The sequence below is a fragment of the Diadema antillarum genome, unplaced genomic scaffold, assembly GCF_040938485.1.
Source record: "Diadema antillarum isolate AM-2024a unplaced genomic scaffold, OU_Dant_1.0 seq00001083_RagTag, whole genome shotgun sequence".
Classification (NCBI taxonomy): Eukaryota; Metazoa; Echinodermata; class Echinoidea; order Diadematoida; family Diadematidae; genus Diadema; species Diadema antillarum.
Window position 1 is genome coordinate 777136 of NW_027271903.1, and position 72089 is coordinate 849224.

General features: G+C 39.5%; 3 protein-coding genes across 3 annotated transcripts; 2 read left to right on the forward strand and 1 right to left on the reverse strand.

Annotated features, from left to right (window-relative positions):
- Window positions 1-1016: 1016 nt before the first annotated feature.
- Window positions 1017-25326, forward strand: LOC139743457 (alanine--tRNA ligase, cytoplasmic-like). The gene is made up of 21 exons (XM_071653938.1): window positions 1017-1063; window positions 2346-2528; window positions 2811-2999; window positions 4184-4329; window positions 6994-7185; window positions 8784-8928; window positions 10396-10541; window positions 11460-11568; window positions 12246-12399; window positions 13942-14066; window positions 14642-14786; window positions 15815-15984; window positions 16841-16969; window positions 18479-18616; window positions 19267-19407; window positions 20225-20337; window positions 21156-21264; window positions 21471-21593; window positions 23043-23162; window positions 23979-24179; window positions 25113-25326. The coding sequence occupies exons 2-21, from the start codon at window positions 2376-2378 to the stop codon at window positions 25287-25289; spliced, it is 2925 nt and encodes a 974-aa protein (XP_071510039.1). The 5' UTR covers window positions 1017-1063; window positions 2346-2375; the 3' UTR covers window positions 25290-25326.
- Window positions 25327-46827: 21501 nt separating this feature from the next.
- Window positions 46828-63587, forward strand: LOC139743458 (uncharacterized). Its single transcript, XM_071653939.1, has 17 exons — window positions 46828-47021; window positions 47495-47538; window positions 48016-48233; window positions 51070-51182; window positions 51833-51937; window positions 52587-52638; window positions 53620-53739; window positions 54604-54708; window positions 55658-55769; window positions 56591-56706; window positions 57001-57112; window positions 58192-58323; window positions 59322-59394; window positions 60139-60271; window positions 60600-60740; window positions 61804-61967; window positions 63029-63587. The coding sequence occupies exons 1-17, from the start codon at window positions 46828-46830 to the stop codon at window positions 63183-63185; spliced, it is 2091 nt and encodes a 696-aa protein (XP_071510040.1). The 3' UTR covers window positions 63186-63587.
- Window positions 63588-70305: 6718 nt separating this feature from the next.
- On the reverse strand, window positions 70306-70896 carry LOC139743459 (uncharacterized). The gene has a single exon (XM_071653940.1). The coding sequence runs from the start codon at window positions 70894-70896 to the stop codon at window positions 70306-70308; it is 591 nt and encodes a 196-aa protein (XP_071510041.1).
- Window positions 70897-72089: the final 1193 nt, after the last annotated feature.

Consider the following 72089-nt stretch of genomic DNA (forward strand, 5'->3'; position numbering starts at 1 on the left):
GCATACAAATCTTCACTATATATATTGCAATCGTAGAAGTTACATACCATAGAGAACGTATCCGTCTTAAAAAGCAGCCTATGTTTGTGAGTTTGTGAGTTGTTGCACAGAAATTATTGAGAAAGAAAAAATGAATGGGCCTACCAAACAGGAGTTGTAAGCAAGATTACATTTGTGTGCAGGCCTATACTTAGTAGGAGGGTGTGGTAATATGACATCAAATGTTGCATCATCTTTCCTTCTTTTTTTTTTGACAATTAAAGCATTTCTTCAAACGAACACACACAAAACTTTCTTGGGTTCAGTTAAAATTGTTGTGATGACAGCTTCTTAAATTTTTCATTGGAACATTCTGGCAAAGTCCACTTTGAGCTGTATTGTAGCATGTAATAACAGGAATACCACAGTGCTTTATCCATTAATTACTTTAATGAAATATACATTAATGCAGAAGTGGCCATAATTTTTTTTTTTTTTAATTTCATGTGCTCCTTAACATACTTCATGTTCCAGCACATAATACACCCGTGATGATTGACGCAGCTTGTGATTCTTCAAGGCCCCGCTTCAAGGTAGAAATTAAAACGTTTTAATAATGGTCTGACAGGCTGCATGTCTAACACATCCTGATTAGTCGTCAAATGATCAATGTCATGATAAAAATCTGCAGGCCAAATTAATCTCTTTGTTTTCTTGTGGGTGTGTGGAATATGAGGCAAAAGGGAAAATCTGTCGGATAAGCCCCAAGTTTATCCGAAGTCCTTGGTGGGTACCCATTCGCTTCTCTCCCGGGCCTCCGGGTCGCCTCGCTCGAAAGGATGGAGAATGCAGACGAGGAACACTCGACACGTGGTGGGCTGCTGTGTTGATCTAATGGTATACAGCCCAAGAGGTGAGGACGAGGACGCGTAGCTCCATAGGATTTTTGTACGGTCCGCATCGCATCGCACGCCTATTAGTATATGAGTACTTTCAAGTATACTGTGTACGTGTACGTGTAAGTGCGTTTAGTGCGTATTGTGAGAGTGGACGACATTGACTGGGTGTGATTGTTGCTCGTGCGGTAAGTGTTTTCATTCTTTTACCGTTTATTGATAAATAGATATTGTCTGGAGCATACCTTGGAAAGCTTTATCTACGGAATTTCGAGAGGTTTGATTGCATATGCCTCACAATTTGCTTAGTATTCGTTAGCTGACGTAATACATCGCTGTCACATGTCTACAGACCACAGCTGTCTGTGGCACTCAGCTTGCCCGCCCTTGATCAGTTGACCCGCGGCCCGGCGCTCGTCCGCTGCAACTACGGCCAGTACGGGTACTCACTGGTTAGCATTACCATTCTCACATTCGGTGTTTTTAGTACGCTGCATTCATGCAGTTAGTTTACGGAGTGTTGCATCAGCCGCCTATTCGCATACAGATGTATTTAAAGTAGGGCCCAGATTGGAGTATAACTATTAGTATAAGGGTCTTATCATGTTTCACATTTTGGTCGTCCGCATCAGCAATTCAGCTAGCTAGCTAGCAACTGTGTATGGCTAGTCTAGATCTAGACAAATAGACTAAACTGCCTACTGTAAGTTCTGCTAGTGAAATATAGAATCTGTCATAATAAAATACAACCCAGCAGTACGCGTACACGAGTGTTGTCTGTTGATTGTTCCTTTGCTTTGGCTTTGACATAGGACACGCTGTATGAGTGTATCTTATATATAATCTAAGTTGATTTCTTCTATCTGCATTCACTTTGTTTGGTTTCGAAGCAAGTATATGTTAATGAAGCTTGGTGTATTTCGATTGGTGATTTTCTTTAATTTCAAATCATTATTTCTGGTTCTGTTCTGCTTCAGGGTCTGTTGAATAGTGCACAAACATGCCTCCTGCCAGTGCTGGGTGTTGTTTATAATTACCACACATTTGGCAAATAAAATTGTGTCTGTCATATATTTTCCTCATCTAACCTAGGTCTGGAGAACCAGTGGCAGTGGCATGCAGGAATAATAAAACAATACTATACTCGAACATAATTCCACTCCAAACACTGCATTTAAAAGTGACTCATAACCAGAATGTACAAACTGCTGTGCACAGAACCAAAGAAAGTTATTTGTTCCGGAGCTGGTTGATCGATGTAACTACTCTGTTGGAGGGTGGAAGTTGTAGTCAGTGTGCAAACCTGCCAACAAGCAGATCTACTGTAATCTGTATGTGATGTCATTGTCTAAATTTGAATACTGAATTACCTCTATTTTTAAAATTACAAGTACAGAGCACTCCTGAGCAATGAGAACAATCATGAGGTTTCGAGGAGAGTACAATGTTTCATTTTTGTCTATGCTACAGGATTAATTGTTGACGTCATTTCCATCAACCATGGATGCCAGTCTCACCTCGAAAGATGTGCGTCAGATGTTCATTGATTACCATGTCGAGATAGAGGACCTTCCACATACTTTCTGGAGGTCATCGTCTGTAATTCCGCTGGATGATCCAACCCTCCTCTTTGCCAATGCTGGCATGAACCAGGTAATGATACAATCAAAGTAAGGTACCGGTAACCTTTTAATTTGCACAAACTTGCTGTCAGTTCAGCGTAGTTGCCATCATGTGAAAGAGATAGCCTCAGCATGATACCTCCCAAATCTTCTGTACAAGAACTGAGCCCAACTGTCATTTATGTTCTCAATGACATTTTCCATTCTTCTCTCCTGAAAACGAGCATATGTAATTGAGGTAAAATAACGATCAAATGACGAATCTGGTGCAGTGATTTCAGTTATAACATTGATTTGTGTTATACATTTGCAGTACAAGCCCATTTTCCAGGGCACCGTTGACCCAAACAGCGACATGGGCAAGCTGTCACGTGCTGTCAACAGCCAGAAGTGCATCCGAGCAGGCGGCAAGCACAACGACCTGGATGACGTGGGCAAGGATACCTACCACCACACCTTCTTTGAGATGCTTGGGAGCTGGTCCTTTGGGGACTACTTCAAGGTTAGCCAGAACTCGTCTCGTCTGTGTCAAACAAGGATCGCCACATTTAATGCAAATTAAAATGAGATAGAAAGCTCCAATATTCATGTGCTCCATGAATACGCTTGCATGCCGTTTTCAAGTACCGGTAACTGGGATGCCAAGAAACTAATCATTTGGCGATTGTGGAAATCATTTTGAACAGGTTAGATACTTCAGGATTATATCAAGTTTAGGAGAAAAATTGAATGGCTCAACAGTGTAAGTTTTAAATGAGTTGATGCTGTAAAGGGACACATCACAAATGTTTCAAATTGACCGCAGAGTGATGCATTATTGTCTCTCTCTCTCTCTACACATACCATACTAGAATAGAAAGCTTCTCACCAAGAGGTGCAGTGAAGATAGGATAATAGTAAATTTGAAAAACATAGAAGACTAGAACAAATCAATAAATTCTGTCCATACTTCATGACCTATGCTATGTCACTCACTGCATGCCTGATTTACAGTGAAGGTCATTTGCTTTTTAGAATCACCATGGAATGCAATCATGCACAAACTCCCAACTCTTTCGTATTGTCGTATTGACACAGAATAAGTTGTGCATAATACACAAAGACAGCAAAATTGGAAGGGGATGTAAGTACATTGAACGACAATATGACATCTGGGTGCACTAGCTTGCTGTTTAGTGTAGTACTAGTGGGGAAAATGATAACATTGCTCATGATTTTGACACAAAGAAATTGATCCATTCAGGATTCTTCCAATACACAATTGAACTTTCATACAGTAATTGCACCTTCAATAATTTCTCATTCTAAGAAAACAATATTCCCAGGAATGTTCAAGCAGTGTATTGTGTTTTTTTTTTTCAATTATGACTACATGTTCTGATGAGAATAGGGATAATCCTAGTTTGTTTACTCATTTGTTATCATATCCCACCGGAGAAGAGGGCTGCACAGCTCATGTATAGCTGCCTTTCATTTGAGTAAGATTATCCAAGTCACAGCTTATTGTCTGAGTGGTGTAAACTGTAGATAGCAATGCTGTCATCCATAGTGAAATGAATTGATATCCCTTTGGTATTATAGAAAGAGTCCTGTTACCATTCGTGAAAACTTCTGACTGAGGTCTACAAGTTACCCAAGGACCGGCTCTTGAAATGAATTGTTGATATCCCTTTGATATTTTAATAGAAAGAGTCCTGTTACCATTCCTGGAGACTTCTGACGGAGGTCTACAAGTTACCCAAGGACCGGCTCTATGTGACCTACTTTGGAGGTGATGAAGCCGCTGGACTTGAGCCAGACAATGAGTGCAGACAAGTCTGGCTTGATTTAGGGTAAGACTTGAGAGTTTTAAATTATTTGTCTGTTTGTGAGGTAGGCTTAGCATGTCCGAGAAAACTGACTACAAACTGTTAAACACTATATTTTCGCGGCATGAAATTTTCATGAATTGGAGCCGACAGCCTTTTTCGCAGCATGAAATTTTTACGAGTTGCCTCTAACATCCAATGCGTATAGTGTAGACAAGAACTTTCACATGCATTTTAATTTTGCGAGTCTTGACTCTCGCGAAATTTGTGAAATTAAAATGCATGCTAACATTCCTTGTTTTACAGTATACAGGTCAATAACACACACACCTGTCCTAGTAAATGTATGTCTATAGCCTTCACTGGGTTTTTGTGGCAACTAAACACTCAGGCACATACTACTGGCTCTATGTGGTGTCATATCTGCCAATGTACACAAATAGTATTCTTTCAAATTGAATCTCTTCGGAAATCTGTATTAGCATCATTTTATCTGTTTTGTTTACGTGGTTTATATTATTCACAGGTTTGTTCTCTAGTTTGAAAACTTCAGCTTATCTAGTAATGTATCTTGCACAATTTTTGTGTGATCCTCTTTACAGATTTTAGTAGAACATTTGGCAGAAATCCTAGTGCATATCCATCCTTAATCGTGTTACATCAGTTATAATGCCTCAATTAATCAGTGCAAAGCAGCTGAAGGTCCGCTCTGTTTGTACATAATTTGAGCATGTTGCTTCTATCACTTGCAGTTACCATGACAATGTATGATTCAAGTGCTTCTACCCAAGTGGTTAACACCATTCCATCTAGAGATTATCAAATTTGTCATTTCAAGTTCAGTGTTGGTGTTAGTGTTGCTCTATTTGTAAGACCCGCATTTACATCCATGGATGCATATTATCCCCACTCATGTCATGTACATGCAGAGTCTATGCTGATGCAATATTCACCAGTGGAAAGTATGGTACACAGACATGCTAGACATGGCCACATAAAGCTATGGCTGGAAGCATTTTTTTTTAAATCGTAATATTTGGTGATGTTATGAAATTTGTGCCATTTCTTTCTTTTTTTTTCACATAACTTGTCTTGAGAATACAAAGCAATCAGTGTCGTATCTTTTCCTATTTGACTTGAATCAAACACAAAATATTTTGTTGTTGTTGTTGTGCGATAACTATGCGACTTAGCTAATTATGATCAGTAAGTGCTTCTCTTTGTATGATCATAGAGAACTCCGGTTGAGCTTGAAATCGTGAAATCACCCAGTCTGATAGATGCAGACTTTCAAAAGGGTTCCTACTGCAACAGAGTACTTCATGAATAAGAGAAAGAGATTGACTTGAGAGCACATTATGAATTTTTGTGTGTGTGTGTGTGAAATTATTATCTCCATGGTCAAAGTGAACTGTGCTTTATTTTTCATTGCCATCATTTTATATCAACGTCTTCTGTCAAACTGCCAACCTTGTCAAAATGTTTATGAAGATATTTGCTCAATATTTGACTTTACTAAATTAGAAAGAGAACTTGTTATTGTATATCTCTAAAACAAAAATTGTAGTTATTATTGGAATGGAGCAACAGACTTAGATGAATGATATTAAAATCAGTTACCAGCCATGGTGAAGAAACTTATCTGTTGTAGGTACAGTAGATGATATCAACTCATCAACTTGTTGTGCAATACCGAGCGAGGAGTGTTTGTCATCCCATAACAAAACAACACTTGGAGGTCAAAGTTGAGGACACAATGCATCTCAGTGAGATAATTTTGTTTGTCAAACAGAAGAGTACCAAAGATATTACTTTTTGTTTGTTTGTTTGTTTCTTTTAATTTGTTTCAAGCATGAAATGATTGAAATCTTCCAATATGTGAGGATTGGCTGTACATATTCTTTCTTTTTTTCTCTCTACCAGGAGGAAATAGTTGAGGTTTCATCACATGCTTCACACTGTTGCTATCAGGTTGCATCATATTTTCCCCTCCTTTTTTTCACTTTAAGGCATGAATGCTGTAGTCAAGTCTGTTGCATTGTGTGTCGTCATCAGATGATGACATGTCACCCAATTTTGTTTCTCAGCACTTTCTCGTACAAATTCATATGAACTGTCATGCTTTTATACTTAAAATGTATGTGTGTGCATATGTGTGTATTACATGTGGGTAATGTATGCCTTCATTTATGTACACATATGTGTGTGTATGTATACTGTATATGCCAAATATTGTGTATTTTCGCGAATTTCGGGAGTCAGGTGCTGCGCACAAAATTAAAGACAAATAAAATAATGACTCTGATCCAGATATGAATGTGATGCACATGTATACATTTCTCCCTTCAATGTGGTATTCCATGATCGCGAATTTAACCACTTGCGAAATTGTTGATAAGTCCCGATTCACGAAAATTTAAACTCGCTAAATATATGGCATATACAGTATTGTAATTGTTTACTAAGGATTGGCTTATCAGTCTAATCAGTGATCAATGCTGGACTATTACCCTTACTGATATTTTGTCACAGCATTTAATTTCCCAGCGTAAACAGCAAAGTCGAACTTCACCAATGAAATGTACTGTATTTGATATTTTTCATGTCTCTCGTTGGAGACCAACTAATTGAATTCTCTCAAACATATGTTTGGAGATAACATGACATCATTCTCCATTTTACCCATAGCGTCCCTGAGGAGCGTGTTCAACCCTTTGACATGAAAGACAACTTCTGGGAGATGGGAGACGTGGGGCCCTGTGGTCCCTGCTCCGAGATCCACTTTGACCGCATTGGTGGCCGAGATGCCCGCCATCTCGTCAACATGGATGACCCAGATGTCCTGGAGATCTGGAATCTTGTGTTCATGCAGTTCAACAGGTAGAAACTTTGGAGTGTATTAGGATGAGACAGAGAAACCAAAGGCTTTCTGTCTCATTAAAGGGATGGCGTAGTTTTGGTTGAGATAGGGTTTCAGGTTTCCGACTTTTTTGGTAAGATAATGAGAAACCTCTTCTGAAATGTGGAAGAGGATGTAATTCTGAGAGGAATTCAAAGTTTATTTGATGAAAATTAGTTTTCAAATTGCTGAGACATCCAAAACAGAGCAATCCTAATAAAAGATGGAACCCACCCTTAATTAGGATCACTTTGTTTTACTTTGTTTTTGGATATCTCAGCCCTTTCCAAATCGATTTTCATCAAATAAACTTTGAATTCCTTTTAGAATTGTATGCTCTTTGACATTTCATATAGTGGTTTCTATGTATTTTCCGAAAAGTTAAAGGCAGAATCCTCACCTCAACTAATACTGTGTCATCCCTTTAAAGACTGATATCATGGGGATTCACGGTGGCAGATTCATTTGCTGCCCACCGAGGTACATTCCATAACCACGAATAGCAAAGGTCAGCAAATATGTGCATCAAAGCGTACCGTTATTGGTTACAGTCTACTCTTGTCAAGATTCTTTGGCTGTATGTTTTCTTACACAGAGATAAGTAATAAAGCTGTATGCAATAAAATAAAGTGATTCTCAATATATCCAACCCAGGCCAGCTTTCCCACTCAGTGGTATTCCCATACTACTGAGAACTTTCTATTATTTTGTGCCAATTCCATAAAAAGCTTGAGGAAAGAAGGCATGTTAGGTTAAAATCACAGTATAATTCTGACTTTCTCGCCAAGTTATAATCCTGTAGAAATATTGAAATACAGTTGGCTTGTGTCCTAATACCAACTTAAGTCTATTTTAGGGGTTTGAGAGGTTGTTGGTACATTTTATCTGTACAACATCAACTGAGTCAAACTTGGAACAAGTCCAACGCACCTCTAGAATTTATTGTTGTAAATCCCAAGTGTAGATTAGCTTCCAAAGATATGTTCACAAATTCACTTCGTAAAAGTTGATTGTGCCTTTGATGCAAAGTCCCATATAGTATGTGGGAAGTGGACAACTAGCCATAAGTAAGTTAAACTACAGGATCTTGTGCAATACTATGAACCTAAAAGCTCCTGACTCAGTTAACAAGAAATAAAGCAGATTTAGTGAGATTGCTACTCAAAACAACTTATTTGTCACTTTAATGGTAGTTAGAACATCTGCTTAAAAGGAAGTTTCTGAAAGCCTCACCTGTACATATATATATGCAATGATGCCTTTGCCAAAACATTGAAGTATAGTGAAGCTTTTTCAGAATTTTTGCAGCTGTTTTTCAAAGCCATATTTGGACTCAGAGTGACATTTCTCATCTCTTTGTGGGATTGAAATGAAATGAAATGAAATGAAATGAAATGAAATGAAATGAAATTGGAAATGAAATGGATTATTTCTATCTCTTTGTGGGAAATGAAATGAAATGGAATGGAATGGAATGGAATGGAATGGAATGGAATGGAATGGAATGGAATGGAATGGAATGAAATGAAATGAAATGAAATTGGAAATGAAATGGATTATTTCTGTTTTTCTGTGATAGGGAGAATGATGGTACCCTGAAGCCGCTGCCCAAGCCGTGTGTCGATACTGGCATGGGTCTTGAGAGAATCACGTCAGTCATCCAGGGAAAGAGCTCAAACTATGACACTGATCTCTTCATGCCCATCTTCCAGGCCATTCGTGAAGTATGTGTGTGACCAGAAAAGACTCTTCTACAGAAAACACACAGACATACAAATAGATTAACAAGCAAACAAAACAAAACAAAACAAAAACAAGACTAAACTAAACAAGAACAAAATATAAAACACTAAAGCACTGAAACACATTAATTATGCGAGTACCATCTAAAATTTCAGAGCATCCTTAAAAACTTATCTACTATAAAAGTGGTTTCTTTCGCGGTGGTTTTATTTTCGCGCTTTGAGGTTGAACCGCGAATTTAACATCACGCGAAAATGTTTTAAAAAGCCCCGCAAAATTAAACACGCAAGGAAATGTTTTGAACTCGCCGCTTGTTACAACGCTGTTGCGCACATGCACACACGAAGATTCCGCGCATTGAGTGTATTGATGGTCAACACACACACAGCGATACCGCGCGATGTAGGTACAAGCATGTTATAAAGTACTCAAGAGACTTCAGGTAAGCCTGCATTTAATATTAATTTCTATTTAATAAATTTAATTTAATAAATAAATAAATAAAAGAACAATTGGATTATAGTTTGGGTTTTCATGTGCAAAATAAAACAGTTTTTGCCGACTGTGAATTCACAGATTTTGCCGACCGCGAATTTAAACACACGCGAAAAAGTCGGCACCGATGGAAACCGCGAAAGTATCTGTACGCGAAAGAAACCACTTGTACAGTATTTAAAAAGTAACTGATTGTTAGACAATGACCTATGCAGCACTTTATTGTTTCTGTAATTATGTTTTCCTGTTTTTCTTTTTTCCTCTAAAGTGCATGAAGACTTTGCCATCAGTAATACTTCAAACTTATTCGCACCTGACTTTTGACTCATGCAACATGGTTCTTCCTTGAAATATATTCTGATGCAGATTGTTGTTTACTATAATTAGCTGTGGCAGAGAAGTATGTGAAAATCTTTGCCGCATGTGCATGAAAAGAGTCTTGAAACCTCAGCTAATACATATAGAGGAACACACAGTGAAATTTCTGTGATTGCAAATGTACATTGTATTTCACTATTTAGCACTGAAAACATACTGTATTTTAAAACACTCATATCATTGTGCACCCAAACAACATCATGTAAAAGATACGATGCCTCACTGTTATGATTAGCTTTACGAATTGCTCTTCACAGATCTTCAGTCAGTCCCCTTTCCTGTTGAATGAAAGAATAAATCTGTAAAAGGTAACAATATGTAAGATTTTGTATGTATTTATTTCAAATTATTTGTCCTGTATCAAAATGTTTAAATGAAGATGATGACATTGATAAAAGTGTCAAGGACAATGAGTTCATTCAGTATTGCTCGCTGAATTTTATTCTAATGTATTACAATAAACAAGTGAAATCTTGGTGCATTTGCTGTCAAATAAAAGATTTTTATTAAAAGCAGCTCGTAGTGACATTTTGACATTTCATGAAAAATATCATGTTTTTGGACATTTTTCTTAGGCTACTGGAGTTCGGCCGTACACTGGTCACATCGGTGATGAGGATGTGGATGGAGTTGACATGGCATACAGAGTTGTGGCTGACCACATTCGCACATTGACCATCGCTCTGTCTGATGGAGGGAGGCCAGATAACGTCGGCAGAGGGTAAACACCTTACTTAGACACTAACATTTATGTAGTGTCTGCTAGCCTTTACTTAATTGTGCTGTATTTTGCCTGAACCAGGGCTTGCCTTTGCGTCAGCCATACTTTTTGATTACTCCTATGAAACATAGGCGGGTGAATATGGAAACTATTCATACCAGAGTATTTCATTGGAAGTCATAAAAAAGAAAGAACTTGGTTACATGCACCAATTCTGGCCTGTTTCTTGGTTAACTAACTGCCATGTGGGAACCACAAGATATAGCATGTGCCAAAGTCAATTCTGTAATTAGTTACAATGTGAAAGAACATCAAAGTTGAATACCCTAAGATGTCACAGAGTCAAAAAGCCTTGCATTTGCTTTTGCTGGATGGCTGGAAGTGGTCTTTGCTACATCGTCTAGGAATAAGTAGTAATAGGGCACAATTTTATAAAGCCTTCAGATGAAGCCGCATCATCAGTTACTAATTTATGTAAGTAAAACGAGATTGCAAATGTCTGTCATTTTTCCTAATTGTGTGCAGCACCGTTAATCACCTCAAACCTCATGGGTGAAATTGGTAAATATCTTTATACTGGAGTACAGCACTTCAAGGTGGCATAGAATATTTTGTATGTAAGGATTATAGAAAGGCTGTTAGAGTTATGTCCCATGAAGGTAAATCATTATGCATTGTATATTAGAACTCATAATTCTACAGGTCATCTGAATAAGCCTTGATGAAAAGAGGGTAGTCTTTTGAGTAAAGATGTTGGAAGTTTCTTTTTAGAAAATATTAATTCTATGTGAGGGGTTTTTAAGAAAAAAAAAAGGAAAGAATGATAATAGTGATGATGATGACAACAATGAGAATGATGAAGAGGCTCCTCACAAAGATAAACGTTAAAATCTGGATTGTTCTTTTTTCATACTGTAGGTATGTCCTGAGGAGAATCTTGCGCCGCGCTGTGAGGTTTTCCACCGAGAAGCTGAATGCCAAGCAAGGCATGTTTGCCTCGCTGGTCAGCGTTGTCCAAGATGTTTTGGTGAGCTCCTAGTGCCAGTCTCCCTTCATTTTATACCAGAGTGATTTGCCTGATGTTACTCCAGCACTGCACCAAGGATACAATCACTGTGTAGAGTTTGTAGTTAGAATGGAATGTTCAACCAGCAGTGTTGGCTTTGACTTGTCATGCTGCTTTGCACTCTGTAGCAATAGACCTCTCAGTGAGTTTATGAGTCTATGAACTTGATAAGTAGTAGCACATTGAGGTGTTTTGTTAATCCTGCCTAGCTGGGTCTATGAGCAGGTTAGAGAACTACCAAAAAAAAAAAAAATTAATTCATGATTGCTAATATATCTCTGCGGAACTGATTCCTTAAATATTCATAGAATTGCTTTGCTGCCAATCTCTCAGTAAAAGTGTAGATAGTCTAGAGTATGGGTATTTATTCGCTGTAACATTTGTGCTGCCTGCACAGTACTTTTCACTTACTTGTATAGTGTCAGTGAGCTCAAATTTTGCAAAATTAGCGAGAGTATCAGATTTGAGAGGAGAAAATTCTACTGTATTAATAGTAACTTTTAATTTACACCCTCCTCATTCAAAAGGAGTACCCCATTAACTGGTACCCTATTATGCAGAGACGACTCTGTTGTTCTTGCCTGTTGTCAATGTTGTCTGTACCTTGCAAGTCAAACTTGTGTCCCTGTTATTTTCAGGGTGAGGCATTCCCAGAAATCAACAAGGACCCACAGATGGTGATGGACGTGATCAACGAGGAGGAGGCGCAGTTCCTGAAAACACTCAACAGAGGGCGCCGTGTGCTGGAAAAGACCATCAACAAACTTGGACCCGACAGCAAAGTGCTTCCTGGTGAGTGTGACACCATAAGCAGTGTTCAGTACGATTGAGTCATTGTGTGTCTGTGTTTCTTCATTTATTTGTGATTTTGTTGGGTTTTTTTTTTTGTCAATCAATCGTCTTTCCTGTTATGTAATTGTGATATATTTCATGTGACCAAGTGAACCTACATATATATGAATATATGAAGAGTTTAATTGCAAAACCAGTTAAGCCCATTCTTATTAAGTTGAAATATTTGCAATTAAAACTGCTAAAAACAAAGAAATTAGTAAGAAAATATGGGCCATTTTTCATCATATCTTCAAGAATATTTCTTTTCATGTTACAAGTGAGGTGCAACTGGAAAGATTCATTATTGCTCTATCTGATGATAAACTTACTGAAACAATTTTGAAATTGGTGCTTAGCCCATTTTGTGCCCAAACTCTTCATATGTAATTATAAGTCACTGTCAAAATCTGTCCACTCAAGAATGAGTTTGATATTAAAAGTGTAATCCATCCTGAGTTATTTCCCTGACCTCAAATATCTTCCCCTTCCCCACCCCAAACAAAGGGAAAGAAAAGAAGGACATCAATCTCTGATCATGAATTTAATTCAACGTATGCACCACCGGGCATGTCTGCTAAGTAATCTGTGTGATGCATCTACTGGTATTCTAACTTAGACTGACTTACCCCAAAGTGAAATGACAACTTCATGATGATAGTTGGATGAGGAAGGGTGTTCGAATGAAGTCCCAATAGGCCTTCTCCATCTGCATGATTTTGTAATGATCCCCTGGATGATATTTCCATATCGTTGTGACACACACTATCCATAGTTCAGTCTTCCATAATCTCTGCCATCATCTCTCTAACTGTCCCTTGCTGATGTTTGTTTGTTTGTGTTTGTTTGTTTGCTTGTTTTTGTTTTTGTTTTTGTTTTTGTTTTTGTTTTGTTTTTTTTTGGGGGGGTGGGTGGGTAAGGGGGAGCTTGTTTTTTGCTGTTTTGTTCTGTCTACTTCTTTGATTCCGCAGTCATTGTATGCATGTGTGGCTTTGCTTGTGTGTACTCCCATTATTATACCTTTTTTGTTTCATACTTCCAATTTACTGCATCTCTACACGTTGTCCTTTGCTTGAGCCTCTCTTTTCCAATAACACAATGGTTTTGTTCGAACAGTTTGATGTATGTTTGAATATGCTCTTGCTCATGTTTTCTTTTCCACTTTGAAATGTATGTTCTTATGTTATGTATTACATTGATTCCTTGTAATTGTTGTGTGTGAAAGAATGTATGTGATGTTGGAAATAAGTCCTGAATTGAATTGAATTGAATTGAATTGAATTGAATTGAATTGAATTGAATGAAATTGAACTGAATTGATTTGAATTGAACTGAATTGAATTGAATTGAGTTGAATTGAATTGAGTTGAATTGAGTTGAGTTGAGTTGAGTTGAATTGAATTGAGTTGAATTGAATTGAATTGAATTGAGTTGAATTGAATTGAATTGAATTGAATTGAATTGAATTGAACTCAACTGAATTGAATCCTGTTTGTCCAACAGGCCAGGCTGCCTGGCTCTTGTACGACACCTACGGCTTTCCGGTGGATCTCACCTCACTCATGGTGGAGGAGAAAAAGATGAGCATCGACCTGGAAGGCTACGAGGAGTCCAAGAAGAAGGCACAGGTGGGTAACTTGTCTCTCTTGAAAGAAGGTGATGGATGGAGTGCTCCCAGCTGTCACACCAATGCAGCTTTATTTTCACATTAAAAAATTACAGAGTTTGAAAATGTTAAATGCATTTCACTTCATATACCTGTCAGACTTCTGTTTTCATCAACAAGGGTGATCTAATGCTATATACTAGGGTTTGTTAGGGGAAATTCTTTCACTTTGCGCTGGTTGGTTGCGAATCTACTGTGGTTTTATGACAAACATTTACATGGAGGAATATTTTTGAGTGCCTCAAATACTGCCCAGCCTGTCTGGGAATTAGGTGGAGATTTCTACTCAAGTATTGCCCAGCCTGTCAGGGTCTTGAGCAGGATGTAGCCAGATAGTGTAACATCCTAAAAAGGCAACTTAATGAAGTCCCAGCCATCCCTTGGTACCCAGGGGTTGGGACTAATATTGACAAATGCGTTACTCTTCTCAACAGATGCTGTTACTGATATGTTAACCAGTATGGTAAGTCCGAAAGATGTGGAAAGTTATCACTGTAAGTTTTGCTTTACATTTATTAATTTCTTCTTTGTGTGTAGCTCCTGTCACAAGGCAAAGGCTCTGGAGTAGACGACACCATTGGACTTGATGTCCATTCCATCAATGAGCTTCAGGAGAAGAGGAAGGTACCTCCAACAAACGACTCCTTCAAGTATAAGTATTCAAGTCAAGATGGATCGTATAGTGAGTCTACTCTGTCATACACATTGTTTTGAATGAATGAATGAATGAATGAATTGCTTTATTGTCCATAAAGGAAATTCTCTTTTCACTGGTTTTTTGACATGTAGTCCACATAGTGAACAAGACAACAAATTACAATTACATATTACAAATTGACAAATTCATCGTAGTTCAAAGGTACATATTGCATAACATATAATTCTGCTTGCCCAATGTATACGTAAGGATAGCATATGAAATAAACCAAGTATGGATAATATACAACTGTCTTGTAAATCAATTTTGGCCAAAAAGTTCTGTATCATATAAGTCATAGAAAAACAACTTTGTAAAGCAGGGAGACAATATGTTGTTTGAAGTGCATTTATACTTGGGGACTTGTGATCAACAATACACTCTACTGAATGCTTTGTTATTCTTCATGACTTTAAAACAGATGGTAGAGAGAGTAAGCTCTGTAACTGCATAGAGAAGTGTTGAAACTCTTGGTATATGGTATATTATGGGATTTTTAGTGTGTGAAATAGGTAACTGCAAGTTCCAATGATTTACTCCAAAAGTGGATATTTCATGGTTAGGAATTTTTTGCACATTACATGGGAGCAGAAACTAGGGAAAAGATAAAAGTGCACCAATATGTTTGTTGTTGAATGTTTTATTTAAAACAATTTAATGTTTTGATTTTGTGGAATTAAAAACATGCAAAATTCATCTTACCTAGCCAAGCGTGAAAACGTGCCTTGTGCAAAGAATTTCCCATTAACAGTATGTAAAGGTGGAAATGAGTGGTTCTGATCACATTCTGCGTATTTGCCAAGTTAGGAACTTCAAGGTAACTTCAGTCATAGAGATTCATGATATACCTACAAGTGTAGATTCTGCTTCCTGAATCAAATTATGATGTTTTCAGTGATCATTCCCAAATTCCAGCTGCTCATAAATCACACCATTATGTTTAGAACATTGGTTCATCGCATTGAGTATATACCAAGATGAAAGGAATGTGCTCCATCTCCCTTGTCTTGCAGCATTTGAGTCGACAGTAGGGACCGTCATAGCGCTGAGGAAGAACAAGGAGTTTGTGGAGGAGGTTGATAATGGTGATGAGTGTGGAGTGCTCCTCGACCAGACCTGTTTCTATGCCGAGTCGGGAGGACAGATCTACGACGAGGGATTCATGGAGAAGGAGGGCGATGCTGTGAGTTTGGCAGCTGAAAATAGGAAAGAATATTGTCACATGTGAAAGGCTGTATATCCCTTTTGCAAATGCCACGAAAATCTTACAATAATACACCTCAGAGTTTGATTTTTGTGGTTTTTTTCCACTGAAAAAAAAAAAAAAACTAACCCCACATCAATTGAGAGTATTCGTGGAGTATGGCACATTGCATTCATGTCGGGATCATGACTGTCTTTTTGCTTCTCGTGTGAATAGTACATGTACCCAACACACAAAATTCATAAAAATAAACCTTCATGAAATAAGATATATGGGTATATGATACTCAGTTACATGTAGATAGTACTCAGTCACCCGAAGAAGGTACACTTTGTACTTAGCCGCTTTTACGAAGTATTTGGGAACTCTTTTACATTAAACAGTTACTATCGTGAGGTACGTAGTCTTTTTTTTGTAAGTATTCACTCATACCTGAAAAATACTCTGTGACATTTGTAAAGTACTTGAAAGCTCTGTGAATATCGCAATAATTCTCAGGAGGAATTGCATTCATTTGATGATATGCATGTCCATCAGAGTACATGGTTTCCATGTGAGGTGGTAGGCCATTCTCAGGGGCAGTTCTGGGAATTCTGTAAAGGAGGGGGGTTGCAAGCAATATTTCTGGTGCTATTTCCAGGGCCCATCTCATTTTTGTATCTTTTTATTTCTACTGTTTTGACAACAAATAAAGAGGGGGCGTGATGCATGATGCTCCCCCTCCCCCCTGGATCCACCACTGATTCTTCTGATTCGATAAACTAGCTTAAGAAATACTCACTGGTCTTTTTCGCAATTTCTTACCCCCCTCCCCATCCCCCAACCCCTTGGACAGGATGTGGAATTCAGAGTGACCAATGTCCAAGTGAAGGGTGGCTACTGTCTTCACATCGGCAAGCTGTCTGCAGTGGGAGATATCACAAAGCTCCGTGTCGGTGACAGGTTAAAGCTCTCCATTGATGAGGTAAATCAAATCACTCTATTGCCATGGAAACCTTGAATGCTAAAACTTTTGTACCAGAATCTCCAAGAAGATTGTTATATTTGATTAAAAGTATATAGACCATCATTTACATCTGAAAATATTCTGAGGTTGAATTTTTTTTTTTTGTCAACCTCAATGAAGATGGAAAAAACTAGTAATGCATTACTTCGCCAATAAAGAATGAGTTTATTGTATTCAAATTTTCGATGACCTCCACCTTCCTCAGGAGTCTCGACGGGGAAACAATACATGAATTCGCAACATGTTTTGATCAATGAAGATGAAGTATACAAGTTATCTTAACAGATATGATAAACATGATTACAGAATATGAAGCATTTAGATGAGAAAAGTTTTACTTACTTCTATATTAACAAATATCTATTGATACAGTGCACTCCCTTTATAACGAAATGCTCGGGACCGGCAGTTTTCTTTCGTTATAACGAAATTTCGTTATAACCGAACAAATACAATATATAACGAAAACAAGGAAGCCACGCATATATGATATTCTATTTGTTGAATACTCGTCATACACTGGAAAGCTATGTGAACAATAAAACAAATAGTTAATCAATTTCAGATTATTGTATTACAATAACGCAAGTTCCCCTCAGAAACTGTGCGTGACACACCAAGCGAACACACAGTGATGTGACGCGTTCGCCCATGCAGAGACGCTGTAAATGCCTTGTTCCGCTACGTATTTCCGAAAGCGATCCGCATTTCGTTATAACGGAGCACATTTCTTTTGTTTTTCTTTGTCAGTGGTGCTCGGAAAAGACTTCGTTATAACGAAAATTTCGCTATAACCGTGTTCGTTATAAGCGAATTTTGTACCATAGACTTTAATAATGTTAGGACCAGAAGTTTTACTTCATTATAACGAAATTTCGTTATAACCGTGTTCGTTGTGACGGGAGTGCACTGTATAACATCACCCACTAAGAATTAGAACAGTCATCATATGAATTCTTTACAGATTCTAGTATCTGTTTGCATATTTACTAGAAATGTGTTAGTGATGGTGCATAGTGAAAGTGAATTAAACAGTTTGTTGTTTTCCTTCACATAGATGTTTGTCATACTTTCATGGTTTCTGTGTGTCAAATGGCATATAACTACTGTAAAAGTGGAAATTTACGTTGGGGAAAATTTCGCGTATTTCGCGCAACCAGAAGCTAGTGCCAAAATAAAAACACGCAAATATTTTTGCATATCATGATATAACATATTATGTTCCAGTAATAGTTAATTTCGTAATTCCACAGAATTAAAAACAAGCAAAATTCATCTTATCCGGCCAAGCGTGAGAAATTACTCACTCGAAATTATCCACTTTTACAGTACAAGTAAGTCTGCCACAGTAACCGTGCATGTCTAACTTGTGATTTTTTGTAAACAATATGTATTAGTCACAATTTATAAAGATTATAAGATAAGTCAAATGTTGCCAAAATGCATATTTTACTCAATCTCGACCAGGTGAGGAGAAGACCTGTGATGAGCAACCACACCGGGACACACGTCTTGAACTTTGCCCTCCGAAAGGTTCTCGGAGAGGCTGACCAGCGGGGCTCGTTGGTGGCACCAGACAGACTGCGGTTTGACTTCAGTGCCAAGGTAATTTATGGTTCCACTTTGTGGTAGAAGTGCACTAGAAGTTGTTCATGATTATAGTTTTTTGAAGAGTTTAGTGTAATGGTAATGGCTATTAGTGATACTATTGTAGTTATTGTTGTTGTTATTATTATGTACTCATCCCTTCCTATGTAGGAGTGGTATGACCATACGGTATACACATTAGTTTTAAGGTGAGTTCGGTCAACTTGCATATTAGCATATGGTTGATTGCAACAAATACTAATTAAAAAACAGAAGTCTCGCGTGCTCATCATCACGTACAGTGTAGTGTAAAGCAAGATATTTTCGCGTCATGAAATTTTTGCGAATAAGAGCTAATGGCCTTTTTCGCAGCGTGAAAATTTCATGAATTGCCACGAGCATTCAATGCATACAGAGTAGACAAGAACTTTCGCGTGCATTTAATTTCACGAATTTCGGCTCCCGCCAAATTCGTGAAATTAAAATGCATACGAACATTCCTGGTTTTACAGTAGTTGAGTTGTGCTTAAAGTCTCAACTTCCTGTTACTTTCAGGTTTCAGTGTGACATCATACAGACTTTAGTCGCATTCACAATCATATAATGTTTTGTAAGTGTTCTGTAATGAGATATTTGACAAACTTTCTCACGTATGCATCGTTTCCCAGGGTGCCATGACAACAGAGCAGATCAAGCAGGCTGAGAAGATTGCCAACGAGGTCATCTCCAAGAAAGAGACAGTGTACGATAAGCAGACACCACTTGCCATGGCCAAAGCCATCCAGGGTCTACGTGCCATATTTGATGAGGTATGGATGTAATAACTAACTATCCACTTGATTGATTGCTTGTTGGCCAGTCTTAAAAGACAAGTTCACTTTTAATTTTATACACATGTGGATTAAGTGAATGGCAATGCAATACTGTAAAAGTGGATATTTTTGCGCGACTAACTTTTCACGCTTGGCGGGCTGAGAAGACTTTGGCGTGCTTTTAATTCCGCATAATCAGGACATCAACTACTGGAACATATGGCAAACAAAAATATTTGCGTGCTTTTATTTATGCGCTAGTTTCGGGTTGCGCAAAATGCACGAAAATTTCAACACTGCGAAAATTTCCACTTTTACAGTAGTGAATGGTACAAAAAAAAAGCAGGATGTAAAACTTCCTTGCAACAACAATGAAGGGATTATCAGAGTAAGTTGAAATTGAGCCCTCTCTCTCTACTAGCACATTCTATTCATGACTAACACCAACTTTCAAAGCAGTAGCATCATCCTGTCAAAAGTTATTAGAGTTGAAAGTGAAGAATGTGCGAAGGGTTTTTAAGAAATGAAAACTGGCCTCTAAGCCATACCTAATCACACTATTCTACAAAAAAGTGTTCTAGAAAAACTGTTCAAAGCACAATTTGCTGTTTGTTTTATGATCCCAAGTTTTAGAATAACGTAGAAGGAAGAATTGCTCTTTCAGAAAATATGAAAAACTCAAGATTGACTAGGTTGACCCAATGCAACTACTATGAGTCCTCGCGTAAAATCAGGATGGGTGAATTTTTGCTGGTTTTGTGATGCATGGTCACATATTTGTATTAATGATAATGAATACTCTCTTTTCTCCAAGACCTACCCAGACCCAGTAAGGGTTCTGTCAATCGGCATTCCAGTCGAAGAGTTGACCTCCGATCCTACCGGTCCAGGCGGTACCATCACTTCCGTCGAGTTCTGCGGAGGAACGTGAGTCTCATACTTACATTTCCAGTCTTCTTTCCCACAGCTGTCATAATTCCTGCATGATTCAGGTTGCTAACAACTGAGGGTAATGTCAGAACGGAGCTTCAGTGGGGCACATAATGGATTTGTGTGCTAGAAAATCTACATTTCATGTCTCAGTTTTTAGAGCATTAGATCTCGGAATAGTACATCTCAAAAGGGTTTGAGTTGTAAGTTTAAGAAAAATGTGTGACTCTACCTTGAGAGCTTTGAAGAATCCAGTATTTGTGGAATGCTGAATACCAGAATTTCCGTGTTTTCTTTCACATCATCAACCCCACCCCCTACACACACAACATTTCTCTGAGCTAATCACCAGATTACACACAAAGTTTTGCATATGTGGGACTACATTCCAAAGGATTGTCTTCTTTGCATCCTCTTGTGACAATGAAGCACTACAGTCTGCCATCTTTCTTCAGTCCACAGTAATACTGAACAGTTATGTTTCTCTAAATACACAGACATACGGAAAGTCTCAATTCTGTTCAAGCAGTGGACTATTTGGGAAGCAGATTAAATGTAAAGATCGTTCGTCCATGCCAAGTGCCACTGACTAAAAGAGCTGTGATGCTATCAACAGTCTTAATACTCAAGAAATTCAACAAGCGTTAGTTGACTCTACACAGTGTGTATGCAGAGAATATTATCCACAGTTATTTGCTCAACCGCTGCAGTTGCAGCCAGCAAATCACACGTAAGCTGCTTGCAAAATTTTTTTGTCGCTCCCCTGTTCAGCAGTTTCCGTCAAACTTTGCTTCCCCCCCCCCCCCCTCCTCCAGGCATGTCAGAAATGCTGGTGACATTGGCAAGTTTGTGATCACGACGGAAGAAGCGATTGCCAAGGGGATCCGTAGGATTGTGGCAATCACCGGTGTGGATGCTGAGAAGGTGAGCCAAACTTACATACTGTAAAAGTGGACATTTTTGGCAGTGTTGAATTTTTTTTTTTTTTTTGTGCATTTTGTGCAACCAGAAACAATCAATTCAGTGCTTATTTACGTCAATGTAGGGCAATTTGTCAATCAGTTGCATTAAAACCTCTCGACGGTAGAATTTCATGAATTTGAAAATTGTTGTGTTTTGTGTTTTTTCAGGCAGTGACCCGTGCAGAAGGTCTAGAGAGACAGGTGGAAGACCTGGCAACCAAGGTCAAGGGAGCTGGAGACTCCACCGTGACTCAAAAGCAACTAGCGAAGGCCATTTATGAACTTGGAAATGTAAGGCACATTGGCCCATGAATGTCATCATGATCTCTTTCTCCTCCTTGCCTTCCTTTGACTCCCCAGACTCCTCTGACTACTCTGACTCCTTCGACTTCTCTGACTTTTCTGACTCCTTTGACTTCTTTGACTCCTCATAATTTTTGAGAATTTCTTCTGTATGACCAATATAATAATATGTCTTTGGTAGACATTCTGAGTGTTTTAGATTTTAGAAAATAGCATTCGACACAGACATACTAAAGCTTTTCGACATGCACTCATCAGAGTAAAATCGCATGAATGAACAGAAAGCCAGAAACGAGACAATATACAATATATACAACCCAACGGTTAGCAGATCGCATGAACCAACATGTGCCCGCCTCAATCCGGAATAGCATAACTAACGTGCGTTCCCTACCTTCGCGCGCATGTAGACAGCCTAGTGTGCGTACTGCGGTGGACGGTGGCAATTCGGCCGTTGCTCACCACTTGATGAACAACCAAGAGTGCGCGGAACAATACTGTTCATCTTGGTTTAAGATTCTCAGCTGAGCGAGAAGTTTCACGCATCTGCGCATGCTCGAAGCAGTATACATTCAGCTCACGGACCCCATTCTGTGCCGTCAGAAAGAGTTCGTAAGAACGCTCGCATTATTTTAGCATTAATCAACTAAACAGCTGGCAGCAAGGCTAATTTTGTTTACCTTGACAGCCAATCACAGCTCGCCATTTCGCCCTTATGGTTCTCGTTTCCTTTACAGTGTTTCGTTTCTGGCTTTCTGTTCATTCATGCGATTTTACTCTGATGAGTGCATGTCGAAAAGCTTTAGTATGTCTGTGTTGAATGCTATTTTCCGATGTTTTAAATTTCCTCAGATATCCATATACAATCAAACCTGCCTTAGTGACTTCCATTTTTAAGCAGCCACCTGTTATTTGCGGCCATTTAGATATCCTCTTGAGAATTGAGCCATGTTACAAAGCAGGCACCATCTAGTGTGTTTTCACAATAATTAGTGTGTTATCACAATGATTAGTGTGTTTTCTTTCATCAAGAGAACAAAGAAATATTTTCTAATTGCAATATGTGTGCTTTATCCATGAAGCTTGATGTACTGATTGCCTACTCACTATGTGCAGCTTTCCCATTTTAAACGAAAAAATAATGTTTGACTGTACTTTCTATGTTTGCTGATGTGTATCTGTTTAGATCTGAATATGATGTGCTATCGTAAACCTGCTACTTGTGTATCTTTATGTGATATACACAAAAGTATGACCATCATTCCTGAATATGTATCCATTACAAATACCCATGAATCTTCAATCTGCCAACATATTGATAACAGGGTGTCAATTGGCATGTATGTAGCTATTTAAGTCATTGAGGACAGTTGTCTTTGTATTGACAGCAAAATCACATTTTACTAACTAGGGAATTTGTTTTGCTGCTGTTTCCAGGATTTGAACGTTGCCCTAGTACCCCAGTGGAGAAAAGACACCATGAGAAACCGATTAAAGGAGCTGAAGAAGAGTCTAGACGACATGGACCGTGCAAGGAAAGCAGAGGTCATCCAAACTGTGAGTGACATCACCCAACATCTGATTAGTCTTTCTCCAGAGGATTTGTTGGATTTTTTTCTGAACATTTCACAAATGCAAACTTGGGGAAACCCATCGTGTATTTTTCACTGTCGTGTCAAACCTAATGTTGCAAATTCCGTCACATTCATAGGATGTTACATGTACATTGAAAAAGGATGCATGATATGAGTTTTAAGATTAATGAGAGAGTATGTTACTTAAAGAGGAAATTCACGAGAAAGCAAAAAGCAAAATGTGACGATTCTATGGTGGCTCATACTTCTGTTGAATGATTGTCAACCTGGAAGAATGAGCAGCTTGCTTGTCTCCTGGAGACATGATACACAGTCATCACAGATAATCGTGTCCAAAGTGGCGTGCCGTAAGGGTTCTTGCAAAACAAAAACAAAAAAGAGAAAGACAGAAAAGAAGACAGTTGTCTGAGACATGATATGATAATTGAGCAAATCACGGGGTTAGAAAAATCGTGTTGAAGTTTGTGATAATGCAATGACGTTTGGGGTGAAAAACTGCAAAATGAAATTCATTGCTTAGAAAATTTATTTTTACTAATTTGTGCATAATAAGATATTAGTATTTATCAGGGCTCCTTGTGTGCAACCCTGAGTGATGCAAGATAGTTTGATTCAATAAAATGGAAGACTAAATACTTGAAGAAAATCAAGATAATGAATTCATTTAGTTTCAGGTGTTTGTTTCCTAATAGGGATAAGATTTTATTTCCATTGTGTTCAGCTCACTATTTTTAGGTGACTGATATTTACACTTCTCTTGATCTGCTGCCCTCTACAGGCCAAGGAGAAAGCAAAGCAGCTGATTGCTGCCAGTCCTAACACCCCTCTAGTGGTAGCAAGGTTTGAGGCTGGCTCCAGCTCCAAGGCCCTGGATGCTGCCCTCAAAGAGTTCAAGAGCCAGTCTCCCAAGACCGCCGCCATGCTCTTCAGCGTCGACGAGGAGGCCAAGAAGATTCTCTGTCTGGCTCAAGTACCAAAGGTAGGGTGTGGTCAGAATGTGGTGGTAGCATGGGTGTGGTGATGGAGCTGATGTGGTGGTGGAATAGATGTAGTGATGGAGCTGGTGTGGTGGTGGGGCACCTGTGGTGGTGGGATAGGTGTTGTGGTGGGGTGGGTGTGATGGCGTGGAGGGTGGGGCAGGTGTGGTGGTGGAGCGGCTGTGATGGTGGGGAGGGTGTGATGTGGAGCAGGTGTGGTGGTGGAGCGGTTGTGGTGGGGAGGATGTGTTGTTGGGGTAGGTGTGGTGGTGGAGAGGGTGTGATGTGGGGCGGGTGTGTGAGTGTTGCAGTGGATGTGGTGGTGGGGTGGGTGTGGTGGATGGGAGGGTATGATGGTGGGGAGGGTGTTAGTGTAGAGTTAATGTGGTGATGCGGAGGGTGTGGTGGTGTCAAGAATGGTCTGTGTAGATCTTATGCTCGCATAGTTATGAGACATTGAGAGATGGTAGTATTTCTGGTGCCTGATATCGAGAGTCCATATATACATTAAACTACATTGATGATAATGCTGACCACAGTGATGATGAAGATGATATTGATAATTTTGTTGATCATGAAAATGATTGTGATAAAATGAGAAGGAGGATTTGATTATAATGACGAAAGTTGATGGTGCATGTAATAGTGATGTGATACTACCATATACTAAAAATGTTAATACAGTTTTCTCTTGTCACACTTTTGTGTCTAGAAGAATTGAATGTGTATGACATAATTGATGAGAATATTAGAAATAAAATTTTAACTTATGCTAATGGTATGATGGACACAAGACAATTCTTTATTCATCAGTATGAATATAATTCATTATCAATGGCGCATTGATATTCATTGGACACATCCCTTGTTGTTACATATTTCATTTTGTTCTAATTTTGCTGACTTTTCTTGTGTTTGTCTGCCATCTTCTTCAGGATGCTGTCAGTAAAGGTCTGAAAGCTAACGAGTGGGTGAAAGAAGTCTCTGGCCTCATGGGGGGAAAAGGAGGCGGTCGTGATGTCTCTGCCCAGGCCACCGGTGACAACATTGCATCTGTGGACCAGGCCCTGAAGCTAGCCGAAGAATTTGGCAAGCTCAAGCTAGGCAGTTAGGGTTCCCGGAAACTTTCCAAGTGTGCATGATGATAGAATGCTAACAATTATCAGTCTATTAAGCTATCTTTCCATCTGATGGGTGTATACAGAGGAAATGGACTTTTAACAACAAGCCTGTAGTGAATTTGTTTCATTGTCGATTTTGTCATTACTTAAAGTCAAACTTTTGTGAAGATTTTGCTTTAACATTGCCTTATTCATGACGGGAAGACTCAAAGAGTCTAGGCGCGTGTAGTCAAGGGACTTATGCTCCGACAGAATGTGCAATTTTCTGTAGCAGGGCCCCCTCCTACAACTTCTTGTGTTTCACTGGCGCAAAGATGTATTTCTGTAATAGATGCAGCATTTTAGTTTGGGCCACCATCTCTGCTTTTACCAGGTATATATATTTTAATTCTAGGTGGTACTTTCACCCTACCTGCAAATTTTCCTTTTTATGCATATTTTCCATGGTTATTTTGGGCCACCAGTAGGCAACCTATACTGCATGTTCAATGTGTAAGAATATAATTTTGTTCTTGCTGCATCAGTATACTGAATCAGAGACACAGGAGTAAAGGGTGTGTTTGTCAGTCTGCTGTTCAGTATTGAGTTTGTGCTGTTTCTTCCACTATATTTGTGTCTTATTTAATTCCTGGTTAAGAGCAAAAATGTAGGGTAGAAAAATTTTTATTCTTTGTACAAGGGGACTTTCCTTTTGGATTATGGACCATCTGCATTTCCTTGAAGGGAAAAAATGAATATATGCAAGAATTACGACAACATGGCATTGTAAATTCTCAGTATGTATCAAGTCATTTTGATATACAAGTAGGCAACACTTTGTCTCTTGGTGGTAGGTTCCATCAACACAAACACACACAGATAAGCATAGATGGGACTACAGCCAGTTGGAGCACTGAATGGCACCATTTCCAACTCTTGTTCTAGTTGTAATCAAGCATCCAGCCATGATACTGAGCACAAATTTCTGAATATGACAAAGACTGACAGCTGAGATGTTTTTGTCCTGCATACTGCTGACTATAAGCAGGGCAGTTGTGAAGCTGTGTTGACCTAGGGCAGCCAAATTTGCTCCTTGGCTTGCCATGTGTGTGTGTGTGCAACAGAACGTGCATCCACCAGACTCCCATGCAATGTCATTGGCAGTTTGCTTAAAAGTATAATGGGTCCAATTTTACATCGAACAGTTTCCTGCTTTGAAAAAGAATTTATGTAATCATCATGTGCGTGTCCTCCGTGTTAATTTCTATTTTTGTGGTCTATCATTAGTAATGTATAGCATTAGAGGGGTGGTACAGTTTTGGTTGGGATAGGGTTTGAGGTTTCCAACATTTTATCATGATAATTTTTTGAGATAATGACAAACCTCTTATGAAATATGAAAGACCATATAATTCTAAGAGGAATTCAAAGTTTAGTTGATGAAATTGATTTTGAAATGGCTGAGATCTGAAACGAAAGCAATCTTAACTCTTTATGTGCCATGGTGGAGACCCCTTGTGTGCCACGTTATTCTGAGACAGGAAGGTAGTCATTCTTTGAGAAAGAATTCTGTTTTTCCAATTTGTATAACTTCTACAAATTTCTGTTAAGATGGGCATAATAGCAGGCAAAGTTAAAGAGGAACGCCAAGCTTTGTTTCGATATAAATTGTATGAGGAATCTATTTTCAATTTTTCTTTTGAATGACCAGTTGCTACATTACTGAAAAGGTATGACTTTTGCACATAAAACCGTGACAGAAACTTAGAATGTACGAGCAAATCTAGTTGGGAACACCGCTTGATAGTCAATCACCACATAGAATGCAAGCCGTATATGAGAGGAACAAATGCACGAGAAACGCTTTCATTGTGCTGCGGGATTAGCAGTGATAAGCGATTTATCAATCGGTTTTGGCGGCTTTGTTTGTTGAGCAGAATATGCGAAGTTGGCACGCCGTCGACTGAGTCGGACGTGCGAACTTGGCACATAAAGAGTTAATAAAAGGTGAGACCCACTTTTATTAGGATCGCTTTATTTTTCTCTGTTTTGAATTCCTCTTAGAATTTTATGCTTTTTAACATTTCATTAAGTGGTTTTTAAGTATCTCGCAAAAAGTTAAAAGCTGAATTTAAATTCAACCAATACTATACCATCCCTTTAATGTTCTAATTTGTGATTCATCGTGTCTATTCCTTGTATATTGATAATCGTAATAAAGCTTACTGGAGGACTTACTGTTCAGATGCAATTAAATTGCTTCTGAGCTAGATATCAGATTTCCTACACTGCTTTGCAATTAGGCTACTTTCTGTTTTCTATCAGTGAAGTACAAGAATATGACAGTCTACAAAGTTGATTCCATTTATGCAGCACACAATGTATATTATGAAGTATGTCATGGCTTAATCAGCTGGTTTCATTTGTAGTGTGTCTAGTTTCATTTCTCTCGTATGAAATTCAGACAAATCAGGATAGTCTGCTCAGGTAGTATATAAAATCATGGAAAAGTAATTTTGGAATGAAAATGTTACGCCTATTGACTTAGATTATGATACAAATGTTTGCATGTGGCAGCATTTTGAGTTTATGGCTGCCCCAACATAAAACATTCATGTTGGTGTTGGTGAGGGAAAATTTGTCCCAAGTGAATATAGTTTGATGTAACCTCTGCGATATTGTTACAGTCTGACCTCGATTATCCGGCCATCTCTTATCCAGACTTCTCCATCATCAGGATGCCACCAAGCAGTGAAGACAAAGATGATAAGTGATTTCAAATACCATTAGAACTCGTACAAAACTCACACAATTTACCTACAATCTTCCCTACAGAAACATGTTATCAATTCTACCGTAAGTGTTTCAACTTCACGACTCTTATTTCAAGTAGGCTAGCATAAACTAGATTACTCACATAGCTACCACTGGGTCGGCAGCCTACACTTGTACTGGCATACGTATGCAAAACAATGTTTCTCCCATATCCAGCCAAATTGCTTATCTGGACGGGCGCCATTCGAACATGACTGGATAACAGAGGTCAGACCATGATTAGTGTGTTAATATCAAAATATCAAATTTGCTTGTATACCTTTATGTACTGCTCCAAACTCGTCTTGAACAAATCTCGGCACCATGTGACTACAGTGTTATATTCTTGGTGCATTAGTTGGGTGATTGATTAAAGCCTATGTAATAAAAAGATGCTCCATTCCGAAACCTATTTTAAAGATCATAATGTTCTTGAGGATGAAATTGAGCATGAGAACACACATGATTGTGGAGGCTAGTTAATTCTGAAAGTCTTGAATGATATTTCTCTTCATGAATTTGCAGTAAGTGTTCAAAAGTTAAAGCCGTCTTTCACAGACAGGCCTATTTCCAGAGAAGAACCGTAATTGTAAAGCCACCATTGCTAGTGTATATGGCTAGATGGCTTTTGCAGTTATGGGGTCAGTGTTTGTGGCCTTTCTGAGTGGAAAGCTCACCTATGCAGGGGGTGCAAAAATGTTCAAATTCAGTGTGTGGTGTGTATGTGTGTTTGTGTGCGTGCATGCTCGCGCGTGTGTGTGTGCACCCGCGCACGTACGTATGTGTGTGTGTTCTGTTCAATGCTCAAAACATGCAACCATTTTCTTTCCATACGGGTCATCCTGTTAATCCCATGACTACACATTTAACGTGATTTGTCCCCCAGATAAATGGAGTATGCATGTATTTCATTTCTTTTTTGCTATTTTCACCTCTTCTTGTCAAAGACCTGTGACAATGTTCTGCACACGAGGCCTGATGATGCTACAAGCGCAATTCTTAGAATAAGACAAGAAATTGTAATGACCATCCATTCTGGGAATGATTCAAATAGGGAGAAAATGGATACTGCGTACAAAGAAGCAGGTGCAGTGGACAATGTATGCCAAGTGAAATATTGTAAATGGTCTGATGTTGCATTGTGATGGTATGCATTCAAACCAGCACATGTGTGTTGAGATTTTTTGTGACTCACCTTCTTCAAGATTTGTATTCCTTTCATGAATTGTGGTACATTTCTGCATTTAGCAAATGTTAAGTCATAATATGTGGATATTAAAAAGTAACAATAACCTGACAGCTTTGGTCCATATGACTGTTCATTACATTGTGTTCATGTTTTGTTTGTAATCACAAAAGCGTATACAGTGGTACTTCATTAATGAATCCACCCAGGCACAACAGGAATTTTTTGTGTCTGTCCAGCAAAGTTTGCGATTCCAATATTATGTGGTAGCCCATGTGATAGCGAATACAAGGAAATCCATTGTAAGGATCCGATTGCCGCAACCACCAATTTTACCTTGTTAATTTTACCCTGTAAGTGTACTGAAAAAAGAGAAAACAGCTAAATAAAGTAGAATGTAACTGTAAAGTAGGGACTGCCGAGTTCACCTCATTTTTAAAGGACAAGTTCACCTTCATAAACATAAGGATTGAGAAAATGCAACAATATTAGTAGAACACATCAGTGAAAGTTTGAGGAAAATTGGACAATCGATGCAAAAGTTATGAATTTTTAAAATTTTTGTGTTGGAACCGCTGGATGAGGAGACTACTACAGCTTGTGAGTCATATGCGTACAACAGTATAAAGGAAATATAAAAGAAAATTCAACATATTTTCACTTTTTTCGCATAATAAAAGAGCAATTGACTTGCCTCTTTCTAAAGGCAGGGGGAATAATATTACCCATAACATTTATCGGTAACGAGTCAGGGGAATGTGTACTTTTTTCAAAAGATGGAATTTTGTGAAATTCTCTTTATATTTTCCTTATATTGTTGTACGCATGTGACATCTAAGTTATTCATACACTGCAGTAGTCTTCTCATCCAGCGGGTACTGCAAAAAAACTTCAAAAATTCATAACTTTTGAACGGATTGTCTGATTTTCCTCAAACTTTCAATGATGTGTTCTACTAATATTGCTACATTCTCTCAATCCTTATGTTTATGAAGGTGAACTTAACCTTTAAGTGGTACAGCGTTGTAAGCGAGCATTATACATGTAACAGGTGTTCCTGTACATGTATATGGTAGTACAGTTGATTGCATTGATTGTGGTCATAACAGATGACACCATAATTCAAAATGTAAACATTGAATAGAACATACATGGTAAGGCACCAACGAATTTTTAAAATAAACTGAAATAAATACAATGTGATGCTGAAAAGAAAATATTGATCCTTAACATGATCTGCAAAGAATGCAGAAACCCAAAATGTTCAACTTTGCAGTTCTCATGACTGTTATGTGTTTTTCATTCTTCAACCTTTCTTTCTTCCCTATCGCCTGCTCCTCATTCTTTTCCTTTTCTTCTTCTTTGCGTCTTTTTTCCATCTTCTTCTGCTTCCTTTAAAGGTGAATGTAACCTGCTTTCTTTGCCCTCTCTAATTTTCTCTTTTTAGTTCAATATGTTTCATCAACTTGTCAAGTACCGGTACATTGAATTTGAAGCGATACACAAAGCTGCCAACTAGTACTGATTTTCAGTTTATTCTGCTGAAATTGGAGAAGAATACTGAAAGTTACAGACAAATTACTGATTTTAGAAATCAGTGTCTGTAACTAAGTATATTCAATTATACTGTTAAGGATTACTGATTTTCACTCAAAAAAAGGTGAAGATTACTGATTTTCAGCCATAGGCTTTTACAAAAGTTGGCAACTCTGGATATATCACAACTACTACAAACTATTGAGTGTTTCATGTTTGCAATTAACTTCATAGGAGATTAATTGACACCTAGCCATCCAAAAACAGAAGAAAGCCTTTAAAATATCTTCCCATCTGTCATCATTGCATTCTATAGAGTGTTCTTTGATATTATCAAGTCGCGACTGTTAAAGATAGGGTTATCACGCATGGCACAATGTAGCAAACAAACATCACGAAGTGAGGAAGCGTGCATACATGACAAACACAGTAGAAGGATCCAGTGTACGTTTTCACGCTGTGAAAACGGCTGTCTGAAATACAGACCCCCCCCCCCCCCATATCGCATTTACGATCTTGGTATGTGGTTGATAACAGTTGTGGGGGGGGGGGGGGGTTCTCATCCAGTCAACATGTAGGTCCATGGTGAACCAAAACACTATGCCCCGATTTTTCCCCCGCTTAACTGCTCCATTTTCAGAAAGGGGTGTATTTTATCATGGCTGTGGAGGGTACTGATAAATAGAATCAATTTCCTGTCGTATACTCAGCGATTAATGATACGACATTGGAACACTATTTTTATGCCAACTTTTCTGTACTTTTATGACCTCGAAAGGTGCTATACGTGGATAACAGACAAATCACTGGCCTTGATAATGCAGTTGTTTACATCCCCGTTGCGTCGGACTGCCCTACACAGAAAATAGACTAATCTATATTGAGTGACACCTGTGAGATTACTGTCTACGTTGAAAGGTTCTTTTCTCAAAGGATGTGTGTAGTCACGTGACATATCCATTCATAAAATAAAGTCTCGCTCTACTAGACAACACAAGTTCCCTGTATCCATATGCCATCGAGTCTGTTACACATTCTGTAAAGTGTGTATGACGACTTTTGATGTCATTTCAGTGAGGCTATTCATCCATAAGGCCCTACAGGCCGGCACTACAGTATATTTGTTTATGTCATAGTATCATATCATAAAGTAGCGTTTCAACGGACCTATGGTGAAGGACTTACTTACTATATTCCCGCGAAAGTATATTATATTACAGTCATGATGATAGTCTGTAATGGGTCCAGGAAATTAATTATGCCTGGATTCTAGGTTTCAGTGTCTGTGTATGGATAATCAATGTTCTTTTCTTAAAGCTGCGTATTATATGCGTTTATGAACAATCATATGGAAGATAAGATAAAGAGAATGACATAGAGAAATGCCGAGCGGGATATTCAAGGCAATTTACTGACGGGATGAATATGAAAAAAGCCTAATTAGAGAGAAAATAAAAAGTGTTATATGAGAGAACAAATAACGTCCTTCTATTGCTGATATTGAACTATCTCCCTCACGAGTGCGTATCTCCACACAACTTGTGTCCATCTTACCTCCCGCATTTTCGATATTACGTGACACCGTTATACTTCAAAGTAATCATCGCACGAAACACATTTGTCAAGAAACAAACCTTGTATGCGCTCACACTACATAGTGTCGAGACTAATTTGACTATAGCTTCCGTTTATTCTTTTAAAGTGTCGTCATACCTAGGCTACGTCATGCTCAACAGTTTTGTGGTATACACGTTTTAAATACTGAGTGTATAGATAGTGTTTCCAATTTACGTAGTGGTCAAAATCTTTGATGTCATTGTTAGTACGTGACTATGCCTCTGGAAGAGTGTCCTATTTAAAACTGCTAATCGTCCGTAACATTTCCCATTCAGCGCGACTTATATTTTCGGGTTCACAAACTTCACAGTACATAATAGTACATCAAACTCTGGGCGACTGAGTGATTGTACTTTTCCCGTCTGATTGTTTTATAGGCGCGTGGTGACAATGATTAAAAATCACCCCTTTCAACGTATGAATTGTTCCAGTTCACCGTCGCGTAACTGTGCCCGAAAAAGACTTCAAGAAACTGGCCTGAACCACTTCAGAGAAGAGGTAAAATAAACACAGTAGTGAGCATGGTCATGTAATATATAAATGGGAGGGAACAGGTGTTGTTACCTCCGAGGGAATAGTTGCATCTGCGGTTCTTTCATTCAACAAAGGCAATTCCACTTAAACGCGGGGAGGGTGAAATGACTGGCACTATCAAGTCGCAAAAGTGCAGCAGCCCACGCTTAGCCAGGAGCATTTGTTGTGGCTGTCACGCTGTGTGCATTTCATATCTTTCATTCAGACCAAGACAGACAAACGCATGATAGGTTAAGCGTAAAGATTAGACTCTTTCTTCTTTCCTTGCACCCACGATTGAGAGGGAGAAGACAGCGTAGATGACTGTCCACATAACTCGTGTGCAGTCATCGAGTCAGAAATCGGTTTCTTTTGAAGTGGCCTTACACTAGTGCGTGAATAGTCTGCTTGGCACGCAGAAACAAGCGACTCCAAAATGTTTAAATCGATCGCTGCGATCGAAATCGTGGAATCCCCGCTCTCTGTCCAGATCCTCAGATTATCAATGCCGATCACTGCGAGGACAAATCAATTCCCGACCCACGCAGGAATCTATGAGCGTTATTCCGCCTGGAAAAACCAACACAATTTGAGGCTTTATCGCCTCCCGTAACCGTGATAAAGGTCAAATGCATCCTGATGGGTCTGTATGATGGGTTACATTTCTTTTCCGTAACGCGTATAGATAGATAGGTTACTGCTTGCTTCTTCGGATGTTACAGAGATAATATAGTTTTGGCTCAGATGGGATTTTAGATTGTAACTTTTTGTGAGATAATTAGAAACTCCCTATAGTATAAGGTAATAAAATAACATACAATTCTACGAAGAATTCAAAGTTTTTAGATGAAAATCTGTTTTTAAATGGCCGAGATATCCAAAAAGCAAAGTATAACAAAGTGGTCCTAATAAAAGGTGCATGGACCTACCTTTTATTAGAACTACTTTGTGTTGCTTTGTAAGACCTGAGCCATCAGCCCTCTCATACAATGATAGCGTAAGTGGCGTACGTATCAATGTTCCATGATATAAGTTTAATATCATACAGTACAACATTTTGCAACTCTGTCAGATACCGAGATGATGATATGAGTCGTAATTCTTCTGAAATATACTGTAAGCTTTGCACTAATCAATGTAATATACTTCGAACACGGAAACATTAGATAACGTTAGTATTATACAGATATTTTGTGATCATACAAAGATAAATTCATATTCCTGTATACACTATAATACAGTGAGCATACTTTATAATAACATTACACGTAAAATAGAATTACAATAGATGATTATGTTGCAGATGTGATGCTATACCGGCCAACATAGAGGTCCTATTTGAATGCTGTCAAAGGAAACAGAAACTTGGAACATACTATAAACTTCTGAAATATGTATACAGTCAAACCTGTCTCCAGCGGCCACCCCAAAGGTAGACGGTGGTCGCTCTAGACAGGTTTGACAGTATGCTATTTCGTATGATATTATAGTAATAAGTCGTTTCACTCATTAATTATGTGTGGGCTCTTTTCACTTTTTTTTTTAAATTCAAAAGGAGTATAGCCATCGTATCCAAAAACTTTCAGGCCTATAATACGCCTGGAAAACTCCCTCGTAAAACATATTTTACGAGGGAGTGAACTTTTTAGCTCCGTCAAGCATCTGCAAGCACAGAAGAGAATGTATGATAGCCAAACATGTATGACTGAGGGGATAATGGTATGTTCTATGCTGGCAATGACTGTGGTGTTCCAGGGTCATCTTCTGAACTTCAGATGAAGGTTACGGCCGAAATGCAATGCAGGGACTGCATTTTTTATTTTTTTAATTGGCAGGTACTATTATACATAATAAAAAGGCATATTCAAACAACGGCAAAGAGCGCACGACGTACCCACTAAATCTGTTATATGAAATAATGGATGTTGAGAAAATTGCGCAATAAACCGTCATTAGGACCTATATCGCCATCATCGCCGACGTCATCATTAATGCTATCATTTTCATTGTCATAAGAATGCAATCATTGTCACTCTATAATTTATTATACTAGCAGTCGGGCTAACAGAGGTAGAAATAACAACACTGTTTGACAAGTCCACACTACACTGAACTGATTTTATCAGAGGTGCTTCTTTTTTTTTTTGAGTGGGGGTGGGGTTTATACGTTCAGGTCTGGATATTACATTTTTATGATTTCGTGGAAGATGTAAAACTCCCAAATATTACCAGCACCGTCTACTTCATAACCCTTTCTCCATCTTCTTTCTTTTTATAATTTCTTCTTTTCTATTCATTTTTGTTCTTTCTGTAATTTCATCTTCTACTCCTGCACGCCCCTTCTCATTCCTCTTGTTTTTTCCTTTCGTTCTTATATTTCTTCTCTTTCTCTTCTTCCTTCTTCTTTCCATTTATCCATCATCCAATCACATTTCCTCTAGTCTGGCGATTCACCCCAACGTGTTACAATATTTGAATTCCAAGGGGAAAAAAAGGATTTCGAACCTCAACCCACATTCATCGCGGTTTCAGCGGTCTGTGTTCCCCTGCTAATCACGTTCACCGTTTGGTTGTCATTCATGTTACTCGTGAGCAAGACCAGAATTCGACCTTAGGATAAAGATTACCGTCGATTGAGTTCACTGCCCTTTTATTATTCTTTTTCATTGCTCTTTCGCTCTTTGGCCTTATTCTACATGACGACACGGTAGACAGGATGTAAGCAACTAACATGATATTAGTATATGACTATTTATAACGGACTATTCCAATGTGTGGTGCGTATTATAGGAAACACCCTTCCTATCACAGAAAGAAACATATTGCATTATTGATATATTTTGAACATCTGCATTCCAAAGCTATGCCGTGTATACATAGTCCGAAAGCTGCGTTCCCATCTTACCTTGAACCTTATTCCGATGAGCCTATATGAGGGCATGGAGTCAACATTTGAGAAGGGGACACATTATCGATATGCCCCTTTTCTTTTCTTCATAACCCTCAGGAAAAAATGGAGGAACCCACGACAGGCATCGTTAGCTTGTTAGTCAGGTCGCTTAATCCGCTCGAATAGGATGTCATTCATGACCACACGCCCATGGATGGAGCAAGTGAGGCATGTCATACCCACCTTCCTGGAAAATAATGGTACAGTCCCCGCTCAATCATTTTGATATAGGGGTGTAAAACTATTTTGTCCACAAGAGTTACGAGTACAATGCGTCACATGGAGTTATACTATGTAAAACGATATCGATATTTTGGTTAAAGATTTATTAGTACACAATCTACATGCTTCTGAATTTTATCTTTACAATATTATACCGTCATTCATCTTGAAATATTGGTGTAAGAACTTTTATGTACCCCATTCTAGAGTCACAATTGACGAGCCATGTGTACACATCCATATTTGGTTGCCACCTCGCTAACAATGGCGCGTGACCCGCGGTTCATCGGAGCCGTAAATTGCGTCAAAAGGAACCTTGTTGGCAAATCACTTAGTATGCGGTGAGGACCCCACGCATTTATGGGCAAAAGCAAAGGAGGACATAAGCGAATCCGACGAGTCAAAGTACACAGAAAGGTTGATTTCTGGTCATAACCTCCACAGAAGTGCAGACGAACGCATTTGACCTTACAAAGTGGCAGTTTAATCAAGGGTCTCCAAGGATTGCATGTATCAAAACTATGTTGTCGCTCTTTGTGTGTGACTTATCAGTTGAGGAGGAACGTCGCAGAGGGGATAGTGTAGGCACATGCTCGGATTAAGCCGGTCCTGGGAGCGGAAACTCGACAGATCAGAATAAATCAGGTGTATAGTTAAATCATGGAGCTCCATGGTTAAATCTTCGCTACACAGAGAGAAACGACCACCCCCACCCCCCACCCCCACACACACACACTAAATACCATGTTCAGGTATATTGAAACATAATTGTGAATAGGCGTTTTGTTGTTAGGGTGTTAGTCATTTTACATTTTTGAGCGCTTAAATTTTGTGCTATTTTATATTCATTCATTTCAAAGACTATTTTGAAGTGTCTGGATTCCATCCGATAAACTGTAACTCCCCGAATATTTTGATTGAGAAGTAATGTATTTGTCCTTGTATGTTGTCGCAGTCGCAAGCTTGTAAAGCATCATAAAAAATTATCTATCATGTCATTCATAAGTGAATCGTTATCACTGAGTGTGACAAGAAACAAAAAAAAAACGGATAAATTTTCATTCTGTCTCCTTCTCTCCTCTCCCCCCCCCCCCCACTCTCTCTCTTTCTCCCTCTCTCTCCCCGTCTCTCTCTCTCTCTCTCTCCGTTTCTCTTACTGATTGGGTAGAATGACATTTACATGGCAAAATATCCTGGATCAGAACAATTATAAATATGCAAAACTATTACTTTAAAAACTTATACTTTTGTTTCTTTATGCATTTACCTACTTTCGTGTAGAGAGATTTAAGAGACGTATAAGGTCTGATAATTTAGATAAACATTTCATTTCAATTCAATTTGCATTTATTCCATTTTCCGAAATGAATTGAATTGAACCAAATTTAGGGCAAACAGCAAACTCTCATAACATACTGTGTTGTGTTTTCAATTATATACTTCTTTAAACCTTTCATTTATTTGAGCTTAATAATACATCCATAATGATAAATTGTATTTCATTTATTGGCTTATTGAGTTTAGATGTATAAATATGTATCGACTGACATAAATATGAATACATTCGGGTGTTTTGTTTTGTTTTGTTTTTACTTTCTCTACTAGTATTTATGAATTACAAGCAGCACTTTGCGAAGATACAGCGGTGAACTCAGAAAACGTGCACCAGACAATTATTGTTGTCATAAATCCGTTCTTGAAATATGAAACTACTTCCCCTCTGTCGATGCACGTACTATGTCAATTATCACCCCAGACTCATGAACCATGACAGAAAGATATAGGTCCCCTTAGTACTCCCTCACCCCCCTCTGCTGCGAGCAAGAAAATTACAAAGAGATCGAGTTCAAGTTCACATAGAAGGGCGAACTTTTGATAGCATTAGTTGGCTCACTAGAGTCCCAGGTCAATGCACTATTGTCCGCCGGATCAAACGGTTTGTGGTTAATTGAACTTTTTGGCATAGGTTAATAGCCGTCTGTGACATTGAGTGCGCAAAATTTGTTGTTTTATTAGAAGTTGCAAATACTGCGAGCTATAGGGGGGGGGGGAGGGGTGAGGAGAGTAGAAAGGTATATATTAGAGGGAGGGGGTGTGAGAGGCCGAAGAGATGTTACCATGGTAACGTTTGTACATTGAATCAGCGTCTCGTGGTTTCCTAGTGAACTTTTCACCCGGAGATGATGCGATCTACTCGCAGAGGGTACCTGTACTTTTCTTCCTCACTCTCTGCTAAACGGGTTGTAGGTCCTATAAAAGATATTCTGTGCCTCCACCGAAAAGACCGTGGCACGATGTTTTTTTCTTACGGAAACTTCTAATGAATAGTCATTAAAAAGAGGAGTACAGAATACTTTCAATCCATCAAAATGGTTCGCTTTCTGCCCTAGTTTCAATCGCACATTATTGAGGAAAGAAAGCTATAATGCTACCTTCATGCAAAATCATCGTTACTGCAGACACATACATGCACAAAGGAGTAATATTTGGGATTCCATGTTTTATGCCAGTTACACTTCACAACAATGAAAATGCCCGCTTTATGATCTAATCCTGTACTATACTAATAGTAATAATAATAACAACAACGTAATAATGATAATAAAAATATAATCTAGATTACTATACAAGAAGAGGACAAGGAAGAAAAGAAGAAAGAAGATGGAGAAGAAGAAAAGAAAAAGTGTGTTTGTGAGGAAATGTATCCATGTCTGTGTCTTTCTGTATTTGACTTTATGAATTTACTGTGTGTGATTTTTACAGTTAAAAGTGAACAGATTTCCTTTTTTAATGATTATGTTCAACAATGAAAGTATAGTTCCAGCAACTATATAAATAAAAATACAACGGATGGATACTTCATCTTCTCTTCTTCCTCATTTTATATATTTTTTCTTCTATTTTTCTTGCTTGATTTCAATAGCTATTTTCATTATGTTGTCGTTCTCATTGATATTAGGGAGCTTTAAATATTTGCGACGCGAACATTGAGACGACCGTTGCGTTGACCGTTCTCTCCTCTGTACGTCGTGTTGTAAAGTAGCTTTGACTAAGTAGCCTATAAAAAAGTAAAATAGCGCCCCATTATGACATTCGTCATTATGTTATCAAGTACATGTAGCTCTCTGCATCGTGAATTTGAGCGGACGCTATGAATTGACCCAGAACTGTCGTGAGATCGATTTTGAAAAGCGGTCCTGCGCGTAGTAGATCTAAAACTCCCTATATTGTTGTTTTCAACAATAGAAAGTATTTGACTGCAAGCAGGCATGCTCTCAACGCACCTTTTCGGCAAAACGGGGGGGGGGGGGGGATTTGGACGAATATCAAGTTTCAGTCATTAAGGCCACGACGCGACGCTGCCTATGTCATTTTGGTACAAGCCAGTTTGAGAATGGTTGAACTTTGTCTCTATTAATTTTTACTCAATTTCAAGCTCACGCTGAAAACAAGCGCAGAATAAGACTTATAAAAAAAACCAAAAGTAAAGTGTGAAAAGCGTTAGACCAAGCTGACTATTAAAAAAATAAAAAAGTTATGGACGTGTAGAGCCCCAGAAATGATGCATCATTCGAATATTTTTTGAAATGCTGTTTATTTTCCCTCTTCCCGTATTCTTTTTTAAATTATAAAAGATACAGATAGAAGTTTGTTTTTCAACAATCGCTTATTATTCTAATTTCAACCGTTTGAAAAGAAGGGGTGATTGTTTGTCGTATTCTTTGCCTGCCGTCGATAGATGGCGCGATTCCAAATTCTAGTATCTGCTGGCCAGAAAAATAATGATAATTTTAATAATCTTAACAAGAAATGCGTAGAAAGAGAAGTCGGCAAACTTCTGCCTTAAATCTGACATTTTTATTAGCAGGACGCCAATGTCAATCAAAATTGAATCATTGTATTAAGGAATAGTAATTTCTGTCATCCGTAAATCTCAAATCTTTATTAGCAGGACGCCAATGTCAATCAAAATTGAATTATTGTATCAAGTAATAGTAACTTCTGCCATATTTTATGTTTAAACGTAATATTAAACGATTTTAAAACACGTAGGCCTATATATTACATACTTACGTATTACATACTTACATACGTATTATAGATTACTTAAGGGTTGTCACGCTTTCAAGATCTGCTTTTTGTGTCAACCATGGACACCCCATCAAACATAAGAAAATTATCAGGAATACAATAGAAACTGCTCATTGATTTCGAGAAGTCTGCGTTACGTTACATCAAAATAATAATTTGTACCCACATGCTTTATATCTTGAATATAATAATATTCATGTAAATGTATCGACACTTCGTTAAAATTTGTTACGCTGCTTTGAAAATAGAATTAATGAAATAAAAATGAACTGAACGTAAACACACTTCGCCGAAACTTGAAAAATTCTATAGTCTATATCCCTAGCCCCAACATAGAATTTCTTTTTATGAAAGCTGAATTTACCTTTTTTTCGCATTATCAAAGTGTGTGTGTGTGTGTGTGTGTGTGTGTGTGTGTGTGTGTGTGTGTGTGTGTTTATCTCGATATAGGGCCTACAATTTAGTTTACTTAGTATTTCGTCCTCAACTTGAATCATGAAACAGGAAGTCAAGGAAATAATAATTATAAAGTCAGGTCGGTTGATACTTTCAGATTAAATCCATAGTTTTGTAATCAATTGTAACTACTCTTTTAACTACTATTTTACATAATAATTTATAATAAGGGTGCACATCAAAATGTCGTCATTGTGACAGGTCTGTAGACCGCCTGAAGATGGGGAAGGGGATCCCTTTTCACGATGGGGGGGGGGGGGGGGGGATTTGGATTGGAAAATCTGTGCGAGGGAGCGGAGCGACAGAGTCGATGCCGGTAGTGGGAAGGGGTGTAAGCGGTATCCCCCTCGCGAAGAGGGAGATTTTGTATCTTTAGACCTGAACTTCAGCAATCTGGTGCACAGTTTGGGTGAAATTTTTGGATTTTGTTCCTTTTAAAAAAGTAAATGTAGGCTATATCATAATAGAAATGTGAATGACGTGTGCGTCACTGGCGCTGCGTAATAAGTGTATGAATTTTTTCGGATGGGGTGGGGTGGGGTGCCCTCCCTATCCCCCTCCCACGTGGGGGAGATTTTGCATTTTTCAGAATTGAAATTCAACGATCTGGTGTACACTATGGGTGAAATATTTGGACAGTTTTCAAAAAGAAAAATAACAAGAAACTTTTCCGCATCCCGGAAATTATTTGGGGGCAAAAGATATTGCTGGCCCCACCTATTTTAATATCTTCGGGGGGGGGGGGGAACTACCCCACTTGTCCTCTTGACTGGACCCCCCCCCCCCCTTGCAGGTGAGGGAGCTTTTGCATTTTTAGAATTCAAATTAATTGAGTCTCGTAAACACATTTCCGATGGAATTTGGAATATTGTCAATCCCCACCACTAAATCTATGGAGGGGAACCAAGCAGGAAAAAGGTCCATCACTGCTGCCATTACTGTGTAAAAGGTGAATTGAAGTTGATTGGGGGGGGGGGGGGGGGTATCAGAAGGGGTATCCCCCTCCCATCGTTATAGGGCTGTTTTGCACTTTCAGAATTGAAATTTAGCAATCTGGTACACACTGGCATAAAGTTCGGATAGTTTTCTATTAGAAAAGCAAGGATTAAATTTTCCCAACTGATAGTTGGTAATAATTAACGGGGGGGGGGGGGTGCAAAATGATATGTTTGCTTTCCTCCCCAATACAAAACGTACTAGTATTTTCATGGGGGGGGGGGGGGGATCGATGCCCCGGACCGGTCATAAGGTAAGGTATAAATCGTATTTGGATGCAGAAATCATTGGAAATGGAGGGGCGGTCCAGCAGGCACATTCTGTTCCGTTCGACGAACCCTTGGCGAATTCAAGAGGTGGAACAGCAACTAGCAAGTGGCCACGAAATGGACTAGAATCTCATCATCCTCTTTAGGGAGTACCCGGAATCCACTCCTCCAGTCTTGATTTTTTGGAGTCATCCATGTCTGAAGCAGGTGTGTGGATGTCAGGATCTGGGCTTTTGCTGTCAAGGCCTGACGAATGATATGGGAGAGTGGGTTCAATGGGTAAAGTCGTTTCGGGTTTCACTTGAGTCATGTTCGAATGGTGCCCGACAGTGAGGATTGAATGTATTTTGCACATAGTGATCGTAACCAAAGAGCGTACGCTCTTTGATCGTGACCAAAGAGGTTCTAGGACCTATATATAGAACCTCTTTGATCGTGACAGATCATGGGAGATACCACGCACGCCATCTCCTCCTACCAGCAATGCGATAGCGAGCGTAAACGCAAGCGCGGGCGCGTGGTGTAAAAATCTCATACATAACAGTCAACAGTTTCTGCGCCACAGCCAGCCAGACAAGCTGAGTAAATTTACCGACGCTAGGCTGGATGTACTTGATTCCAGGCAAATACCTGGGTATGTAGACTCTCATGTGTTAGTCAATTGTACTGTTTGTTTCTTTGAATGAATACTCTGCCTCTCCTTTTTTGACATATAGACCCCTAATCGATGGCATACCAAGAGGACAGCCCCTGCCCTACCCTAGTCCCATTCGTTGTTTAAATTGTTGTGTCAAGGCGCCTCGTCACTGGCGTCAGCATTTCACCAACCAAACCCGACTCGTTGTCAGGGGTGTATCCAGGATTTTTTCGGGGGGGGGGGGGGGGGGTCGTAACCAAAATTTTTGGACCTTTACCTTTGCGAGGGAGCGGAGCGACCGAGCGGGGGGAGGGTGTGGGAGGGGGGGTGTCCCCCCTTCCACGGTAGGGAGTTTTTGAATTCTATATCTTAAAATGGGGCAATTTGGTGCATACAAAAGTGACTTTTTCGGCATGGCAGTGCAGCTTAGAAATAAGGTAAATTATGGCATACTAAAACTAAGTTACGAAATTTACGAGGTTTTTGACAATTTGCTGGAACACCACCTGGTCACTTTTTTTTTCCTGTTGTAGGCCTATATCATTCTGTACAGTCCGGGAAACCCGCTCATGAGGACCGCCCCCGCGTACGAGGATGGTCCCTCCTCGTGAGGACCTCCCCCCTCCTCATGAGGCCCCCCGGGGAACGCCTCATGAGGCCCCCCCTTCACTTCTTATTCATCTCACATCTGACGTATAAATTATCGCAACTTTGCACGGTGATTTTTTGTTACACACACATGTCCACTATCCATGATGAAAAGAAGAAAAAATCCTGTCTGTTTTTTTTTTTTTAAATCGAGTTTTAATCACCCGATGCAGAGCGCCCATCAAAACACGGGGGCGCCAACGCGTTCGCACAATGCAAGACTGCCGCACCTAGCGGCCTGATCCGACTAAATATTTTCGATGCTTTTTTCTGCGGCTCTCACCTCTCCGCGCACGAATCAGCCTCGTGAAGCTGAAGTCTGACATCTTTTTACACAAATTCGTAACGAGAAAAATTAAATCAGTACTAACCTGATCTTGTCCATATATTCCAAATTACTATTCCACACTGATAGAGTAGGTGGGTAGATGACATACTCCAGTTTGTTAGCAAAAATATCACTTTGTAGGTATGACGAGTTCACTTTCTTCGTCAATTCCGCCCACGATTCCGCCGTTTGGGCGCTTTTTCTGGAATCATCCCGCGACGCGACGTACGTCGCATACATCACGCATCCAGCACATACTAAGTACCAGACTGGTATGTGCTGGATGCGTGATGTGATGCGACGTACGTCGCGTCGCGGGATGATTCCAGAGAAAGCGCCCAAACGGTAAGCGGGCGGCGGAATCGTGGGCGGAATTGACGAAGAAAGTGAACTCGTCATACCTACAAAGTGATTATTTTGCTAACAAACTGGAGTATGTCATCTACCCACCTACTCTATCAGTGTGGAATAGTAATTTGGAATATATGGACAAGATCAGGTTAGTACTGATTTAATTTTTCTCGTTACGAATTTGTGTAAAAAGATGTCAGACTTCAGCTTCACGAGGCTAATTCGTGCGCGGAGAGGTGAGAGCCGCAGAAAAAAGCATCGAAAATATTTAGTCGGATCAGGCCGCTAGGTGCGGCAGTCTTGCATTGTGCGAACGCGCTGGCGCCCGTGTTTTGATGGGCGCTCTGCATCGGGTGATTAAAACTCGATTTAAAAAAAAAAAAACAGACAGGATTTTTTCTTCTTTTCATCATGGATAGTGGACATGTGTGTGTAACAAAAAATCACCGTGCAAAGTTGCGACAATTTATACGTCAGATGTGAGATGCATAAGAAGTGAAGGGGGGGCCTCATGAGGCGTTCCCCGGGGGGCCTCATGAGGAGGGGGGAGGTCCTCATGAGGAGGGACCATCCTCGTACGCGGGGGCGGTCCTCATGAGCGGGTTTCCCGGACTGATATAGAGTAAAAAGCCCTAAAAAAAAAATGTCTTTTACAAAAAGTGGACCTCTTGAAAATTTGGGGGGGTCGTACGACCCTCCCGACCCCCCCTTGCATACACCCATGGTTGTCTCCAATCTCCATTCTAACGTTGTTTGTTTCCACCACCAAGGGAGGAGGCTAGGTTATGTTTTCATTGGCGTTGGTTTATTTGTTTGTTTGTCTTTGTGCAAAATAACTCAAAATTGTAAACGGATTTGTTTGGATGAAACTTGATTCACAATTAACAGTTAACATTAGGTATAAGTAATATAACAGGAAAGGTTGAGAATGACACAACGAAAACAAGGAAGAGATGATTAAATTTAAATTTTCATATTTTGGTAGTAATCCGGGATTTTATGGATTTTATGAAGGATTTTCGATATTTTAGCAGGTAGGGTCAATGAGCTTGGGACGGAAGTTCATCAAGCTGTGCATTTTTTTGAGGTTTGCATGATACACGCACTGAAATGCTTGCTCTAGCCTCTATCTGGATTTTGCTAGGGTGACCGGCAAGGTGCACCACGCGGCTGGAAGTTGATGACGAAAGAAAATAGTCATCACTATCAGTGCTTGGTGAAGCTTGACGGTGGTCGGTAAAGAATCGGCACCAAAGGTCAACTTCCTGTGACAAAATTTGACCACGCGCAAAAGTCTAGGTTTCTACATATACCGATGGTTGAATTTTGGACAGCGTTATGGTCAAATTATGGGTGGCTTGCTTTACCAGTATTTGGGAATGGGTCCCCCATCCCTTCTTCACTTCTACACACTCTGCCAGTTAAAAATGTGACTGGCAATGTTCGACTACTTGGGCGGTGAGTTGGCTCAGTCGGTAGCGCGTCTGCCTCACGATCCTAAAAAGGCCCGGGTTCGAACCCGAGTCTGGACTGAGCAATGTTGTGTGTAATCATACCGTCCCCTCTGGCAAGAAGTGAGACACTCTGTCCATCGGATAGAACATAAAATGGAGGTCCCGTGTATGAGAGAGTAACAACTCATGCACGTAAAAGATCCCGCTTCATTCATTCATCGCAAAGAGCAGGGTGTTTAAAGGACAAGTTCACCTTCATAAACATAAGGATTGAGAGAATGTAGCAATATTAGTACAACACATCATTGAAAGTTTGAGGAAAATTGGACAATCCGTTCAAAAGTTATGAATTTTTGAAGTTTTTGTGCAGTAACCGCTGGATGAGAAGACTACTGCAGTGTGTGAATAACTTAGATGTCACATGCGTACAACAATATAAGGAAAATATAAAGAGAATTTCACAAAATTTCATCTTTTGCAAAAAGTACACATTCCCCCGACTCGTTACCGACAAATGTTATGGGTAATATTATTCCCCCTGCCTTTAGAAAGAGTCAAGTCAAGTGCTCTTTTATTATGCGAAAAAAGAGAAAATATGTTGAATTTTCTTTACATTTTCTTTATACTATTGTATGCATATGACTCACAAGCTGTAGTAGTCTCCTCATCCAGCGGTTCCAACACAAAAATTTTAAAAATTCATAACTTTTGCATCGATTGTCCAATTTACCTCAAACTTTCACTGATGTGTTCTACTAATATTGTTGCATTCTCTCAATCCTTATGTTTATGAAGGTGAACTTGTCCTTTAACCCGGTGAAGTGGTCCCACCTCACATCCAACTGGACCCCGTGGAAGACCAGCTTAGCATAGCTGAATATGGGCTATCCAGCCATCTTCTCGGATGGAAATGAACAAACAAACAAACAAACAATACTTGTTAGTATCCTTTTTGCGTGTGGTAGAATTGTGGTACAGGAACAGATACTATTGTGAATGTTCTTATCATTCTTCATAAATGTTTTGTATAGGCTCCTGCACAACACCAATGCTGGACAGTGCGCAAAATCTCATAGGTTTCTACATGTAGCAGGCGGTCAAATTTTGGACGACATTGTGGTTGAATCATGGGCGGATTGTGTTACTCTGCATTTACAGGCTCTTCTTGAATAAAGACTGAGGCCACTGTCATTTCATACAACGTACATGGTAGTACCTAGTACGCTGAACCATTGTGTTCATTACACCTCCTGAAGGGGGGGGGGGGGGGGGGCAGGATAGTATGTAATGTATGAAAGCTGATTTCACTGCTACTTGCAAAGTGAACCAAAATGAACCTGTTTTTTCTTTCTCCTTGCCAGTGGCCAATGTTGTATTTGCAATGCCTTAAACCACCCAAACAAGCAAGAAGATTTATAAGCGAATTTAACAACTTACATTTAAAAGTCTCTTGCATTTTCAGGATAACACTTTAAGGCAAAATGGAGGAGACTTCTACCGGAGGTCCCTTGAAGATGTTTTCTCTTCGCGATGGAGTCATACTGGTGGGTCTGTCTGTAGTTGCGACATTTCTTCTCCGAGTACAGCAGAGTTTCAGCCTGGTCCCCTCATGGCGCTATGAAGTCACAACAGGGTTCAGTGAGGAGAGCTCCAATATGAAGACCTTGAAGAAACTGTAGGTGCATATTTTTGTTTTGTTTTTTTACTTGTTCTCATAGCCTTTCAGAAGCAGAAACTGTCCTGAGCAAATAACAGTTTAAAACTTAAGATGCTCATCCATGTTATTCTAAAATTAGATCTATCATAGGTCCCCTTACATGTATTTGATGTGTAACAGAATTGGTGAAGAGTACAAGCTGTTTGTTTCCTGTCTGGCTGCAATTGTATCTAAGACATGTAGAAACAGATACGAGCAAACAAAGTACACTTCTGGTGTGTAAGATTCCTTTAAAGAGTACAGATTGTATGGAAAAACTTACACATGTAAACAATGCACATCATTATTTTGATAGCCCCTTTCAGCATAATTTGGTGAGATGATATCTGATTCCCAGAGATAGTCTGAGAAGACATTTTCTAGCTTGCAATGAATAGAGACATTCATTTTTACATGTTGTTATAAGTAACCTTTCATCATTTTCTCAACAGGCCAGTTCCATTGGTGGCTGACATTGAAAGCGATGGTCAGAATGGTAAGTTTCAGTTTGTAATAGAAAGTATTTTGAAGCTATGTGGATTTTGGATCTGAAGAAAAAGGCACTCATGATGCAAGCTTTTTGATGAGCTTTTCTTATTTTCAGTGACATTTCTTTACAATATGATGAACGTCGGCTTGTGACCAATTTCTTCTTTTCATTTAGGAAAGGATTTGACCACTCCCACTCAAAGAGAAAGATATTTTGTACCAAATTGCTTTATTATGCAATTCAAGCAGTGTAACAATGATGCTTTCTACTCCAGATTCAAGTAGTATTAATTTGTACAACTCGATACTGTTTATTGGTATGGCATAATGGGAGACGATAAAGGCTTGTTAGATTGAACACTTGCAGATTTTATCATTTTTATGTTTATTTTGTGAAGATTTACCAAGAAGAAATAGCTTCTGTGTGTGACTTTAGAAGGGAGCAAATGACTGGTTTTCTTTTTGTTCATGTTTGTTGCCATAGAGATACTTCTGGCGACCAAAGACCCAGCTCTGATGCTACTCAGGGCCTCCAAACCTCTCCAGGGGTCGGGGTCCAAGGCTCTACCCTATCTTAGCACGCTGGATGAATTTTCGCTCCTCTCCAGTGGAGAAGATGCACAGAAGGAAAGGAGGAGACCAGCTGCCATGGCAACAGGCTATCTGGAGCCACTGGTATCTAAAGACCAAGTCCGTAAGCAGGTGTGTATGTTAAATGTGCTGCTGATCTGATGTCTGTGCTGATGCATCTAATATTTCTTGTTCATCAGTTTCCATGAATGATCGATATGACTCATTTTGACACAAATGAAATTATCATGAATTTGAGACAAGATCCACTGTACTGCAGTATACTACATTACCTACACTGTATGTACACCAAAATTGTCAAAAGGGAAAGTGTTATCTGTCAGCATGTGATGTGAGGTCTGGGGGGCATTTCATGAAGTGTTTTGTCAGATATTTCATCTGACAAACTGTTATAAGGTACTGAAATCCTTGCATCTGATTTGCTGAGAGCATATTTTGTCTGACAAGTTTGTAGGACAGAATGCTTCATGAAATGCCCTCCTGTTTTACCTGTATGTGAACACATGTACAGTAAGCTCTTGGCAAATTAGAAGAATTCATTCGTGTAGCTACAGTATAATACTACATGATAATTCGGAAACTGGGGGGGGGGGGGGAGATGGGTATAGTGTATCTTCAAAATGTTGCAGTTAGAAGCAAATTATGATACTGCTAATGCACTTCATGGTATGCGTTATTGAACAAATTTATGCTGTATATGCCACATATTTTGTGAATATGATAATTGGTAGATTAGGATTTTTGAAACAATTTTGCAGGTGGTTAAAGTCTCAAAGAAGAATTACATTGATGGATTGAGAAACATTGTTATCCCTTTTCAGGTTTATAACTTCTACTTTGGAGATGACAGACAGCACATTTGGGTTATGGCTGGATATTGTTTCCATCAGTTATTATACCCCCGCCAAACGAAGTTTGAAGGGGCTATATAGGAATCAGCGGACGGTCGGTCGGGCGGTCGGTCGGGCGGTCGGGTTGTCGGGCGGTCGGTCCGTTGCAAATCTTGCGTCGTGAACTACTTCCTCAGTTTTCAACCGATTCCCATAAAACTTGGCACAGATGTGTGCCTTGGGTTGTAGATGTGCAAGACGTATTTTTTGACAGTACCCAAAAGTACGTTGCCATGGTAATGGCATATTATGGGCAGAAATGGGTACAAATCTTGCGTCGCGAACTACTTCCTCAGTTTTCAACCGATTCCCATAAAACTTGGCACAGATGTGTGCCTTGGGTTGTAGATGTGCAAGACGTATTTTTTGACAGTACCCAAAAGTACGTTGCCATGGTAACGACATATTATGGGCAAAAATGGGTACAAATCTTGCGTCGCGAACTCCTCCCACAGTTTTTGATCAATTTTTATGAAATTAGGTACAGATGTTCATCTGAATATGTTAATGTGCAAGACACATATTTCCGCAGTGGCAAAAAGTGCGTTGCCATGGTAACGGCATGTTATTGGTAAAATATAGGGCAAAATGCTTCATGGCAAAACTGCTTCATCAGTGTTCTTCCAATTCTCATGGAATTCATATTGAATGTTTGTCTTAGGATATAGGTCAGCATGACACATTTCTTGACAGTGACAAAAAGTATGTTGCCATGGTAACAGCTCATATTATGAGCCAAAATGATGGAAAATTTTGTGTTGCAAACTACTTTCTCAGTTTTTGCCCAATTTCCATGAAACTTGGTACAGATGTGTGCCTTTGGTTGTAGATGTGCAAGACGCATTTTTTGACAGTACCCGAAAGTACGTTGCCATGGTAACGGCATATTAATGGCAGAAGATCAAGGAAAGATCTTGCGGATTTAACTACTTCCTCAGTTTCTTGACCAAAGCTTATGAAATGTTGTTTTGACCAAAGCTTATGAAATGTTGTTTGGTGGGGGTATAACCAGTCGCTGTAGCGACATTTCTAGTTAATTATGTGAATGCTAGGACTAGTTGAATTTAGAAATTCATAAGAATAGAAATATAGCACAATATATGTGACCCTGCTCCTCAAAACAAACAAAAAGTCGCCAGACATGAATTTTTAGTTAAGACCATATTCTGAAAGAGCAGACTTTAAGCTTTAAAATGATGTATAACTCAAATCAAGTAGACTCTCTTAACCTATCTAAATATTGGTAAGAAAGCACAAACTCAGGAAAAGTGTGAACTGAGAAAAGAAGCTCTGAAGTACAGTGTCTATTCAAGCGCTTAATCATACCAAACCGTGCTGGCTGAGCGATGAATGGGACAAAAAACAGGAAGTAAACCACCAGAGTAACAACAATGAAGAGATTATCAGATTAAACTGAAATTAAGCATGCCTAATTACCACATTCTGTCCATAATTAATGCCAACTTTCAAAGCAGTAGCATTATCCTTTCAAAAGTTATTAGAGTTGAAAGTGAAGAGTGTGGACAAGGTTTTTCAGAAATGAAAAAGGGATTCTAAAGACACACCTAATCACACTATTCTACCAAAAATGTTTGAGATAAACTGCTAAAAAAACACTTTCCTGCCCGTTTTATGATACCAAATTTTAGCATAATGTAAAAGAAGACCCGCTCTTTCAGAAAATATGAAAAAGTCAAGTTCGGCTAGGTTGACCCATTTCACTTATTTTCAGTCCTCATGCAAAATCAGTGTGTGCGACTTTATGTTCATTTTGAGGTGCACAGTCACATATGTTGTACATTGAATTTAGGTGCACATGCCAAGAAAAAAAAAAGCAAGATAGATTGACATACTTGGACAGACTGCTCTTAGAGCACTGTTTAATTGTCAGTTGTGTGGTGTTAGTACTTGAAAGTGTTCTAGGTTTGCCATAGATAGTTTTTTGCAAGACTTTGCTTACTCGATAGAGCAAAATTGGAAAGATCTGCATTTGTTATGAGAATGGGAGCATGGAAATTGCACAGGAGTTCTACATTTTTTCTGCTGCTTCCCCTCAGGTTATTGTGGTCTTGTGTGCAGACTGGACGGTCATGTGTCTCAACAGTGACTTCAAATTGCTTTGGACAGCATCACTGTCCAATGCCTCTTGGAGTCAAGAACATGTGATGAGGTAAGCATGAATGGTTACTCTAGTTTTATATACTACCCTCTATCGTCTGCCTACATGACTACTGGAGTTAATCATAACTTATGTTTTGTTGTTGTTGTTGTTGTGGTTTTTTTTTTTTTTTTTGGGGGGGGGGGGGTTCACCCTATTTCAAGGGTGCTGAATCCAAAGCTGGGGTCTGTTTCATGAAGTCATCGCATAAAAATCTTTACATGAATCTTGGAATGGCCAAAGTCACTCATATGTAGCTATGAAAGATTTTTAAAGATAAGTAAAATCCATTTCACGAAGTCTCTCATAAGTGTGTGTCATGAGCAAAAAGTGTTTTAAAAGACTTTTATGACATGTTGAGAAATTGGACAGAAAAATGAAGTTTTATTCTATTTGGAGGGTGCTGAATCCAAATATGGATGATGCAAATTTTGCATCCTTGAGGATTTTGAGATATTCATGATGAATCAACACCACTGAAATAGTTTAAAATCATCAAATCTTTTCAGCTCTTCATCATTAAAAAGGAAATATTATATCAGGGAAATACAATTTTTGCTGGCCATCTTGAATATCTCAAAATCCTCAAGAATACAAAACTTGCATGAAACAGTTGATATGAAGCAGTTTTATGGTCAAAATCAATCCTTTTCTCTTTTTAGTGAGGCAGCTGTTCTAATCCTGCCCCACAGCCTCAGACCAGGAGATGATGGACTTATCGTAGTGGGAGCAAGAATCTCTGACAGACACCTTCACAGGCCTCTCAGGTGAAAATAGTTTCTTTCTGTCTGCACCTATTGTCATAAGACCATGTGAAAAGAATAGGGAGAAATGCTACATAATTTTAGGTATGTTGTATAACTGTTTATGTACAAGTTGTATACTGTATATAATGAACAAGCAATGAATTTTGAAAAAAATAGAATACAAATTTGGTTATCCTGCTGCAGCTAACACTATTCATTCTAGGAACTTGTGTAAAACTAAATCAGATTCTTTTTCTGTTGTTATTTTTACATGAAATCAGCATCAAACATGAACATGTGATGACATAATTAGTGTATTGCATATGACTGTATGAGCAAATCTGTGATTTGGAGGAATATTTTGGATTTAAGAGAAATTAACATAGAAACTCCCAATGTATGCGAAGGTAAAGAAGCGGGTTAGAAGTTTAAAAGCTTTTAGACATTAATTATTTTGTAATCCATCATATACATGTACATTAAATTTACACTCTTAAGTCGAAACATATTTAAAATGAATAAAGAGCTCTTGAAATTGTGAGGAAACTGCAACAACTACAATAGTAAAGAGAATATCTGCATGAGGAACATACACTGGTACATGTAGCAAAGCATTTTTTAGGTACAAGAGATCTGGACTTTTGATTAATAATTCTTCTTCGCTCCACAGGCACAGTCATAATCATGACCAGAAAGGCCATGGATCTCAAACTGCCAAGAAGGTAGAGAAATGTATTTTGCACACCATATTTACCATAAGAGTGTATTTGAAATATCTGTTTACCACCATGCGTTCTGTCTGGTGGGGATGAGATGCCATGAGTGGTTTAACCCATAGAGGACGAGTCCCAAGTATACTCAAGCAGGTGTCTATGGAAAATGCGTGTTGTAGCAAAATCGGCCCTTCCTCAATGGGATCTTGAATCATACATATAGAAAGTAGCCCATCATATGCTCAGTTATCTACTAGAAAGTTGTTTTGAATTAAATTGAGTTATAGTAATAAGGTAGATTGCCATGAGTTTCTGTAACAGGTGTCTTATGGAGACCTCAATTAACTGTTGTAGTCGTATGACATTGCTAGCGATTTTGCAAAGAATTTTGACTGATTTATGAATATTTCAGCAGTCAAAGCTTCATAACCTGTGTCTGCCATCCCTCAACATTTTTTTTTTTTAAATCTGTATTTTTTGTTTCACAGCAGATATCAAAATTTTGTATTGAGATAAATTCTGTTTTAGTTATTGCAGTTCTGAGAATAGTTTTGTTCAGTTTCACTCAGTTCAAGTCACTGTGCTTGAGAAATGACTCGGTAGCATTGCTGTTCATCTTTTTATATCATGCTGCTAACAGAGATGCCCATTGTAACTTTTTGCAATATTTTGTGAAGTTTTTTTTTTTTTTTTTTTTTTTTTGGGGGGGGGGGGCAAAATACTGCAGGTTTCATGTAAAATGCTCTTTTTCCTAAATTCTATTATTACAAATGTCTATTAAAAAGGGTAAAGATACTGTTTAAAAACAACAACAAAGCAAAAAAGAGGGAAAAAATGCCTTTACAGCCCTCAGAAATGCTGCAGTGTTGTTTACAAGGTCGGCATCCATGCTCCAATATCAAATGGATTGTATTTACATGTAGTGTCATGAGCACAATGGAAATTTGCCTGTTACCTTTGTACCCACTCTTTGTGTTTGTGTGAGAACAGGCAGGTGAGGAAACGCAGGATGTTGGACACTTCTCCACCTTTGCTCTGTCTGGTCGCCATGGCAATATCAGATGGCATCATCTACCCGGTGATTTTGAGGAAGTTGTCAATACAGAAGAGGTAATGTTCAACAATTTTGCGACGTTGCCATATAGCATACCACATCACTTGATGCAAATTTATTTGCTCCCAACAGAAAATTGCACCAGTCAATGCAAATTTTAATGAAAATAAATGAAATTTGTAATTCATCAAGTTGAAAACTCTTCTTCAAGTTTTAGACCATGTCTGGTATTAGGATATGCTGAAATTTCAACAAATTAAAGGAAATTGTGGCAGAAGTGTTGCAGTAACAAACTTTCTGCTGAAAATGTTAGCATATTTGCCAGAAAATAAAGAATAAAAAGTGTTGATGGACAATTATTAGAATATCTCATCTTCAGGGTGTCAGTGAGAAAATTATGTGTGATCGTTTGTGTGAATATTTGAAGACCATCACTGTGTGGCAGACTGTTGTGTTTCTGATGAATTATCAGATTCTTCTGCTAGAACCAAATATATATCTGGCCGTAAAGCATTTATTTCTCCCTTTTTTGGTGCTATGTTCTTTGACACATCGGCAGGTATTCACAAAGGTGGTTTAAAGGTGGTATATGCAAATTTCTTCTGTGTAAAAACATGTAACAAATCGTGTACGCCAGTAGACATCCCATGATAACCACATGTTGATACTCAGAAGTGTAAGGTGTGCCTATTTCACACATGTTTTAGTCCGTGGGCTAGGTTTAGACCGTGGATTTGATTTAAACCACATTTGTGAATACAGGCCTGAGCATTTAACAATGTCTGATTAGTCAGTAGCTGCAGTGCTGAGTGAAGGGCCCTTTTTTTTTTTTCATTTGATATTGTACTGAAGTAAGGCTTCATCCTCTCGTGGTTGATGTGTAAAAGAAAACTAGAAATATTAATTGCTCTGACCTTCAGGAGCTGTTTAAAGGAGTTCACTTCAAGCTGAACCTGAAGAAAGGATGGGGCCACTGCGGGGAAGTGGAGTGGAGCCAGTATAGCCAGGCATTGCTAGACCAGATGGTAAGATGGCAGGACTTATTTCATGGCATGTCTACCCTCGCAAACTACAAGATCATTCACATCACAGATCTATCTACCAAACAAATTCCAGTTGCCCTTGGGTGTGCAGGACAAGTTAGGCGTTCACATTGCAGGTCAAAACAAGCAAACGACATCAACATCAACAACGCAACCGAAGCAAAACAAAATAATACATAGGTACACAATAGAACAGGAATTTACAGAAAATTGAATTTGCGCTTTCAACTATACAAGTGGCAATGCGGTCTATGCTTTTCCTATAATTTCTTTTTTTTTTCATTGGTATTTTGATTGTTTTTGATGTTTTGGGTTTATGTCAGCCACATTGCAACAACAAAGACAACCTACCACAGAACAATGATGACATCAATAGTTTGTCTATGGACTGCTTGCAAATAAAGTTAGCAGTATAATGCAATGATAATGTAATATGATAATCTTCAAATGGTGTAAGCGGACTTGAAATTCCACCTCTCTATTTCTTGTTTTAAGTCAAGTCCTTCAGTTTTGAGAATTAATGCATGGCCTATTTTTGAAAGGGAGTCATTAAGGCAACATAGAGTTGGACACATTTGTTGCTCACAATTCTGTCGTAAGATTCATCAGTAAAATTAAGCAATGGTGAAGAAAAATTAAAGTTTTTCTCTAGGTAGTAATTGATGTATGGATGAAGGCTAATATATTGTAGATTTTGTCTTGTGCTGAGATCAGATTGCATAGTTATGACCTTTGAAAGACCGGATAAAGCTATTTTTGTTTACGCCAAAAAAACCCTTTTGTTGCATTGATTATTGTTGTCATGTAAAATGAAGAAGCTGTAAGTACAAATGTACCTTGTTGGTAAGAGATTTTGAAAAGAATATGTCCTTGTAATATTTGATTTGTAAGTTCCTTGATATCCTGATTTCTTCTACTTGTGGTTGTGCAGCCTTTTAGGTGGCTCTCGAGCGCCGACACCAAAATTGAGATAGCAGACTTCAGAAAGGATGGACTGCAGAAGAATCTAAAGGAAGATGAGCAGGTGTTATCCGTATCGAACTGTGAGTAGAGTGCAGAAGCAGTGAAGTTTTATGCTGACGGTTATCAAAAGAGACATGGCGTAGAAAAGATTGACACTGCCTAAGATTCTCTAGACACTGATGACAATTGCAAAAGTAAAAGTTGACTAGAGTAAGTAATGTGTCATATCTATTTTATTTATGAGAGATTGTGATAGACTTGTAATAACCCTAACCCTAACCCCCCCCCCCCCCCCCCCCCCCCATAGAACACCCAAAAAAGCCTGGCATGGTTAGAGTTAAGATGGCATACAATATTGGGTCCGCTTGTCTTTCTGTGTTTCAACCTCAAGGAGTCATGTGTGAGGCAGTCATATTGAGCTAGTTTGCTGTCTTGCTTCTGTTATTGGAATGCTCTTGGCCTACGTCTGTATTGCTCATTAATTATGAAAAGCCAGTAATATACTAAATTGTATTGCAAAATCAAAGTTTACCCTTAGTTAGATCATATTTTATGTATATATTTTCTTTGCAAAATTTTGTTTATGCAAAAGTTGCAGAAAACTAATGAATTAATGAATAAATGATGAGTGAGTGAGTGAGTGGGTGGATGGATGGATGGATGAATGAATGAATGAATGAATGAATGAGTTAGTGAGTGAGTGGATGGATGGATGGATGGTTGAATGAATGAATGAATGAATGAATGAATGAATGAATGAATGAATGAGTTAGTAAGTGAGTGAGTGAGTGGATGGATGGATGGATTGATGGATGAATGCGTGAATGATGTTACTGTCATGAAGGTACAGTAATGCACATGTCATGGATGTCTTGACCATTCTTCAAATATTCCCTGCTAGTTTTGACGTCCAGCCTCAAGGAACATGTTGCAGGACATCACTTTGGTGAACTCCCACCACACTCGGCTGCGGAGCACGTCAAGAACCCAACGGCCGTCGTAATCCATTCCAGCAAGGTAAGGAAAGCCCACAGATAACATTTCAACAACCACACTCTTACCTTTACTTGGCTTTAGTAAACCTCATGATCTCTTCAACACAAAGGTTGTTGCACCTTTCAAACAGATTAACTATTTGGTTGTAAAAATTGATTTTTTTTTTTTCAACCGCACCTGAGCCAAAGGCTCAAGTGAGCTATTGTGATCATTCATCGTACATCGCCTGTCATTCGTAAACTTTCAACATTTTCAACGATTTCTTCTTCTCTTTTAATTTTGATGCCGCTGCTTTATCCTTGTTTTATCTCACAGGGCATTGAGGTTCTCGAGTTGAAGACGGGGAGGCCACTAACAAGGCTGTCCTTGTCTGCCACGGCATCCTACGCCGACGTCAACAAGGACGGAACCCTTGACCAGGCTCAAGGTCAGTCAGTGGTCAGAGCTTTAGAAGCCCTCACTTGTTCAGTAGGCTGTTGTGCTGAGTATTTCACTTTTCTGGATGTTATTTCAGCTATCTAAAGGTCTGGTCCCATTGGCGTTTAGGAAAATTTACGTTTAAATTACGCACAAAATTGGTTTATATTCGCTAAACATCTGCAACATTCGTGAAACATTCTTTTACAAGTCTGCCGACATCAGCACACGTCCACAATTATCCGCAGAGGCACGTTTTTCCGTTGCCAGGAGTTTTGAGCTGCACAAAATTTTGGTTGCGGATGTTTAGCGAATATAAACCAATTTTGTGCGCAAATCTTCCCACATGCCAGTAGGACCAGGCCCTTAGATCAAGTCTTTCAACAGTTAGCTGTTCTACTGAATTAGAATTTATGGTTGTACACATATTTCTAGGGATTAGGAAGTAGCTTTGTAATTCAATTTGGTTTGCTAAATGCATTTCATTGCTATGAATCCAGGGCCCTGTTACATAAAAGTCGAGATCAAACATGACTGAGCAAATCAAACATAAGTCTCTAAATACTAAAATCTGACTGGCTGATACCTGACTTATATTTGACCTTACAATTTATGTTTGATTGCGTCTTTTTACGCACCGGGCTCTGGTTGTTAGAGAAGCTTGTGGCAAGCTTTCTTCAAGGACTAACATTTGTTGTAGATATTTGTATAAAATTTTGGCATGTTAGAGTAAACAGGTCTACAGTGTATTTCCCATATGATTTCATCGTTCTATGGCTCATGCTGTAAAGCTCATATAGATCAAAGGTGCTCTTTGTTTAAACTTGACAAATAAATATGTCCTCTGATTTCCTTTGTTTATCCCATGACTTCTATAAGCCACCTTCCACAGTCCCTTGCATTACTCTGTGTCCATTTGTGATTACAAGTAGGGAATGGTAAACTCTGAAATGCTGATCCACAATTTTCATTTTGCAATTTAGTTTGTTTGCTTGCTCTGGCAAGAGAGGATAGACTTGTGACTGAATGAGTTAGGTTATGGAAGATTGTGTTTTTGGTTCTAAAATTTTGGGATGCTTTTCTCTGCAGCTCAGTTTACTGAATCTGGTGATGCGGACAATTGCGTGGCTTTTGTCAGGAGTGGACATCCTCCCCACTCAGTGCTTTACAATGGTTCCATCTGCTACCCATCCTCCCTCTGGGCAGCAATGTCATATCCTTGTAAGTGATGCAATATTATCTTCACATTCCTTAATTATGTCTCTTCTTGAATACAAACTTGCTTTCCAATAGTTGTTGGAGCACACAGATCAAGTGTAGAAGATTCACCATGTGCTGTAGAATTCCCCTAGTTTATGTGTTTTCATGTGATTATAAAATTTTTGCATCTTGCAATTTGCTGATATGATTGTAAGTGATGTTACAATTATCAGAAATCATGAGGAATTTCAAATTTATCCATATCTTTCATGTTCTATATATGGTTTCCATGAAATGTTAAACTGTTTTGTTTGTTTGAATTTACTCCATGTATCAAATTCAATTTGTACATGGATTGAAATAATTCCTGTGATGTTTGGAATAGAAACAAATCATCAGTGTGGCATATGATTCTTCATGATGGGACATTATAAAAATAGCACACGACATGGAGTGCGATGGTGTAAGTGCAGTGAACGCGAGGTTTCTTTTATAGATAGGTGCCGCCTCTGCGTACGAGCCACTTGGCAAGTACGCAGTGCGCACCATCTAAAGATACCGAGCGTCTGCTGCACTTTTATTGTCACACAACGGAAGTGTGCTATTTCTTTTATAAAATAGCAAGTTTTGATGAATAATCCCCCCCCCCAAAAAAAAAAGCAAACCAGAAACAGCATTATACATGATGAATGATGGACAAATTTTGACGCTATAACGCCAGTAACGGCAGTCTAAAGGCCGCCTCACATTGTGCGATTCTTGCGATTCAATGGGATTGGGATGTAGCATCACAAGCGTGAGATTACGTTAGATCCAATACACAATGAACGATAGACATGCTCAACGCGATATCATGAGCGTGGTATATCACTTTTTTTCCGCAACATCTGCGCTCCCGTGTAGTGCGCGGAAAAGAGTTAAATTTCATGTGACGCGTTTCGACCAATTATCATGCTTGAAATCATATAGCTATTTTATAATGAGACGTATCTATGGTTGCATCCCTCTACTTCCAACAGGGGCATATATCACTGGGAAGGCAGATGTGAGGGAAAACCGAGAACTGAGCCTGCCTCCATTAGTGCTGGAAAGGTTGGTAAACCCCATCAGGGTCTTTACAAGGGATTGCCGTTAACTCTTTCTGTGCTGGGGACTATGGGCACTGTGTACAATGCTATGGGGTTATTTGTACCAATCAGCACTCAAGGCACACAAAGGCTTAACATTGTACACTGACTGGTTGACAGTGGTGACGACAGAGTGGAAGGAGAATGAAACTCAAATATATGTGTGAATGGAGGTAATACGGAAATAGAAGTAGAACTCATCTGTGAGGTTTGAGGAAAATTAGAGTATCTTTTCAAAAATTATGAATTTTTAAAGTTTTGGTACTGCCATTTGCTTGATAGAGGGTAAAAGCTCATGGCTTACTTCTTTCACAAGGCATGGGGACTTTGTCATATCTTTATAGAAAGTCAGTGTCATGGTAAAATGAAAATAAAAGGAAAAAAAACCACAAATATATGTCAGTCGACACTTTATAGGGCAATACAATGTTACATATTCATTAACATGTTTTATACATAAACAATACTGTCAGACCTGTAGATTGGTAAAATTAGTGAAAAAATTAAGTTAGTCTATTTACTTATCTAGTTACTATTTTTTTTTTTAAAGGAATGTTGCACAGAAAGTGTGAGAAGGGTCTCGACTTTCAATTTGTGACAAGTTGAGATGGTGTAGTGATAGCATCCATGCCATCTACTGCTGAAGAGATAAGTTGAAGTGGGACTGTTTTAGCTTTATATTCCATCTCTGCACCATTGCCCTACTCAGTGTTGCCAAGAGACGAGGCTTCATCAGCCACCTCCTTGGTCTGTCCATGGCGAAACCTGGAATGGACACGGTCTTCGTGGCCAGCAACGGACGAGTGACCAGCTATGGCCCCCAAGGACAGTTTAACTGGCAGGTAAGTCAAGAAGAAATCAACCCCAAGTAGATGCAGATTAACCTGAAAAAGTCTGAACATGTTTACAAAATTTTCACCAACAGGAAAAATGTGTCCTTTTGAATGTCAAGAAATGTTTTCATTTATTTGCCTCAAAATGTTAAAGGGATGGTATAGTATTATTGGACACGAGGGTTAGGACTTTTAGCTTTTTGTGAGATACCGCTCCCAAGAAACCACTTATAAAATAGTACAGACCATACCATTCTAAGAGGAATTCAGAGTTTAAAGACAGTGTTTGTTTTACGTAATTGTGTTCTATGCTTTGTTTTGGTACCCTGTTGGCCAGGTTTCAACGGCTGCGATCTGGACTGAGCATCACATTGTGAGTGGGGCCCACGGATACATCAACCAAGATCTGCAGAACATGTATCACTTGTCGTTCACCCCAAGTATTCAGCTCACGTCTCTACAGGAGTACAGCAGGAAGGTACGGTTAAAGGAACAGTATTCTGATTGTCGGGTACTGTAAAACATGATATTTTCGTAGCGTGAAGTTTTTGCAAATGGGAGCAGAAGGCCTTATTTGCAGAATGAATTTTCACGAGTTGCCTCTAACATTCAATGCATATATTATAGTGTTGACAAAATCTTTGGCGTACATTTTAATGTCGCGAAACTCGGCTCTCGCGAAATTCTCGAAATTGACATTCACGCGAACATTCCTCGTTTTACAGTATACATCACCTCCGGTATAGCTGGAGAGAAAACAAAGAGCTCACCTGTACATATGTGCAGAGCTTAGCGTGTTATCCAGTACTTGCTTGCATGGCCTACGAATCTACATAGTGACACAGATGACACTAATATGGCAAGGGCATTATCTTAATCTTCCATTCTTTTCCATAATTTGTTAATAAAATTTCGTGTGGCTCTTAGAAATTTTAACATGTACTGTGTTTGACCGTTTCATGGAATTTCAAAGCCAATTACGAAAGAAAGTGGATAATTTTCTCTCAAAAAGTATGCTGATCGATCGACTGTGTGTGGGTTTGTTGTTACTCCAACAGCTGCTAAATACCTCAGTGTCCAACCATTAAATGCCATTTGCGTTAGTTTTCTCACTGCCATGCCGGGAACAAGCAGAACATATAGGTTTTTGCCCATTTCATGGAATTCTACTCAACACATGAACCACTGCTGGATCTTACACTGTTTCTTACATGTGTTTGACATACAGTGTACATGGCTACATACTCTGTAAAGGATTGATTTTATCACAAATATCTTTGCTGTAGAAATGATCAACTACTTTTAATTTCAGGGTTTGTGCTTCTCTCTACATAAGGCATTCTTAACGTATTATTTGTGTTAACATCAAGAATGTATCTTTTGCCTTTTACATTAGTGTGACTCGAGAACAGTGGCGTGAATAAAGTGGAACATATTATTGAATCTTGCATATTTGTTTTAAAATAATTTTAAGAAGACTATGTTAGTAACCCATGTTGATAAACTTGTGGGGTTCTTTTGTGTCTTTTTCTCCTCTTTAGTCTTCTGCCGTCATCGCTGGTTGGGACAGCCTGGTTCTCCTCTCCCTGGAAACCGGGGCCGTCTTGGCGGAGCACTCACTCCCATGCCAACCAACGGCTCCACTCGTTGTCGGTGACTTCAACAATGATGGGTGGAATGATGTCGTGGTGCAATGCATGCACAGGTTGGTCCCACTCATTTTGAATCTCTTCCTTTCTTTGATCCATTGCATGCTCATGTTTCACTTGAATCGAGCTATAATATGCTTAAAGGAGATGGCTAGTAACCGATCAGTGGGAATCAGTGGGAATGCTGAGGGATGATTGTTCGAATCCTTGTGGGATTCATTTAAGAGTACATTATATACCCACTGTTGTGTGAAAATTATTTGCTTCAGAACGGTCCCATATTCAAGTAATATGCAGATTAATGCCTTGTCACTGACCAGGCACGCTAACCCGGAAACATTAAACTGCACATTACTTGAATATGAGACTATTCTGAAGCAAATAATTTTCACACAACAATAGATATGTATATGTACTCTTAAAAGAATCCCACAAGGATTGGAACAATCATCCTCCAGCATTCCCACTGATCAGTTACTAGCCATCCCCTTTAAGGCAGATATTATGGCTAAGGCATATTATGGGCATTTGGGTTTCTCCTAGAAGTACAGAACTCCAGTTTAAGTTTGATAATTCATTGTACATCTTAGATTACACAATGTAAAACTATGCATAGTTTCATTACCGGTATTTTGCTTCAAGAAGTTTTGCCAGTCTGCCCACAAACTTCTCGATAAGTTACCAGCGAAACTTTTTATGAAACTTGCTGCATGTACTTGGGAAGTTTCTCACTTCTTGTGAAATTATGCGTAATTTTGAGTAGCCTGACAGATGCACAGTTGAAACTTGGAGAGAATTGTCATATGATTAGTTCCGTATCATGTTGTATACTCATATTGCACAAACAACATTTGGGGAGGTGGGGAAAGGGGGACCCAGGTACTGTAAAATCAGTTTCTGTCTAAACTTGCCTCATGGTTACAAAGTATTTAACAAATTATAAGTGGCTGCGAATCAATACAAATAATTCCCTGCTGATTTTTTGTTTTTTCATTTGTTGTTTTTCTCTTTGTCTGCTGGAGATTTTTTTTTTTTTTTTTGTGAGTCAAACAAACACCACTGTGATGTTATGACTACATGGCATTTGAAATGCATCATATTTCTGTTTGAATTTCAGCTACCTGGGATTTTCCATTCAGCAGCAGTCGCGCTACTGGGCCACAGCGGCGGTTGGCCTGGCCGTGGTAGTCATAGTAACGGCCCTCGCTTCTACCTGCATGCCCGATGACGCGCCAACAGAGGGCACTGCAGAGGGGCATGAGCACCACAGGTGACGACGATATACATCACGGATTGAACGTCGTTTGTGATTTCTGAGAGTCGCAGAGGGGCAGAGGGGCATGAGCACCACAGGTGACGACGATGTACATCACGGGGATTGAACGTCGTTTGTGATTTTTGAGAGTCGTAGTTTGCCGCAACCGGTAGTCTTGCAACAGACAGTGGAAACGACTGTGTTGTGACTTTGCGGAGGTAAAGACTGCATGAGACAAGAGAGACAGTTTGATGATCGGTCAGAGTAAGTACTGGATGGTGGCAGAGAAGTGAAGAAATCCAATTTCGACTGACAGACATGCATGCATGTTTCATGTGAGCCAGTGAACAATATCGATACTGTAAGAGGAAAACAGCTTATATGACGTTGATTGATTCATAGGGTAGATTCCCACCCATGAGAGGCACATGCAGATAAAAAGGAGGTGTGGAGGGGGTGTGGAGGGGGTGTGGCTAGATGCCTGACTTTCAATTGGTGGAATGGTTAAGGTTTAAATCTTGCACATTCTTGTTAGTGTGCCAGTAAGCCTGACAGGAAGCCAGTTAAAGTAACAGATTGCAATTCTTAGCAAAGCAGCATAACATCAAGTGTCAGTGAGTTACGTGGAGATTACAACACTCTTTATGTCATGATCATGATCTTACAAGAAGAAATATGGAGATATGTCTAGTCTAACATTGTTCAGAGTCAGACAAGAAATGTCAAACTGTTCTCACCTGCTCTCATAGTTTAGAGATGTGTGTTTGATATCCAATTTAGAATTGCCAGTTTGGAAGTAACCAATCTACGCCTGTTGATGTAGCTTTATGTGTGCTACACATGAATAGACAGTGTGTCCGAGAAATGGGGATGCTGCTACAGTGCATACTGTACATGTAAACTGTGGCTGGGCTATTTTCAGGCAGTCTTTGTGTGTGCAGGGCCCATATTGTAACGTAACACTTTCACCGCTGTGTAGACATTACCAAACTGGGTCGGGGATTCAAATATAGAATCCTGTGTCATGCCATTGCAGATCTCCTCACAACTCTCCTCACATATCTAGTCCAATCAGACTCTGTATAACACGATAGATTCACACAAGTGTACATTACTGTTCCAACTTTATTCCTTGATCTCCGAGGTTCGGTATAACAATCTGGTACAACAGTAACAGCTGTGAGCTGCATGTCACAGTAAAGGCTGTGGGAGCAGGGACAGTATACAGATGCTCTTGATGTCTGCCTGTTAACCAACTCTCTGCGCTAGCCCTCACTACGCCCCAGCAGCCCCCTTGTGTCTACAGTCCTCAATCTAATGCGTGCACTTTTCTGCTTACAGTACTACTACCTAAGCGCACACACAGAAAATGCATGCATGTCTAGCTACGCGATCCTCTGCTGTATACACATCATGTAGCACTCACCCTGTGTGTACAGTACACACAGCAACTAACAAGTATATGTACTTGTGATTCCAGGCACACACATCGACAGGCCACTCACACACACACATACACACAGAGAGAGTTAGGAGATGGGAAAGAGAGGGAGGGTAAAAAAGGTAGAGTTAAGAGATAGAAAGCATCAGAAAAACATGATGTGTAGTGGCCGATACAATGTACTGACATTACCTTGTATCTCATAATCAATTTTGTTACAATACACAGTGTCTGCACTCAGCTTGCTGTTGTACATGGTCCTTGCTTGTAGTTTGTAGATGCAGTCCCCATACATACAGCGTCGTAACGTAGGGTTTTTAAAAGTCTTTGCACAGTCTCTGTTTATGTAGTGACCGCAGTCTCTGTCAACACCACAGGATTGTTACTGCGATTTTGGGGGATATACCACCTTGGTGCTTCACACCAGGTGCCACAGAAACCACCACAAACCAATTAACCCTTTCTATTCAAGTGAGTCAAATGTGCATGTATTTCACACATATACCGGTAGACAGGAAATTAATTAAACATGCACAGGGTTAGGATTACCACGCGCCCGATATGATAGGAAATACATCTGTACCACAACCTGTAACCACAAAATTACTATTCGCTAGTCACCACAGGACTATGGTACTACACATTATTAACTACAGCATTACCACATTCCCATTGAGACAGAACTACAGGACACCTTTTCCCACTGCAACCCTATAAGGCGCAACGGACATCCACTCGTTGGTATTCCAGAATGCGTTCGGAATACCTTTTATCTCAGTAGCATGCACTGGAACGACGTAGGTGCACCGGTGTAGTTAGAATGGACAGTAGATCTACACATAAACTGATTGCAAACACATAACGTTACAAATTGTACATCGTACAATGACTAATACAAGTACATTTTAGTATAATCATGATGTCGTGACTACGCTGTATCTTGATGTTTCTCGTTGATGGTGTCATTACACACGATGTGCAGCTAGCTAGGCGTTGTGATCAAGCAATTCTACTGACCTCAGGAAAGATAAAGTCCAGTGTCATCTGGTCATACGGTCTGGCCTATTTATCGTACGCAGGGATATGGATAACAATGCAGTTGTCTTGTACTTGTCACGGCAATGGTTCCACAAAGGTTCTGCTGCGCAATCATTTCGTTGCATGGCATGCAGCATGAGTCGTCGGTTTGTGCGCCATGTGGCTTGTTCGAGTGATGACTGCGCAACGTACCATTCCAAGATTGGTGTGCTGTAGTGTAGTTATTTCGGTTACAGTTCGTTATTCCGAAGGATCGTTATTACGAAGGCTCTTTGAATAGTCCGAAGATTCGTTATTCAGAATTTCATTTTCGGATTAACGAATCTCGGGAATACTGACTAACGAATCTTCGGAATAACGAACCTCTATAGGCCTAGGTACAGGGAATTTGTGTGTTCGGATTAACCAACATTATTGTAAGGATTGTTATTAATACATAGAGATACAATCCAGAGAAGTGTATTAGAATCTCCAAGTAAAATATGAAGACGATTTATCCCGAGGTACCATGACTCACAACCGCACACAAACTAGAGGAACAATTTGCATTGCAAAATGTGGCATTATTCATGAATTCATGGATATAAACTTTGAAGAAGTATACTTAAGTCCTTATATTGTGAAATTGAGGCAATTACTTGTCTCAACGTATATCATGGCTAAAACCATCGTAATCAGTACCAATCATTGTATGACAATGAGAAATGTTTCATGTGTCATAACTTATAACCTCATACACAACCAAGAGTACAAGTTTTCTATTACAAACTGCAGGCCCAGCGTCAACATCGAATTGGATATTCACTTGTATAGTAGTAAGATTTAATGGAGAAATTGCGACAAAATATTCATCCATCAAAGCGAGTGAATTACGAAGCGAAAGATGTTACAAAGCATCACATTCCTCAGTCATGTCAGCTAAGGTCCTTAGTGAGTAAGTCGCTGGACTTTCAGGCGATGGGCTACTTTCATACACTTGTTGTTGACGGTTCCCCTCAAGGATACCTGAAAAGCTGGGGAGGACATGGCTCCGGGAAATTGCCGATCCATCTGTGCCATCAGTGCCCGAAACTGATGATTCTTCCTCAAGCAGTCTTTCACAATCCAACCGCAGTCAGTAAGAACATGCCCTCCATGGTAATTGCTTGTGGCAAGTACCTCGGGCTCAATTACTCTGTCCATGAGTCGAACGATGAGATCCTGAGGGCCAGAACATGCGAAGTAAGCCCCTTCGTAGACAGACTTGTCCACCATCACACTAGCTTCGTTCCCACCAAGAAGCACTATCCCATCCTCCATTTCAGTGTGATACGTCGATGAAGCCTTCCTTGGAATTGTATTCCTAGACTGAAGTTCCTCCCTCAACTGTTTCATCTCATTCTCCAACCGTTGGAGTTGGTGCAAGGCTTGAAGTACGTCTGCCATTTGTGAAGGATAAGATGGCTGTGGATATGCAGGTAGCGGAGCCGATGGTGCCAATTGAACAGAGTACGGAGCCCACGGAGCGTGTTGGGAATCTTGAAAGACATGAGTATCGTCGTTTAGCGGAGCGTGGAGAGGTAAATGATGGTGATGTCAGAGGAGCGGGCGGAGTCGGTAGACGAGTGGGCGGAGGTGGTAGATCACTGGAAGGAGCAGGGACAGGTGGGAGATGAGGCGGAGCACTTGTGGATGGAGTCCAGGTAGCTTGTTGGGCATCTGGAAGAATGTGTGGATCGTCGTCAAATAGAGCGTGGACAATAGAGACGCGTGTGCAAGAAGCCGCTGTGTGAAAGTCTGGTTTCAGTAAGCTGTCTGCATTCTCGGATGCGTTCGGAATGCCTTGAATAGAGGATTTTATAATCCCCATTCTCGGAATGCGATGGAATGCCTCTATTCACAAGACTGCGGGGATTAACAATAGGGCATTCTCAGTGCAGGTAGAATGCGTGGGTGCGTGAATGAAGTAGAGAATGCGTACATGCCGGACGCATTCTGGATTACCAGCGACTGGATGTCCGTCACGCCTAAGTAACACATCACTTGCCTACATGCTAAAAAGTAATTCAGCTTGGTCTCAACATCTTGCAATTTTGCTATCTTTTGGTTGGTCCATCTAGGGATTTCCTCCTACAAAGGGTATAATAAGTGTGTCTTCATTGAATACTGGTACGTCAGTATGCTTTGATATCACCATCCTGAAATCTGCTGTCGTCTGCCTAATGCTAGCAGCAGCGAATCGCTTTTGCCAGCTACTTCTTTTTCTCCCCCAGCAGGTGAGCTACTGCGTTTTGTGGTGGCGTCCTTCTGGGGAATAGCTGTTTGTGTGTTAATCTAGATTTTCTAGATTTCTAGTTTTCTACATGAACTGGTTGACTGAGACATTCTTCACAAGTGAATTCTCTTTTAGCTCTATCTAGAGCAGCATGTTGGACCCGATGTCGTCCACTAGCTTGTACTGAGTGTCAAAACATTCTAGTTTCTAGATACGAGGCTGATCCTCAAGATACCTCTTTACATCTTCCATTTTCTCATGAACTGATTGACTAAGACATTCTTCGCAAGTGAATTCTCTTTCAACTTCGTCTACAGTAGCATGTTGGACCTGATGTCATCCACTAGCTTATACTAAATGTCAAAACATTCCGAGCAAGCCTAACATTATACTGTCGTCGCCTTATGTTGTATCTGCGTTGCAGAGCTGTGGCTAGAGGATTTGTGCGGTGCAGACTTTATCTGACCCGAAAACACTGGATATGTATCCCCCTTTCATGTATTGACCCCATCACCATGGATTGACCTGCTGTTGGGCAAACCTGAAGAATACTGGAAACCAACTGATCAAGTTCATCATTATTGAGATCGTGGTATGCTTGCTCTCCTACTGACATCCCTAGTTCATGCCTACGATTTCTCAATGTTCTTGGTGATATCCCCCAAATTTCTGTAATTTTCACCCAAGAAAATCCAATATCACGCAGAAATTCCATCTGCTCTTGGGATACATGACTGTATCCTTGGGCAACCAACACATCCTGAAGTCGTTCCGTCGTTGGGTGCAATTACGTCTCTATGTTCACATTGATTTTTTTCATTGCTTGCAGCCCTCTCAAAAAGGGTTGCAAGTCTGGAAAGCAGGGATTGAACATTCCTATATTCATCATACAGTGCTGCGTTTATTGTTTATACTTGTTGTCATTTCAAACATAGTCGATTCAGCCTTAGTTTAGCGATTGGCTGAGGGGTTTTTGGACTAGTTTACTTATTGTCAGAGGTAGGGCTGGGGAAAAAAATACATGAGGGCTAAGGGCAATTAATCCTCTAAAAAGAAAAAAAATCATCTGTTAAAAAATCATCGTTGTGAGAGCATTATCCAAGAAGTGCACAGTTTATCTCCCACTATTTGCGACTGCGATGAGTTGGATTCCGCTAATTTTGTACCCTTTCCCTGTGGCTTTATTCAGTTACATAGAAACCCAAATACATGATGTAATGTACCAATATCACAGTGTATTAGCCATTCGTGAAAAATGTGATGGCAATGATTGCATGGAAAATTTTGTTAGTTTGGGTTGGGTGTTGGGTTTTTTGTTTGTTTTTTCTATTGGGGCAGGCCCTGTGGTCATTTTCAAAGGAGACCGCAGCTGGCTGGACAGTAAGTTGCAAATATGTACGGTCAGAGGCGGTAGCAGCTCATTGTCGGTGGCCAATGTGGCAGGGGCTTACGGTTTTCTTCCAGCAGTTCGTGCATCTCTTTCTGGATCCACCTCTGTCTCGGTGTCCAGAAGAGAGCTCACCGTTCATTATGACCTTAGGAAGGCGATGGTCTTCCATTCTTGAGACATGGTCAGCCCAGCGCCGTTGGGTTTTCATCAGCATAGCTTCGATGCTTGTGGTCTCTGCACGCTGAAATACTTCAATGTTGGTGATCAATTCCTCCAGTGAATGTTGAGGATGGTGCGAAGACAGCACTCGCCATTAGCTCTCCTTCATTCCTAGCATGGCACATGTACCGATAAACATTCTCTTTCTCAGTCAAATTCTTTTACTATTTGTTTGAAGTTTTAGAGGGCAAGTAACAGAGATTACACTTTTAGTGGAAAAGTAACAATGGTGTTCTTAGAAAGATAATTTGTTTTTTCATATTAGTGTTTTTTTTTTGTTTTTGTAAATGCAGTTGTAGGCAGACAAAATGGCGATGCTTTTCTCAAAGGGGATGACGCGATAGACGGATAGACGAAAAATGCTTTGATGCCCCTCCCCCTCAGTTCTTTAAGCTTTGGCAGATTCTTCCTCCTCATCTCCTGAACTCTCTTGCTGTAATCATCTGCTACATACATCTTTGCTCCATCAGCTTTTTCCTTGAATACTTCGATCAAATGTTGTTTTTTTTTTTTCTATAAATGCAGTTGCAGGCAGACAAAATGGTGATGCTTTTCTCAAAGGGGATGACGCCATTTGTAGTTTGAGAAAATGGGTTCTGAAATGGCACACAACGTAGGCAGAGGTTGTCGACACAGCTGACACAATATTCATGCACTTGTTCTGCCATAATGTTATCTTGGAGTTCTCTCTCTCTCTTGGTTCATTTCAGAAACTCATTCTTGTATGCATGTCATGGTAGCTTAAATTAGGCAGAGTTGACTCCACTTACAGTAACCTGTATAGCCTCTTCTTAAGCTTACCCTGCAAAACATGTACAATATGTCGAGTTGATAGATCCGGACTTCTTGTGGAGGCTCACCCATACCTTCCATGGCACGTTGTTTATATTCTGGGAGGGCCAGCACTCTGTTCTCAGGAAGCAGTAGTCGCTGTCACTAGCAATTCCATTGTACTGGATCTCCTTGACCCGTCCAGAAGCAAAATAGCTGTATCCTTTGCCATCTTTATAGTCCGATAAGAGCCGTCTCTTAAGTGGGACATTGTCAATGTTTTCTAAGTATTGCCCTATTTCTAGGACCATGGTTGGGGGCCATTTAGTGATGGCTTTCTGCTCACCTTCCCAGTCTTGAAGAGAGTCTGGATTGGGGAGCCTCAAATTAGTGTTCCTTACCATAAGAAGGTCCTCGAGTTTGCTAGCTCTCTCTTCTGATGGATCGGAGGTCGGTTCTGGGGCGAGAGACGGCACCTGCTTGGCTGCGAATACGAGCGCAACTAACTCATCTTTCCTCCCAGACACTTTGAGTTTCCTCTTCTTCAAGAAAGCTTTCAACTGTGGTACTGTCCACAAACGAATCTCGTCAATCGAAACTCCCTCCTCCTCATCCATCGTCACAAATTTCACACGGAAAAACTGCTAAATTAAATCACAAACTGGAGAAAGATACGAGCAAATGAAGCTTGAAGCACTACGAAAAGCCGACAGTGAGCAAACGCGACACACAACAGTACAGTAATCGGTATAGGTGGGAATGTGCATTGCATTGTATGCACGCACAGCGTTTTTGCACAGCTTGCTCGCGACCGAAAAAAAATCCAGAACGGGCCCGATTGACCTCATGACCCGTGACGTCATAAAAGCCCTTCGTGCAACTCCGAACTCGCTTATTCCACCGCCCTCATCCAACCAGAAGCATAGTGGGAGTAGGCTTTCTACCCTGCAATCTGGTCCTCAGAGTCAGCCATCAGTCACTCAGTCAATCTTGTAAATGCTGCTTATCAGGCTTCTGGGGTCCAGTAGAGATCCATGTGGGGATTTCAGGTGATCCTCATACTCCTGTTTCTTTTATGCTGCTGTTTAGGCTGAGCTGGTCGCCGGTAGTGTGATAGCTGGCATAATCTTAGGTGCACGGATAAGTGCATGCACACATAAGTGCAACTAACTCATATTTTCAACCAGAAACCTTCAGATTTCTTCTACGGAGGAATTCTTTCACCTTCCACAGTTTTGTTGTGCAATATCCTGCCAATACGTGAAAAGTTCTCGCTATAACTTTTAAGCACCATGTGATGGATCAACCTCAAACTTGGCTCATGTATGCATATGGGAGAGACAATTCTCTGATCGGATTTTGGGTCTCATGGTCAAAGTTCAAAGGTCAGAGAGGTCATAATGTACATGTATAGAAATAGTTTGTCTGGTGATAACTTAAGAACTCTGAAGATTCAGCTTCAAACTCAACTCATGTATGCATATCTCGAGGAACAGTGGTCTGAATAGATTTGGGGTCACTGGGTCGAAGGTCAAGGTCAAAGATGTCACGGTATACATGAATATGCCATACATTTCCGATCTGGCGATGGCGGAGGCATAAATTCCACCCGCGCGCGGTCAAAGAATTCATCTAGTCTTTTCTTCTCATTCAGTCTTTGAAAATGACGAGACTTAAATGGACAATCTATTCACAAAAAATAATAACTGAGATATTCGTCAGAAAAAAAAAATGTCACTCAGTATCTCTGGGATGAATGTGATATTCTGCTCTTCATCTATATGGGTCCTCATTAAAACAAAAACAAAAC

Excerpts from the sequence above, each read along its gene's own strand:
- LOC139743457 (XM_071653938.1), top strand. The coding sequence starts at position 2,376 with ATGGATGCCAGTCTCACCTCGAAAGATGTGCGTCAGATGTTCATTGAT. Across the intron at positions 7,186-8,783 it reads GTGTTCATGCAGTTCAACAG|GGAGAATGATGGTACCCTGA; the intron begins GTAGAAACTTTG and ends TTTCTGTGATAG. Across the intron at positions 11,569-12,245 it reads GCGTTGTCCAAGATGTTTTG|GGTGAGGCATTCCCAGAAAT; the intron begins GTGAGCTCCTAG and ends TGTTATTTTCAG.
- LOC139743458 (XM_071653939.1), top strand. The coding sequence starts at position 46,828 with ATGGAGGAGACTTCTACCGGAGGTCCCTTGAAGATGTTTTCTCTTCGC. Across the intron at positions 54,709-55,657 it reads AGGCATTGCTAGACCAGATG|CCTTTTAGGTGGCTCTCGAG; the intron begins GTAAGATGGCAG and ends GTGGTTGTGCAG. Across the intron at positions 55,770-56,590 it reads GGTGTTATCCGTATCGAACT|TTTTGACGTCCAGCCTCAAG; the intron begins GTGAGTAGAGTG and ends ATTCCCTGCTAG.
- LOC139743459 (XM_071653940.1), bottom strand. The coding sequence starts at position 70,896 with ATGGATGAGGAGGAGGGAGTTTCGATTGACGAGATTCGTTTGTGGACA.